Source organism: Labeo rohita, chromosome 22 (genome assembly GCF_022985175.1).
Source record: "Labeo rohita strain BAU-BD-2019 chromosome 22, IGBB_LRoh.1.0, whole genome shotgun sequence".
Classification (NCBI taxonomy): Eukaryota; Metazoa; Chordata; class Actinopteri; order Cypriniformes; family Cyprinidae; genus Labeo; species Labeo rohita.
In genome coordinates this window covers 46,264,336-46,336,424 of record NC_066890.1, presented here as the reverse complement: position 1 = coordinate 46,336,424, position 72,089 = coordinate 46,264,336, and the positions used below count along the sequence as shown (strand labels likewise).

At 35.5% G+C, this 72,089-nt stretch overlaps 3 protein-coding genes across 4 annotated transcripts; all 3 read right to left on the bottom strand.

Annotated features, from left to right (window-relative positions):
- Positions 1-21,646: 21,646 nt before the first annotated feature.
- On the bottom strand, positions 21,647-23,330 carry LOC127153421 (uncharacterized). Its single transcript, XM_051094475.1, has 3 exons — positions 23,000-23,330; positions 22,256-22,546; positions 21,647-21,853 (listed from the first exon to the last, which is right to left on the bottom strand). Exons 1-3 carry the CDS (start codon positions 23,328-23,330, stop codon positions 21,774-21,776), a joined length of 702 nt encoding a protein of 233 aa, XP_050950432.1. The 3' UTR covers positions 21,647-21,773.
- Positions 23,331-23,382: 52 nt separating this feature from the next.
- LOC127153420 (uncharacterized) lies at positions 23,383-25,648 on the bottom strand. Its single transcript, XM_051094474.1, has 5 exons — positions 25,529-25,648; positions 24,861-25,190; positions 24,365-24,685; positions 24,021-24,137; positions 23,383-23,411 (listed from the first exon to the last, which is right to left on the bottom strand). The coding sequence occupies exons 1-5, from the start codon at positions 25,563-25,565 to the stop codon at positions 23,383-23,385; spliced, it is 834 nt and encodes a 277-aa protein (XP_050950431.1). The 5' UTR covers positions 25,566-25,648.
- A 2,904-nt stretch (positions 25,649-28,552) lies between these two features.
- LOC127153642 (uncharacterized) lies at positions 28,553-62,684 on the bottom strand. Of its 2 annotated transcripts, XM_051094849.1 has the most exons (16): positions 62,494-62,684; positions 57,398-57,724; positions 51,651-51,995; positions 51,436-51,567; positions 50,607-50,636; positions 50,301-50,330; positions 47,075-47,095; positions 46,591-46,614; positions 44,156-44,185; positions 41,948-41,977; positions 41,400-41,423; positions 39,207-39,236; positions 37,759-37,779; positions 34,741-34,905; positions 33,665-33,829; positions 28,553-30,341 (listed from the first exon to the last, which is right to left on the bottom strand). In XM_051094849.1, exons 1-16 carry the CDS (start codon positions 62,537-62,539, stop codon positions 30,301-30,303), a joined length of 1,461 nt encoding a protein of 486 aa, XP_050950806.1. In that variant the 5' UTR covers positions 62,540-62,684; the 3' UTR covers positions 28,553-30,300. The 2 variants fall into 2 exon arrangements, with proteins under 2 accessions (XP_050950806.1, XP_050950807.1); XM_051094850.1 differs by lacking the exon at positions 34,741-34,905.
- Positions 62,685-72,089: the final 9,405 nt, after the last annotated feature.

The following is a 72,089-nucleotide window of genomic DNA, read 5'->3' as shown; positions in this document are numbered from 1 at the left end:
TCACGCACAGAAACTCTCAGTAGCAATGTTTAACCTTACATGTTTGACCCAGAATTGGTTTAAAAGTCTGTCATCTGATTTTACTGTGCATAATACTGAGCATTTATGAGTTACATAGACGGGGAGCACACTGCGATAAAAATAACAACATAGGTGGTCTCATGGTGCCTTAGCATCCTATCACAAACGATATAAAGTCCCACTTGTTTATATGAGCTCGACAAAGTTTGTGAAAATCCACGTGGTGTTCAGAAGATAATTTTTTATCCACGTTAATTTCACACTTGTCACACTTAATTTCACGCTTTGTAATAATTACGTTTTTCGTTATTTACCTCAAAAGAAAGGAAGTGAAAAGTGACAACACGCCCCGTATGTGGGGTACATTGCCAGGGGCACCTTAAAACATGACCATATGACAGCTTAATATGTTATCTGATCGAATGAAAAAAATATGCACAACAAACTAAAATATTTTGTGAATAAAATAAAATGATTAACTTTTTCAAATAAAATAATGGCGTTTTTTTAAGAAGTAAAAAAAAAAAAAAAATGTTTGAGGATCACAATGAACACATCGCAACCATGTGTGGGACAGCAAAACACAGCTATACAGTATAGCTCAAAACAATGTGTGCAAATAGATGAACACATTCAGACATTAAAAAAAAACAAAACAAAAAAACAAAACACTCCCCTCTCTCCAAACACAGCTCTCATAGAACACCATATACATAAACGAGCCAAAATGCTTTACATTTCTTGAAATAATAATTTATGAATATTAAAAATCTATTGTCAGTCTTTATTTACCTGTTTTTTGTGGTTTCTTTTTAAAATCCATAAAAGTATATTACATGGCTAATGTCATAGAATAACATAGTTTAATAATAGTGGGGCAGATTGTAACGCAGTGTTACAACTTTCCAAATCAGCGTGAATGGAATATAAAACTGGTTTGTGTCTTCTGCTGACTTGCGAAGCATTAATAAATTGATGAATAACAGATTGGCAATTAAAATAATAGCAGATTTGTCTCATTTTAAATGAATACTAAAAACTGATAAGAAAAATTTACTTCAACCAAAAAATTTACTTTTACTATGGTAAAAAAAATATATTTAGCGATATCATCAAAAGGCTTTTGAATTTTGGTGCACTTTTTTCTCTGTATAGTGTTGCTATGGCAACTAGAAAATACCGTAAATTTGGTTATGCTAGCATGTGTGGAAATATTTAAACCACGTGTGTTATAATTAACCCCGTGTTATAATTAGCCCTGCGCACCCCTTTGCATTTCTCAGTCCTTTTTCACAGAATTTCACTTTCATACATTTTTAGTCAAATATTTTAAACAATAAATAAACTCCAAATTATATAAACTTATAACAGAAAAGTCTTATAAAAGATGGCAAACATTAATCTCAACAAAGCAATCAGAATGTTTTTACATCAACACAATGTGTGCTTGTGCAAATAAGAGAGAAAAACTAAGACACTTTAACCACAAACATGCTGTGGTTTAATGCTCATAAGTGAGACAGGAAACTGAGGCTGTCAGAAGCTATTTTTATGTGAATGTGTGTGATGTTTGTTTTTAATGATAAAAAATAATCAACTATTTTAGAATTTGAGGTTCAATCTTATCAATATATAACATTTTGGAAGATTATAGAACATATTTCACATATGTGATGTGTTTTGTGATCATGAATGTCACTGTGTGATTGATTTAGACTAAATGTCAAAAAAAAAAAAAAAAAATCTCAGAGTTGTTCATCATGGGATATGAAATGGATTTTATCAGGGTTTTATGATTCATCTACACGTCAGTATCTTTGGTAAACTTCACATTCAGTCAGAATGGTGTACAGATAGCACTTCTTATTGAGAAGATGCTGCTAGAGCACCAACAAGTGACCGAACATGAAAAAACAAAGCCTTAAAAACTGATATGTACAAACCTTGTATATTACATATAAATATTTGTCATTTGTCAAAATATTTAACATTTTACCAGCATAGGCTATTATATTGTATTGTATTATAATTATCTGTGTTTAATGTGTCCTGAATGTTACTGTGTGATTAACTGATGTGTTTCAACCATTTACATGTGAGCATCTTTTTTAAACTTCAGATTTAGTAATTTTAACTTAACTTTTTTAACTTTAATTTTTAATTTTTAAAAGAGCATGTCTCTTCAAAAAATGAGTGAAAAGGGTACTAGTGAAAAAAGTAGTAAAACCTTAAAAAGTTGTAAAACCTTTAAAAATTATTTTGTTCTATGCACATTCTGAAACAAGTAGCAACATTTAGAAATCTTTAAACCAAGTCCAGCAGTGGATCATGGTGTGTTTTGATTCCTCTCTTCTCTTCTGGTTAGCATGACTTGTTAGCCCCTATTGGTAGATTTTGCAACTACACACTTTATCTTCCACTGAAGGACATTCGAAGATGATGTAGAGCAGCATGACACTGCTTTAGCTCCTCCTTGTGACTATGGAAACACATTGTTTTTCTCTCACAAGCCTGGAAAAAAATGATATAGGAAAATTGCAATAATTACGCTTCTTTGAATATTTGTGTATTAACCAACATTTTAATTCTTTATTTCTTTCTTCCCCAGAGAGGTCGTATACCCTCTGTAGCCAAAGTTGATGCCTATGGAGCAGCACCTTCAGTTCAGTCTTCTGATTTGAGCAGATTGTGACTTAACCTTATTTGTCTAGAGCTTCCATATTCTAGTGTCTAGTGTTTCCATATTCCCTAAAGATCCACAGCACTGCACATTTCTATGACTAATATCAGTTCTGTTCGTGAGTCTTCAACTGAACTGAATCACTGGTCTAAAAGTTCATATTTGTTTTAATAATATCATGTGAAAGTGAGTTCACATTCTCTTTTCTTTCTGTAGATCAAACAGTGTTATTTTGACTACACATATACGGTCTATGAAGGGAGGAGCTACTGGAGTTTATTCACACACACTGCAGAGCTCCACTTAACCACTTCACGACAGACTGACAGCTTCATTCTCTTTGTTACAAAACGTTATAAAGAGTGTCAAAACAGAAGTGAAACTGCTGGAGAAAATGTTTGACATGATTATTTTCCTCTACTTGTGGAGTCTGATGGGTAAGTATTATGGCTTCAGTTCTATTATATGTTCTATATAATCAATTATCCATGTGCACAATTATTTTCATCGTTTATTTTGTGTCTATTTTTTTTTTTTAAGTTTTATCAAAGTAATACACTTTAATTCATTTGTATTCATGCTGCTGCTCTGAACTCTTCCAGAAAGGTTTAGTTTATTGTAAATTATACTTTGCAATTAGTGCATTGTGAAAAAATGCTTTACCGTGACAAATAATTAATAACTAGTTTAAACAGTTTATATTATTAAAACTCTTCAGCTGAGTAATGATTCCTGTCTGTTTTTCAGGTGTGTTTGGTGCTGAGTCTTTGTCTGTGATGGAGGGAGATTCAGTTACTCTATATATTAATGTTAATAATGTAAAGAAAGGGGATACAATAATGCTGAGATTTGGACCTACAGACATTCCTGTAGCTGAGATGAATAGAGAGGAGAATCAGGTCACGTTAATTCATGACAGTGTTAATGAAAGATTCAGAGACAGACTGAAGATAAACGAGATGACTGGATCTCTGACCATCACAAACATCTGCACCACAGACTCTGGAGAATATAAAGTAACCAGCACACACATAGGGACCCCATTCAACATATTCAGTATTACTGTCTATAGTGAGTTAAAAACAAACAAAAAAAATCTCACAGTCTCACTGACCCCTGTTTACTTACTGTGAATATAATTTGTTTTCTAATATCTCTTGTCAGCTCGTCTGCCTGTTCCTGTGTTTAGCATTTACTGTCCAGAAAATCCTCCATCATCATCATCACAGCAGGAGTTGTTCATTGTTGTGTTCAGTGTTAAATGTGAGTCATGTGACTCTCTCCTGGTACAAAGGAACAGTGTTGGGCAAGCTACTTGGAAAATGTAGAGAGCTAAGCTAACAGTTACTCTTCATTAAATGAAGCTTAACTACACTAAAGCTACAGCCTTGGGTAATGTAGCAAGCTAAGCTACAGCAACATGGCAAAAGTAGTTTACTACATCTAAGCTATTTTTTACATTTTCATTTTTCTATTGAACCAACATCATACCAAGTCAATGCTCTCTCAGTGATCAATTAAATTGTCAGTCATACAGGCATAAAAGTCCAGTTTAATTGTTTATTCAACCACTCTTCCAAACCAATCTGGCAACAAAAATCAGTATAATGTACAGGGCTGGGTTTATCTCATATTTTGGGGGGTTAGGGGGGGTTGAATTCTTTCTTGAAAAACTTTTTTTTTTTAAACAATGGCACCTGTTTCAGAATGTTGAATGAATAAAACAGGGAAAACACGAAATCTTTAAATAAAATAATTTATACATATAATTGAATAATATAGTCTATATATGAATGGGTGTTTGTCAACTGATTGCATGCCATCAGAGTTTACAGTGTTGACAGCTTCGTAAAAAAATTGCCTAATGGAAGTGCTGTAGTTTTGCTGTATATAGCTACTGAAATATGACAGACCGCACAAAAACAGCACTTTAATTCACTGCCATTTTTAAAGATAGTAATTGATTTCATGAATACAAGACTGTGAATAAAAAACAAGTGCCAAATGTAAGCCAGATTTGGCACAGACCCTGTTACTATCTGGGAAGCAAAGCTAAATTCTATTGTAAATTTGTTAACTGACAGTAAGAATATTTAACCGAATCAAGCGGCTATTTTCGTTAGCCGAAGTTTTTTTTTTTTTTTTTTTTTTTTTTTTTTTTTTAAAAAACATGCTAACATAAATTGTACGTCTTTGAGAGGAAAAATGAAACCCGACCGGTCACGGCGGCTAGGCCTATAAGTCACATTTTATTATATTCTGAGATGAACAGGCCTACAGCGTAATGTTATAATGTTCCGACATTATTTCCCTCACTCCACAACAAATCCTTTAACTTTAACTGTATTCAGAACCGAACGAGGATGGAAAAATAAATAAATGAATAAATAAATTTGCCTAAACAATCCAAAACAAATTTAAAGCGAAACTGAAAGTAAAGTTGGGCTAATGTAGACCTCTCTCGCCACAAATACAAATGTTTCCATATCTGCAATGTATTTGAAGCGAAAATATTATGCATTGGGTAAGCTTTGTACTTCATGCACGTCGACGGAAAATATCATGATGAGCAAAAATGTGCCACGGGACCGGTGTTCACGCTGAACTGCACGTAACACACACTATTTAACTTGACTAGTGTAACTTTTGGGTGACTGTGCTTTATTTTTCAAATGAACAGGCTGCAGTGATAGTGCGCGATCAAACAGCTGAATAGCATATTCCGGCATTTTGGTCATAGTAAAGACATAATTCGATACTGCAAAGTCCAAAGCAGTTTGAAGTGTCAAGAATATTAGCAAAGATTATTATAATTCGATAATATTATAATTAGACTAGAACACTGTTTAATTCTTATTTCGTTATGGAACCTGATCGTTTTTTTGTTTGTTTGTTTGTTTGTTTTTGCTAAGAACGAACCGAAACATTTTGCCTTTCGCCATGAATTTGACAACCCAGGTAGCCAGCGGAATCGGGCCGGTTGCGGCTGAGTGTCGGCTCACTCGGCTTTGTGCTGGCAGCGGCTCGCCAGAAGTGAACCAGCTCTGGCCCAGTAACGGTTGCCAGATTTGGCTAGGCTTTGGATCGGTGGATTTGGCCCGATTCTGGTTGAGAAACGGCACATTTAGCCGCATTCAGCCCGAACGTGGGCCACAAGTGTTAATCCCAAAATGTCAAAATTTAGGTTTTCACGCCTTGCGTTAATATTTGATCCCCACAATGAAGATTAAACCTGTACAAGCACACACAATGAATTAATTAGGATCAATTACAAACTTTTACAAAATTTTATTCGTTTTATTTTTTTTTTTTTTAAAGTTTTTATTACTATTTTAGGTTATAATTCTATTCAAATGGACTTCGCTTATTATTTGAAAATGTTCCCTTCATCTAAATTTTATGACACTATGTGTGATTGTTCTACACCCCTAAAACAGAATGGTATCTGGCTGTAACAGAGCTAAAAAATGCTTTCACCAAGTCTCCCTTTTATAATACAATTTTCAGGCTTGATAATCATAATGTGGCATAATTTAAAAACTGATACCTCAACTTTTGACAAAATATGATTTCATATATTGATAATAGTCATTTTATTTCCAAATAAAATCCAAAAACAAAATTTAGTGAGTAGGATGAGCCAATAAGTGATCCTCTGCTGCCATCTTCAGGTTATGAAATCCGTGAGTGAAAACAACATTATTATTAATAAGTGTTAAGTTATAATAATAATAATAATAATAATAATAATAAATATAATTCAAGGTATAATGACTTAAATGTACATCTCAAGTGCTAATAAATAAATAAATAAATAAATTAGATATAAATACGACTTGACTATTTTACACCTCACGTGACGTGCAAAGCCCGCGAAAGAAGCAGAGGTTATATAAGCTGCGGTTCGCTCACATCACGCGCACAGCCGGACTCCCTTTGACTGAGTGGACATCGCTGGACGGAAGAGCTTTCCTCAGGTAAAGTATTTTTGTGTATGTATGTGTAAAATTGACGGACTGTCATTTAAATGTACCATATCTAAGCCTACTGTTCACATAGACGAGTCTTTCCGTCTTTATTTTCTATGGGCCGCTCTTCAGCACCGCTGACTGTTACCGTTAATACCGTTATCTGTGTGACGTCATTAGCGCAGATCTGCTAGGATTGAGAAAACCTCACATTCATGTCGGTCAAGGTAACGTTAGTTAAAAATATATTCATTTTACACTTATCAACAATAATATTTTCACACTTAAGTGTGTCAGAAAGTCTCACAGATTTTTGGGAGCGCGCGACACTGACGCACACTGAACGCGCGCGCGCTCTCTCTCTCTCTACGTCTGTGAGCGAGCGAAAGACAAAGACTCACAAGCCAATGTAGCCTATCCTTATCATAATAATAATAATAGTTTTTTGTTTTTATTAATAACAAAGAATTACAATAAAAGTAAAAGATTTAGGCCTGTGTATACAGCAGGGAAGAAAAAAAAAGTCATATTCAAGTAAAATAATTATATTCAATAATGAAAATATTCATTCTTTTTTCTTTCTTTTTTTTTTTAGGATGTCATCCGATTGTTGTAAGTGATCAATCTAGTCATTCTGCATCTTGGACTTGCCATGTTCAACACAGTGGTAAGTCAATAATCATTTATTAAAAATCAGTACATTTCAATTTGTATAGATATATGATTCCTTTTTTTCTCCCCTTTGTTTTTGTCAGTAGCTGCTGCACCCCAAAGGCTCCACAGCATTAAGTGTCTTTGGATTTGTAAGTATATTGTTTTCAGCTGACTGTCAAACACATTCACAATATTTGTATGCAGCAGTTTTAATTCATGTGTTCATTAGTGGTTTGTGAAATGTAATTATTTAATTACAAAACACACTATGTGAATAGTGTAATGTGCCTTCCTGCTATACCACTTTTAATCTTTTTGTGATTTATGTTTTATATTTTTGTCAGATTTGTCAAGATCATCTGGAAAGAGTGCATCTGTGCCATGTAAGTAATTGCATGTTATTTTGCTATAGAGTAGACGTGTAAATGTATGTTTTCTTTTAGGAAATTAAAATAGGCCATAATATCTCCAGATTAATTTTGTTGTTCTGATTGAGTCAGGGTGTTATGAGTGGTCGAGTATAGGGCCAAAATTAATATTATTAATTTTACTGACATTTTACATGTAACATTTTGAATACTCTTATTACTCATATCGCTGTAAACTGCACCATTTCACAGGCTGTGATATTCGCCAAAGAGTGCATTGCCAAGTAGTGCAGGGTGAACAAACTTTTATAAGACTTTTTCTCTTTTTGTTATTTTTAAACTGTAAAGTTGTATTAGTTTAAAATCAAATCTACAACATAATAAAGTCTGCAAAAAGTGGTCTAAATACTTTTTAAAATGACTAACCACATAAACTGTTTTTTTTTCCCCCTCTCTATCTACTTCCTAGCTGGTCTTTATGCTAAGCTTCATGTTTAAACAGGCAAACTTGTGCCACATACACAAGACTGACCTTTTTTTTTTCTTAATATATTTTCTGCAAATACTGCAGTTTGCTGGATGGAGAACCTGAGCAGTTTATAAACAGATGGCATGGTGGAAGAAGTGAGCAGGCCCTACAACAACAACAACAAATATTTCTGAGGTATGCTACAAATGTTGTTAACATTTACCATTGAGATCACATGAGATCTGACTAACTATGTGTCAATGTGTCCCCTCTTTATGTCTCTCCTTCATTTATTCTGTCCCTCTTTTAGGATGAACTTGAGGTCCTGAGGGGAGTTTCTTGACGGAACCCACACCCACCCACTCCCCATCTCGTTCTTCTGAGTTTGAGATCTTCCCAGAGCACTAGCCTGCTTCAAAGACTAAAATCAAGGCGCCCACCACTAGTTCAAGTACTAAGTTTTTTTCTCAATACCGCTACAATAGAGGCAGTACGTGCATTGCATTCACGTGTTTGCATTGCAGATTATACAGTTTTCTGTTGCTACGTGGGCGCTCAGTTTTTTTCTGACATTTAGCTAAAATATAAAGATTCAGCGCTTCACATAAGCAATTTGGTTGTCTCGACAACAAATGCTAGACTAAGACACACTTTTCTCATCTCCTCGAATGCAAGAAAACCATTAGCTTTTATAAATTATTTTACAACTAAGTCACTTTTTATCCAGAAAATACTACGGATGCCACCAGGTCATCTAAAATAAAAATTATAGATGTAAAGATATATAAAAGGTGGCATAACATCTTTGGCTTTCAGGTAAGTTTTTACTTGAGTTAAATTGGGGAAAAATATCTTATTTTGTCAGTTATGTGACACTTAGTAACTAGTAAGCTCTCGGTGCACTGTTGTACAGGGAAAAAGACTTTGCAGCGAGCCCTACTTGAGACTTTAGCTCATTTCCAACTGACTTTGTTTAGCTAACAGTAATGGCGTCTCTACGGTGAGCTATTGTTGCGGTTCCTTTTTGAACTAAATGAGTTCATGAGTTGTAAACGGAGCTGTCAAGTCGGACACTTTCTGCTCATGGTTAGTGACACTCTCGCGGTGTTTGCATGCACTATCACAGATGACGTGAATTAAATGCAATATTTATCAAATACACAGACTTTTCAAAAGCATTTTCATGAGCAACAGAAACATGTTTCATTAACAACAACAGCACAATGAATTTAAGCAAAATTGCTTATTAACTTGTTTACTTTTTTAAGTCTTTTCCAGGCTCACTTTCTCCAAAATAGTCCTGCAACAAGAGAAAATGGAAACACTTATAATATAAAGAAAGGTTTGCAATCTTAACATTAAAAAACATGACACAGCAGGACATGCATACAAAATACTGAAGTGCTGAAGTTTGGTTAAAATATTTGACATATCTTTCATGACAGCACTACAAAAACATAACAAAGGGAAATACTGTTGCCTTATATAGTGGTTGTCTTATTGTTTGTGGGCTTTCCATTTCCTCTGATGCCTAATTGTACGAAACCTGACACCTGACGTCATTTTTCCTGAGACCTGAAGCCTTTTAGTCTGAGGCACGAAGTCGTTTTGTCCAGTGACTGAAGCCTTTTAGTCTGAGGCATGACGCCTTTTCATTTTATGACTGATGTCTGAGGATGTCCTAATATGTACACTGTACAACAGGCACTTCTTCGTTTACTGAAAAAAAGTAAAATTCTGTTAAAAATGCAGATAGAAAACAGCGTGATCTGGTGGTTAATAAAAAAATAAAGCAGCCAAAAACCTGTAAAAGAAGCATCGTCGTACAAAACAATTACCACACATTTCACAGATTGACTCATGTTACATGCACAAATTTAAGTCTAACAGTTTGTGTTTGTTTGTTGAATTTCTGTCTCTGATAAATTTATTTACCCATTAAACTGTGGCATTAAGTGCTAGTATGAATATATGTGTAATGTAATAGAAGAATAATGTACACATGAAGTGCATATGGCAAATATTTAATTTTCCTGAAATAATTAGTATTTTTCATATTACTTGTATGACTGGGTATTTGAAAATATAAATTAATAACTAAGATCTGGGGGTTTGAACCAACACACAAAGTGTGCACGGGACTGGAGAGAAAGTGAGGCTTCCTTTGTTTTGGTTTTGTGATTTCTCCATTAACAACACAAGCCTCATTTCGAGGCTTCATCTGGCACACCCCTTAACACGAGCTCAGATGCCTCAGTTTAAATGTCACATCACTAGTTAACAGTCATTCACAATTTAGCAAACCAAACTTGCTAACGATGTGGGAGCACAGCTTCCAATGGCACATGTTGTCCCTGAGCACCGTATCTCTCATAAAGGTTTGCAACTTTACAAAGTAAACAATGATCCAAAAAACTCTTAGCCTCTCACTAATTAGCACACAAAATACCATTTGTATACTATTACTGCTGCCTCACCGGAAGTTGTACCCACGTTCTTTTTTACAGTAGCGCCCCTCGGAAACAGGTGGTATATATTTGGCTCATATTTTCGGCCATTTGTATCTTTCAGCTGGCAACCGAAAATTGACGAGAGGCGCTGCGTGTAAAAGTTTATTCTTTTAACACACCGTTCACGTACGAGACACTGCAAAAGCGAATACACCTCTGTATAGCACCGACTACACATGCCATAGTATGTTTTCAAGGGGAAAGTATTAATAGGATTAAAAAAAATTAAATAACCAACATGAGAAAATTACATTGGTTAGAGGCAGTGGTGTAGTGGTGCCTGGAGAAGTGGGTATACGCTTTAAGACACATCCCCCACGTGCAAGCCTTTAACTTAATGTCATCTGGACATCGGTATTAGAGCCGTTTTGAACTTACTATTTGAATGCATTCGTTTACTGGATCATTGGACTGAAAAGTTTACAGGGGTTCACTGGTTTAAAGGGTTACTCCACCCCAAAATGAAAATTTTGTCATTAATCACTTACCATGTAGTTCCAAACCCATAAAAACTTTGTTCGTCTTCGGAACACAATTTAAGATATTTTGGATGAAAGTTTGTAACTGTCCCATTGACTGCCAGGTAAATACCACTGTTTAGACCCAGAAAAGTATGAAAGACATCGTCAAAATAGTCCATCTGCCATAAGTGGTTCAATCTAATTTTATGAAGCGACGAGAATACATTTTGTACGCAAAGAAAAAACATTTTTTATTCAACAATTTGTCTCCTCCACGTCAGCGTAGTACCATTTTGAAGAGTATCCTGGGTACGCGTTCTGTGTCAGTCGCTCCACACGGATACATTTTCTATGCATATTTCCGCTTTGATTTGAACGAAAACAGCATATCTGCCGTTTGGAATGACATGGGGGTAAGTGATTAATGACAAAAATTTCAGTTTGGGGTGGAGTAACCCTGATCGTAAAAAAACTTTTATTTGTAAGGTATTGTTTTCGTTATTATGTACTGATTTAAATCAGTAGTCAATAATAATTATTATTTTATTCTAATCAGTAATCAATAATAATTATTATTTTACCACTCTGCACGCCTCCCCTGACATGCTGTCTGTATGAACAGGCAGCATCTGGGGTGGGGGGACGGAGCGGCCGTGGGCGCATTAAGCGCAATCATCATACATATTTCAAAGGAAGCTGGCGGACTGGATGTGGTGGACTGTCATGATTTTGGCTAATGCAGGTAGGGTGACCTTTTGACCATCTGTATGTGAAGTCAGGTCTCCTTTATTTATATAGCACTTTTAACCATACAGATTGTGACAAAGCAGCTTTACAATATTAAATAGGTAATAGCATGTCAATAATGCAAAAAGGACAACAGTAAACACTCAATTTTCAGTTAAAGGTAGTTCATCATTGAATTCAGTGATGTCAACATCCAGCTCAGACCATATAACAGACCATTACCGTCCTCCTATAGGACAAGTGGGGTAACAGCCATTTCCAGTGAAACGACCGAGCGCACACTTTCTCCACTAGGCCCTCCCAATAGTTTTTTCCCTATATTCTTCTGTCCTTAAAAATACCCCTAGATATTTAAAACCTGCTCTCACCCACTGCAAACCACTAGGTAGTAACAGATTAATTAATATTCTGCAGGATAGTGGTTCTCCAGGAATTCCTCAGCCCATAACATCTTTGTTTTGGGTCCATTCTTCTGTCTGGTCGTGTGGGAAAAAGGAGCAGGGACGAGGAAATCATACAAAACGTGCTTTAATGAGATAATCCAAACGGGAACAGGAACAAACTGGAACAGCAGGAAAAACACAATCCAACACGACAAAACTAACATAAATGACATTAAGAACTGACGATGAACAAGGAACTGAATCAAACTTATATAGGACAGCTGATAAGACAAGGACAGGTGTGAGCAAATAACCAATGACTTAACAAGCAATGGAACAGGAAAGACCAAATAAGGACACAGGTGGGAAAAAAGAACAAAACAGTCCACATAGGGGTGTGACAATTATACACAGGGATGTGTTACGGATTGGAACCAAAACCCAGGGACCCTTGACTACGGGGGTATAGAAACTGATTTAATATGTTTGCCCCATATAGCCCATACCAGGACCTACTTCTCTTTTCTGTGTATAATTTATTAAATATTTTACTGACAGATTTGTTCAATTATATTGAACAGGCTTATGATGTAATTTTATACTCTACATCACAAGATACAATCTGTTTGTTAATCTATTGTGTTCACTGCAAATTATGCAACATTCATGTTGCAAAATATCAGCATAACACAGATTGTAAAAAATAACAACAACGAAAACAAAAAACTAAAACAAAAACTGGCTTAGATTAATAACTAAAATAATCATTTTGAAGAGTCCTAGTCTGTGACAAAACATGTTTCTGTTTGTCCTTTAGATTTGACAAAGGCACTGAAGTCAGTGTCAGTGATGAAGGGAGATTCTATCACTCTACACTCTAATGTTACATTCAATGTTAAAGTCTATGGTGAGTAGAGAATTACAGCAAAATTTGCACTGGCCTTTTTTGGTTTAAATTATATCTTTGTCAATCTAATATTGAATGCAGTGACCAATCAGATGTGTTTAAATTAGTCCAGCACTAATCCACTGAATGAAGTAAAAGCAGTTTAATCCACAGATAAGTGTTTTATGTTTCACTTCTGTTTGCACATGAAAGTAAATGTTGAAAAAGACTCACACTGAACTCCTGAAATGTCATCTCAAGTTTAAGTTTTGTTTTCCTGCACATTATGCATAATACATATTGAAAAAAAAAAAAAGTTATTTAGTTTGGTCATTATGAGCATATATAATGTTTTGGGGAGTCCTAGTCTGTGAGAAAACATCCGTTTTTTTTTTTTTTTCTTTCTTTTTTTTTTGTGAAGTGAAGTGAAGACAATATCAGTGATGGAGGGAGATTCTGTCTCTCTAAACACTGATGTTACTGAAGAAGAGAAATATTTGCTAATACAGTGAATGTTTGGAGGCAATCGAATAGCTGAAGTTAGTAAGCTCACGCAAACCAACATGACATATGATGGTCCTGATGGGAGATTCAGAGACAGATTAAAGCTGGATGAAACTGGATCTCTGACCATCACAAACATCAGAACCACAGACTCTGGACTTTATAAACTAGCAGTTCTCAGTGGAGAGACCAGCTACACGAGTTTCAATTTTAAGTCTAAGGTGAGAAAGGAAATACATTGTGATTATGTAAAATGTTTCTTTTCTATTCTTTCAACGTTCCTTAAATCCACATTTTATGATACTGACAGCTTTAATTCCATTTAAAATATAATTATATGTCAATGATCTGTCAATATCAGTGATTCCACAAAATTCTTTATCATCAGAAAGATCATCAAGCCCCAGTTGTGTGTCACCTACCTGTGAGGTGAACAGTTCAACCATAAACCGGACTGAGGATGCCAACATTACTGAACTCTATAAGCCGAGTTCAGGTACAACACTGAGTTTACACAGGGAACATTTGCTTAAAGGGGTCATCAGATGCCCATTTTCCAAAGTTGATATGATTCTTTAGGGTCTTAATGAAAAGTCTGTAATATACTTTGCTTAAAAATTCTCAATGGTTTTGTAAAACAACAACCTAATCCACTGCATCTTCAGCTGCTCAGATGTCGGGAGTAAATGATCACTATGTTCATTACTACATCCAGCAACACAACACCTCAATTGCTCAATCGGAGATATTCTTGTCTAACTTAAATCCCTGCACCGGCATTGAAACAAAGAGGGCAGATGATCTGAGGTAAAACGCTCATGTAAATCACCTATCGTGGGAGCGGCCTCTGTGGGTGTGACGGCACAACGACAGGCATCTGAGAATGGCTCAGTTTGAAAAAGGGAATATTATTTTTACAGATTAATTAAAAACCACTGCATGGATTTTTATTATTATAGGGTAGATTTGTACATACACTGCCAACACACATTCATGTTCAAACAACATGTAAAAGTGAACTTAGCATCCGATGACCCATTTAAATCTTCTTTCGTTATTTAGCAGGAACAGAAAACAGACACCAGACAAGCAACAGAGAAGTGAATCACTCGTCTCGTGCTGTGCTAGTCTAGAGATTATTAGTGGTCAAGACAGAAAGCATCATTGAGAAAGAATCACATAATCACATTTAGGGAGCCTTAAAAAAGATCTAGAACTGCTTATGTTAGCTAATAGCCATGCAATCCTAGCTAATGCTATTTGGCTATGCATCCGGCTCTGGGAATCCGGGACCCCCAGTAAGAAGTAAAAAACAGACTTGGGGGTCCCCCTGGATATTTTTTATTTTGGCAAAGATAGCAAAGTCAAATCTGATTAATTGCATTCAGTTAGGCTACAATAAATGTTGTTAATAATGTGGCTGAAGTCTGTTTTCAGTTAGTTGTCATGTCCCATTAAAATGTAAATGTCCTATATATCTAAAGACCGCTAAGTGCATGACATCTTTGCTTGCTTGGTGCTGCATGCTCCAGTGAAGCTAACTTTAGCAAAAAAAATAGGGAACTAATAAACCTCTACTCTCTGTCAGGAAGAGATGACTCTTGTTTTAAGGGGTAATTCTCTTTCATTGTTTAATCCACATAATTTCAGGGCTTTTGTGAAACATGGACTAAAATCATTATGCATTTATATATCTATCATTTCTATCTATTGTTCTGGATCTTGATTCTCTTAAGTAAGCATGTATGATTAAATATATAATTTATTAAAATATATAATTTCATATTATAAGTATTTTTTAAACAACAGTTACCAACCCCCAATTTAAATACATATTATGCATCTGTTTTTTTTTTTTTTTATTTTTTTTAGATGTGACAAATTAAGTGAAGACAGTGTCAGTGATGGAGGGAGATTCTGTCTTTCTAAACACTGATGTTACTAAGGAAGGGAAATATTTGCTAATACAGTGGATGTTTGAAAGCACTCGAATAGCTGAAGTCAGTAGGCTCACGCAAACCAACATGACATATGATGGTCCTGATGGGAGATTCAGAGACAGATTAAAGCTGGATGAAACTGGATCTCTGACCATCACAAACAGCAGAACCACAGACTCTGGACTTTATAAACTAGCAGTTCTCAGTGGAGAGACCAGCTACATGAGTTTCAATCTTACAGTCTGTGGTAAGTAAGGAAATACATTGTGATGATGTTTGAATTATATCTTTGTCATTGCAATATTTTAAAATGTTACTTTTCTACTCTTTCAATATTTCTTGAATCCACATTTTATGATATTGACAGCTTTAATTCCAATTAAAATATGAATGTAAAATAACATTCAGGACTGTCAGTATCAGCACTGATATGTGTTTGATAAGACTAAAGTCACAGTAAAATCTGTCATTATCAGTGATTCCACAAAATTATTTATCATCAGAAAGATCATCAAGCCCCAACTGTGTGTCATTAAGCTGTGCAGTGAACAATTCAACCATAAACCGGACTGAGGATGCCAATATTACTGAACTCTATTAGAACAGAAAACAGACACCAGACAAGCACCAGAGAAGTAAATCGCTCATCTCATTCTCTGCTCATCTAGAGATTATTAGCGAGTCAAGGCAGAAAGCATCACTGAGAAAGAATCACATAGTCACATTCCCTAGGGAGCCTTAAAAATGACCTAAAACCACTTATGTTAGCCAATAGCCATGCAACCCCAATGTTATTTGGCTAAGCATCCAATTTCCGGGGATCCGGGACCCCCCTATAAGAAGTCAAGTTTTTTTTGGTAAAGATAACAAAGCCAAATCTGATTGAATTTACTCACCCACCCAACAACAACAACAACAACAAAAACAAAAACAACAAAAATGTGGGGAGCCAACCATAAGACTTAATTCAATTCAAGCACTAGGACACTCAAACAAGCACATAGTAAAGCTTGTGGATTCATTGCCCTCCCATGGAGACACTTTAGCTCCTAATAACCAAAACACCACCTCCCATTCAGTGTTTTTTTTTTTTTCTTTTTCAGACCACGTCCACTGCTGTGGTTTCACTGAAGCTGTGATCCGACTGATCGTCTCTGTTCTCGTGGGTGTGGCTACTGTTGCTTTTCTTTTTTTATGACATCAAGTCTACAAGAAGTCAGCTAAACAGGATGGAAGTCACTATCAGACCCATGGAGGAAAAATAGACATACAGTATGAATTGAGCAGAAGGTTGAGTTCCAGATATGTCCAGATATAAAGCAAAACACACATTAATGCTCTGCACCTTTACAGTTCCTTGCACAGCTATTTATGAACAGATTGTTTTTGCATTCATCAACCATTTTTTGATTGTATCTGCACAGACTATGACTTAGCAACACAAATGATGGCACAGAATGATCTCATAAGCACAGAATGATCTCATATTTAAAATAATTATGGAACATAAGTAAATAAAGTGGTTCTTTCTCTATGCTAATATAGATCATTCATATTGACCAGATTGTGAGTTTCATCTTATTTTTTACATATATAATTAAACTTCCTACTCTATTATGTCCCTTTTTACAAAATGTAATGTTGGTATTGGATGTCCCCAGAAAGTGTCTGTTAAGTTTCAGTTCAAAATACCCCAAAGCTAATTTATTATAACTGTAAAATTTTGTTTTTTTGCGGTGTGTTTTGGTGTGTACCACTTTAAATGCAAATGAGCTGCATATCCCCAACCCATCTTCAGAAGAGGACACAGCATATATACACTATATTGCCAAAAGTATTCGCTCACCTGCCTTGACTCGCATATGAACTTAAGTGACATCCCATTCCTAATCCATAGGGTTTAAAATGACGTCGGTCCACCCTTTGCAGCTATAACAGCTTCAACTCTTTTGGGAAGGCTGTCCACAAGGTTTAGGAGTGTGTTTATGGGAATTTTTGACCATTCTTCCAGAAGCGCATTTGTGAGGTCACACACTGATGTTGGACGAGAAGGCCTGGCTCTCAGTCTCCGCTCTAATTTATCCCAAAGGTGTTCTATTGGGTTGAGGTCAGGACTCTGTGCAGGCCAGTCAAGTTCATCCACACCAGACTCTGTCATTCATGTCTTTATGGACCTTGCTTTGTGCACTGGTGCACAGTCATGTTGGAGGAGGAAGGGGCCAAACTGTTCCCACAAAGTTGGGAGCATGGAACTGTCCAAAATGTCTTGGTATGCTGAAGCATTCAGAGTTCCTTTCACTGGAACTAAGGGGCCAAGCCCAGCTCCTGAAAAACAACCCCACACCATAATCCCCCTCCACCAAACTTTACACTTGGCACAATGCAGTCAGACAAGTACCGTTCTCCTGGCAACTGCCAAACCCAGACTCGTCCATCAGATTGCCAGATGGAGAAGCGCAATTCGTCACTCCAGAGAACGCGTCTCCACTGCTCTAGAGTCCAGTGGTGCCGTGCTTTACACCACTGCATCCGACGCTTTGTTGGCGACCTCTTTGCACTATGCGCCTCAGCATCCGCTGACCCTGCTCCGTCAGTTTACGTGGCTTACCACTTCGTGGCTGAGTTGCTGTCATTCCCAAACACTTCCACGTTCTTATAATACAGCTGACAGCTGACTGTGGAATATTTAGGAGCAAGGAAATTTCACGACTGGACTTGTTGCACAGGTGGCATCCTATCACAGTTCCACGCTGGAATTCACTCAGCTCCTGAGAGCGACCCATTCTTTCACAAATGTTTGTAAAAACAGTCTGCATGCCTACACTGTAAAAAATGAACGTGAATTTAACGGTAAAATACTGTAAAAATGCTACAGTAAAAACCTGTTAAATGGTTAACAGTAAAAGGCCGTAAAATTTACAGTGAACAGTGAAATTTACCGTAAACTGACATACCCAGAATTCCCGGTTACATTTTTTTTTTTTTAATTTGATGTTTTTTGTTGAAATAACCCTTTCTTCTTAGTTTTTTCTTATCAGTTTTGTACATTAGGGTTCTATGTTACATGTAATGTTGTTAAATGTATGTTTATGCATTATTTCAGTTTCATGTGTGTTACCATGATGGTGTTTAGTGTTTGTGTGAATGACCCTGTGCACCTTCTATATATTAATATATAAAAGCTGTTTGTGATGAGCTTTGGTTCATCATGTGATTTTTCTCATCACCACCTGCTTTTGGTGGTGATCAGTGTATTACAAAGGTACAAAACAGATTTCAGTACTTCAATAGGTTGGTACATTAACATTATATCAGTTAATGAAATTACGGTATTTACCTGTAAATTTAAGTGAAAACCGCAAAACATAAAATGTTGCTACCGTATTTTTTACGGTAAAATTCTGGCAACCACAGCTGCCAGTTTTTTACCGTAAATTTTACGGAATATTTTTTACAGTGTAGGTGCTTGATTTTATACACCTGTGGCCATGGAAGTGATTGGAACACCTGATTCCGATTATTTGGATGGTTGAGCGAATTTTTTTGGCAATATAGTGTATGTCTGCTTGTCATACCTACAGCAATAAACAGTCGGTAGAAGCAACGTGTCTAGGAGCGTGAGAACTGGTGTTCAACTGTACATGTGTGAACGGGAGTTAGATGAAGAAGAAACATCTATGAGAATGAACCAGGACGTCTCGGAAATGGTTATTTAATGTCTTTATGGACCTTGCTTTGTGCACTGGTGCACAGTCATGTTGGAGGAGGAAGGGGGCAGCTCCAAACTGTTCCCACAAAGTTGGGAGCATGGAATTGTCCAAAATGTCTTGGTATGCTGAAGCATTCAGAGTTCCTTTCACTGGAACTAAGGGGCCAAGCCCAGCTCCTGAAAAACAACCCCACACCATAATCCCCTTTTCACCATAGTGATTGGAACACCTGATTCCGATTATTTGGATGGGTGAGCAAATTTTTTTGGCAATATAGTGTATCTCTGCTTTTCATACCTACAGCAATAAACAGTCGGTAGAAGCAACGTGTCTAGGAGCGTGAGAACTGGTGTTCAACTGTACATGTATGAACGGGAGTTAGATGAAGAAGAAACATCTATGAGAATGAACCAGGACGTCTCAGAAATGGTTATTTAATACATTTATGTACTTGTAGAGTTTTCACAGCCCATTTGCAACAAAGGATGAGCAACACACATATACACACAAATACTTCAAAAACATTCACTAAATCTTTAACGGAGCGATATGCACATATGGTTAAAACATTAGCTAAGGATATGCCTAGGTCACCTGAGCCATCTGCTCCGACTTGGCCTTTCCGATCCTCCCTGTCGCCCTGGTTCGTCGGCTCGATCTGATCATCATCATCTTCTGTTCAAAACCTCTGTCAGAATATTATTAGGTGATCTGTGTAGACAGTCTTCATTTAGCTCAATTTTTCCACATGATCTCTATTAATTTCTAATGAAGTGTAAATAAATTTATTTAATGATTAACATAGCAATATAATAAGGTTTGAAATTCGCTTTATTTTCAGAGATGGATTCATTTAATAAAATTGCAAATACTTTATTATTATTATTATTAATATTAATATTTTACTAGCAACTAATACTTTCTAGGACAATGTTTCACAGCAACTCATGTTGCTCCCCCTTGTGACTAAATATGCAAACACAAGCTGTTTTTATCAGCTCTTGTGATATTTTAGCTGATATGCTGGAAACATGGGAACATTAATAATCACTCATCTTCTTTGAATATTAAATTAATCAGACAGAGGCAGGAAAGAACAGGAAGCAGGAAACAAAGTAATGGTAAAATGAGTAGAGTTTATTGAATAATGTTAAGTTTCTCAATGCTCATTCTAACTTCATATGAGCACAAAGCAACAAGTGTTATTACATCAAAACACACAAACAGGTTGCTAATTCAAAGATGACCTCTACATATTACCGCCAAATATTATACTGTGTATGGAAATATTTAATTACACACATTTTATATTACACAAACATTTTGATATGCATTCCAAACCAGTGTTTGGAAGCAAATGATTTGCAAAGGTTTTGAAGCTTCAAGAAGCAGTGTTTCAAAAGCAGCCATCACTAGCATATACTGTCTGATAGTAAGTCATTTGAAATTCATATTTCTAGTACTTTCTAAATGTTTATTAACATGCCTACTAAAATCACTGCACCATCATGGCTGTTCAGATGTTGCGAACAGTATCACTAGGTCTGATACAGATTTTCAAATAATAAAGTACATAATACTAGCACTGTGTATAATTTGAAAGTGTCGTAACATTCTGCTACTCTACAGACAAAAATGCGATGCATGCAGTGGTGTTATGTATTTGAATAAATATAATCATTTAGTGTATCTGAGTATATTTTTGGCAATTTTTTTATAACTCTTCTAAATTTGACTACAGCAGTGCAAGTGCAGGCAGACAGGCTACATGTAAACATATAAGCGAGGCTTAGCGAATGATCAATTCCACTAACCCATCAAAAATGCTACTGGGTTTCACAACCCTGAAGTACACTAAAAAATACTTCATTTCAAAACAGACATTACTGAAAGGAATGATAACGAAGTCATTGATTCAGTAACGATTCATTGAGTTTATTCAGTGAAGGTTTCGTCAGACTGATTCAAACCTGCAACATGAGTGAAAATGAATCATTAAAAGAAGCTGCTCAATTGAGTCATTTGTTTGTGAATCGAACTACACTGCTATTTGTTTTTGTGTGCAGCTCGAGAACAAAATAGTAGGAGGACAGGTCAAATAAACATGATTTTTGATGCATAACCGTGATACCGGTTTATTGTTTTTAAATCATATTGCCACCCCAATGACCGTTATGCTTATTGTTTTTGAAGAATTCTGCTTTATTTCTCTGTTTCACTGGGCAGATTTCAGAATTCTAGAGTATTGGTTCACAAGGACTCTACAAAAGCTCTAAAACAATTAAAAATCAAGACTTCACCCCCACCCCCCCTTATCAACAGTTTTTTTTTAAACTGTCTTTGAAAAAAAAAGTTTTAATTTAAGAAGAAAAAAAAAAGGGTTCTCACAGTCTTAAAAAATCCAGATATATAAAATAAAAGCAGAAATATGTTTTTGCACTTAAATGTTGTTGATATATCAGTTTTATCTCATCAAACTCTACTCATTTCCTCCAGCTTTCCCAACAAAGGCTCAGATGGAGAGGATTCATTCTCTATGTTTCCAGTGGAATCTGCCAGAAAATACAAAGACAATAACAGAAATGTTAAAAAAAAGAGTGGAAGAAACAGTGATGCTACAAACACATCTACATTTTGATGATGTTACACAATCTTAAAGAAGACACAAGAGTTCAACAAACATGCTGAAAAAATATCTTGGCCTGTTCCTCACAAAAAGCATCATAAGATTTCTGGACTGCTGAATAATCGTGTTTTGTCCATTCTAGAAATTCTTACTGACCATGAACTGTTCCTGTAGGGGTTTATTTTGTTATAATGTCCAGCTGACTTCTGATAAGAAATGCTAATGTGCTCTTAATGAGCACTCTTAAAATGCTGCTCAACCAATCAGATTTGAGGACTGGAAGTGTTGCATTAATAAATACAGTTATTAAAATAAATGTTTTACTCACTGGTGACAATCACATTGAATCTCTTGATTGTTGTCTGTTTGCTGTTGATAATTTGTAGTTTATACTGTCCAACGTCTCCCTCTGTGATGTTTCTAATGGTCAGAGATCCAGTCTCCTCATCCATGTGCAGTCTGTTACTGAATTTCTCATCAGTTCTATTTGTCCTCGAATCAATTTTAGCAATGAGACTCTTTTCAGCTCCAAACGTCCACAGCATTAAATCATCTTCCTGTATTTTAGCATAATTCCGGAGAGTGACAGAACTTCCCAGATTCGTTGACTCTGTCTTCACTTGATGTCACATGTGTCACATAGAAACAGAGGAATTCAAAGGAATGAATTTAGTTTGCAATTTCAATATCAGACATTTCTTAAACTAGTTTGACATATAGCACCAACTTAATTCAAATTTTGTGTCATTTAGTTTGCCCACTGTATGTGACTTTAAAGAAAGAATATTTTGAGATAACAATCATAAGGAAAAATAAATAATAATAAAAATAAATAAACATCAGAGTAAAGTAAAACAGAGGATATTACCTGAATCTCTAATTTTATGACTTCATTCTCATAACATTGTAACATTTCATTAAATCTGAGATTTTTTTTAGCAGGGTACAAATTAAAGTCATTCAAATTTGTAAGTAATTCAATTTGGTTTAATTTTGAGCAACTGGATTTCTGATCATCTAAACTGTTCACAATGCATGATCATTTACACACTGAAAGACTTGATATACTCACCATTCACTGGAACAAAAATTGTCTTGTATTTGGTTCTTTTGCTGCTGATGATCTTCAGTTTATAGAGTCCAGTGTGAATAGTCCTGATATCTGTGATTTTGAGATTTCCAGTTTCACCATCCACCACCAGTTTGCTTCTGAATCTTCCATCAGCACCAACATATACATGTTTCTCATTCTTCACTTTATCAACTTTAGCAATGAGATTCTTTTCGTCTTTATCTTCATCTTCATACCACCACTGTATCACATATTTATGTAGTTTACTAACATTAGTGTGTAGAGTGACAGAACCTCCCTCGGTCACTGGATCTATCTTCTCTTCACCCATCAAAGCATCACATAGAAACAGAGAACAGAAATCAGAAAATGTGTTCATGAGATCAAGTGACTGTAAGACACTGTGAGAAATCTGTAAAGATTTGTAGGGCAAATTAATCAGTTCACTCAGAATTAGCATAGCTCTAAAGATTTGATATATGCGAACTGGCCAATTTTAGAGGCACTGGGTGCACAAATGAGAGATTTATTTATTTTTTTATTCTGTTCAGTAGGAATGTGGCCTATGAAAACTGCCGTTGAAAGAGAATTTTTAAATTCTGTATGGTTACTGAAAGAGGTTTGAGTTGGTTCTTGGAAGGAGTAAACCATTTTTTCTTATTTTTTTTTCCCAAATTCCAACAACTGTTCAAGTAATTTGGTGAAAAGTCCTGTATTGTTTCATACCTCAGTATATATTGCAGAAGAACTAAATACTGGATTTTTTATATCACAAAATATCACACATGTACTATAGCCACCTTTGGATGATACTAGTGAAGTTCTCTAATTTTTTTTTTTTTTTTTTTTTTTTTTTTTGTGCAGTACTTCTATTTATATTGCTTGTAAAATTTGTGTTATGTCACAAAGCTATGCCATTTCTTTGTGAATGATCAGTGGCAGAATTTGCTTCAGGTGTTGCTAGATAAAATCTTGCCTCTGGCACCAAATTGGTCAAGGCCGGCCCTGCTGTAATACATACCAATTTGCAGTTTAGCAATCTTTCGGCGATAGTAAATCACCATGGCAATTAAAACTACAGCCACCAGCAGAACAGCAGCAACTATCGCTGCTATTTCACCAAAAGACAGAGTCAATTCTGAAACAGCTATAGAGAGACAGTTAGACAGTTAGTGTGAATGAATGTGTCCATCTGAATTTTTATCTGAAGCTGGTTTGATTATATTATTAATAGAGAAGACTTCATTTTCTACAATGAATTATTTTCTGACATATTGTTCATCATGTTCATGTAATCTAATATTTATCGAACCATTGATTTAATTATACTGTATGTCATTACACTGCAAGATTACAGTTACTCACCACTGACAGAAAGAAGGAATCGCTGTGAGCTCTCATGGCCTTTGATCTGTACCTCATAAAGTCCAGTGTGTTCAGTTCTGCTGTTCTTGATGGTCAGAGATCCAGTTGGATCCAGCTGCAGTTGATCTTTGAATCTCTCATCAGCATCATTTAATGAGATCTCTTTAGTCTCTACATCACTTTTAGCCAGAAGGATCCCCTTATCTCCAAACCTCCACAGGATCAGATCATCTGTGTGTATTTCAGTATCAATGTGTAAAGTGACAGAATTTCCTTCCATTACTGACACTGCCTTCACTCCATCCGTCTCACCAACTGCCCCTGGAAAAGAAGTCACTATATGTGATGTTTTATGTATAACACATGTAAGTTAACTAATTTAACAGCAAATAAAAATTAATGCAGCTTGTGGTGTCTGAGATGGTGTATTATAAACAACAGATCACAGTGCTAATCCAAGCAAGATTATTATTACATTTAAAGACTTGATACTCACCAAAGACAGTAACACTAAATATCTTGGTTGTCATCTGTTCTCTAGAGATGGCTAGTTTATATTGTCCAGAGTGTCTGATTCTGGTGTTTCTGATGGTAAGAGATCCAGTTTTTTGGTCCAACTGCAGTCTGCCTCTGAATTCAGCCTCATCAGTGACAAAAAATGAGGTAAAATCGTTCTTTCTCGTTATTTGGGATATGGCAAAGTCTTTAGGTCCAAACATCCACAATATGGTATCATCGTTCTGTATTTCAGTAAGATTGGTGTGTAGAGTGACGGAATCTCCCTCCATCACTGGCATCGTCTCGTCTGTTTCTGCACCAGACACACCTAAAACACATTGAATCCGTTTTACAGATTAGACTCTACTAAAGATGTCAACAATGTTGTTCAAATTATACAAATCAAATAAAAAAGCCAATTTCTGAAATAACAGAAATTTCAGCAAATGCGATTTTAATGTAGTATTACTTTCCAGCAGTTGTCGACGGGGAATGCTTCAAATGTGATATGACACATGTAAAATTTGCTACATTATTCATACATGTTATCATTATGTGACGCGTCTGTGTTTTGTCGCCGTCATTTCCCATGTATTCAACGCAGAACTGGGTATTTATACTGCAGTGTCTAAAATGAAAGCGAAAGAACAGAGATCCATCACTTACCGCCCATGAACAATAACAGCAGAAAGAGCAATGACATATTCTGCGCGTTTCTGTGAAGGTGTGCAAAAATCTTAATAAGGATGATCTCTGGAGATTTAGATGATTCTGTTCCGCATCCGTTTTGTTTCTAAACAGCGGTATCCACTGCTTCCAGTCAAACACCTACCAGTCTCCGCAGCGCCGCATCAGGTCGAACACACTATTCATTTTTTGACGCTTTGATGAGAATAATTTCCACCACACTGTAAACAGTCAACGAAAGGTTTGCTCTACGAACGCACAAGCATAATTTAGTACAATGAGGTGGCATTATGTCACGAGTATGCCTCTAGCATTGTGCATCCTCATATTACCACTCAAGTTTTCCAGAATGGATTTTTCGGACCCCTGGACACATTTAGTGGTTTTAACAAGCCACCAACAAAAGGCGACAAATTACCAGAATAGATCCGCAGGAACCATTACGGATTTCAACACAACCGATACAATTTTCATTATAACCAATACAGCCATTACAAATGCTGATGGTTAAAATAAAACGGTTTCATTTATGCTTAACCCGTTTTATTTTTTTTCCCCTCTAGTTCACGTTAGTCACCCCTAGAAATTCTTATAAGTAAAATATATCTGAAATATATACCCATTCATATTTACATTTTTTAGCACACCATTGGTGGAGCTAGGAGCGTGAAACTGTCAGCCAATCAGGTAACATGTTTGGAAGCACACCTCTGTTTTTGACCTTGCACACTGATCTGGTAACTCCCTTTACTTTCCTTCAGAGACCCATGCTTGTAAAATGTCAACCAACAGTGGGAACGCCTACAAGTGACACAAATCTGTGAACTGGCGACATGCTGCCACAAGTTGCTTGAGGTGTTAACGGGACGTTTAGTTATTAGAATGATGGGCAAACAGCCAGAGAATATGGTCCATCCATTTGTTTTGTGCGGATCGTGCGTGTGGCGTCTAGTTGGTAAGTTAAATGTGTTATTATGACTTTAATATTTTTAAAGTCACTTTAATTTTTTTTGTTTGTTTTTACAAACGCAAAGCTAATTATTCTTTGAAAGTCATTTTGAAGGAGTTCTACAAGATGTCATACCGAATTTTATTTTTATTTTCTTTCTTTTTTTTTTTTTTTTGCCATATGGGGTAGCCTACCAAAATAAAAAGTGTTGTCTTCTTCATTAACACAAAATGTCATTGGTGTTACAATATTTAACATATTTCAGTCATGCATTTAGTTAATTTACAGCATTTATCTAACTGCAATAGATGCTTTGTGTGTAGCTAGCACTGTACTCTGGTAGGTTCTGGAAGCTGTCCTCTGTAAAATGTGCAGCACACATTTAAAAATTGGGTTATAATATTCAGAAACAGTGCCTTTAATGAGTCTTTCAAACTCATTAAAATGCATATATTCACATTTTTTTTTTTTTAAATGATTGCAAATATGGCTGCAGAGTGAAGAGAGGGACTTCATTTGAAAATGATTTATTTTAAAGGGGTTATCGAATGCTAACTTTTTCATGTTGTTTTAAAATTAATGTGTGTTGGCAGTGTATGTACAAATCTACCCTATAATGATAAAAATCCATGCAGTGTTTTTTTAATTAATCTGTAAAAATAATATCCCCTTTTTCAAATCGATCCGTTCTCAGATGCCTGTCGGCATCTGAGGCATTATCTTGTACTTTAGCTATATCTGATCAAATGCACATTATCATTGCTTTGCTTGGTTGGAACAGGAGCTACACTATTTTTTTTTCTACATTTGTTTCTTTTTCTGCCACGGGATTGACATCACGTGGTAACTAGGAATTAAACAAGCTTCGATCTGGATCCAACTCTTACAAAGAGCTAAGATGACCAAACACCTGAGAAGAGATAATGCCAACCACTCAAAGGACCTCAGAGGATGCGAATGCTGAAACAACATACAAAACTACCAAATTTTGACCAAAGTTTGACTGCAACATATAATGATTGCTGTAATAGTGTTTATCGTCTGTTCGATTACATGTCATTAATTAACTGATTTTTACTTTACATTTCTGCCATTTTTACATCAACTTGACAGTCACCACTGTTAAGCTACTACTAAGAGTGTTTCAGTGTAAATTTTCTGTAAAGCTGCTTTGCAACGATTGGTATTGTAAGAAGTGCTATACAAATAACTTTGAATTTAGTTAATTTAAATAGATTATATCACCCTTTTAATAAACAATGTAGAATGCAATTGAAAAACGTAATTTTTGTCAGAAAGAATAAAGATTAATGATGGAATGAATATCCTCCAGCAGTTTTAATTTTGAACACCAACTTCTTAAAGACATAATACATACGATACCTTTTTATTCATAAATTGAAAAACCCCATAGGAAAATTTCAAGAGAATCCATGGCAAAATAATCTACTGTATTCTAATGTCATACCTGCACCACTCTAATCCCACATTATAAACACGGCACTTGCGGCAGTGATTAACATTATATGCAATACCCACAACCTCACACCAAATTATAAGCATAAATCAGAAATTTACCTTATTGTTTTTTTTTTTTTTTTTTTTTTTTTTTTTGCAGTTGGTGCCATCTACTGTTGCAGTTTAAGTTTTCTCTGTGTTTAATATATGATTTAATTAGACAATAGGCACAAGACCGATTACTCTCTCTCTCTCTATATAAAAAACTTAAAAGAAAGTAATGACCACAAACAGAGGGAAACAGCAGAGTAAAGGTCATTGCACACTAAGTCTAAAATCTTCATCCAAAATTTTCACGTAAAAAAATTTATACGATGTCATGTTGTGTCAATAACGTTTACACATTGCCTCCAAAACTTTTGTCCGCCATTTAAAAAAAAAAAAAAATCAAATCAGGTTAGATTTTCTGTGTTTTTTTGCATATGCAGCAAGCATTTTGTGCAAGTGTGTTTTTTTTTTTTTTTTTTTTTTTTTTTTTTTTCACAATTCAGAGCCGCCATACAAGCAAACGCCACAATTCAAAATGGCTATTGAATGTGCAAGGACCTTAAAAGTACAGTTACATCACTTAAAATGTGCTCAAGTACATAATTTGTAAAGTATTTAAAATTCAGTTTCTGAAGAAAGTACTTTGTTACAGTAACACATTTGTAATTAGGTACTTTACAGCTCTAATACTTTGGGTATCTTGTCTTTCTACACATGAGGAGGTCATGCGATCTTTAGAGATATTTGATTAAAGCTAAACATCAACCTACTAGTAGTGATTATATATACAGTATCTCACAAAAGTGAGTACAGTCCTCATATTTCAACATTTTTAGTGTATCTTCTTAAGGAACAATACTATAGAAATTAAACTTGGATATATTTTAGAGTAGTTAATGTGCAGCTTGTATAGCAGTGTATATTTACTGTCCCCTCAAAATAACATACGGCCATTATTGTCAAAATAGCTAAAAACAAAAGTGAGTACACCCTAAGTGATAACCGCACTGTCATTTAACCATACAAAGCCACATGTCCTGTTCATCATGTTCATGTTTTTATCTGCTTGACAGGACCATACAAAGTTGTGTATGTTGTATTAGAGCAGTTAAAATTTGGTGCTTTGAGTACAGTTCTCTCATACTGACCACTGGATGTTCAACAAGGCACCTCATGGCAAAGAACTCTCTAAAGATTTGAGAATTAGAATTGTTGCTCTCCACAAAGATGGCCTAAGCTATAAGAAGTTCAGTAACAATGTGAAACTGAGTTACAGTATTGTGAGGGTCATACAGAGGTTTTCCAAGACGGGTTCCATTCGGAATAGGCCTCGCAAGGGTCGATCAACGAAGTTGAGTGCTCATTCTGTGCATCAGGTGCAGAACCTGGCTTCAAAAAACAGATGCATGAGTGCTGCCAGCATTGCTTCAAAGGTTGCAGAAGTAGAAGATCAGTTTGTCAGTGCTCAGACCATATGCTGCACACTGCAACAAGTCGGTTTGAGCTGGCATCATCCGAGAAGGAAGCCTCTTCTGAAGCTGGCTTACAAGAAAGCCCACAAACAGTTTACTGAAGACAACCTGTCCAAGAGCATGAATTACTGGAACCATGTCCTATGGTCTGATTAGACTAAGATAAACATGTTTGGCTCAGATGGTGTCCAGCATGTGTGGTGATGCCCTGGTGAGAAGTACCAAGAAAATTGTGTCTCTCCTACAGTCAAGCATGGTGGTGGTAGCATCATGGTTTGGGGCTGCATGAGTGTTGCTGGTACTGGGGAGCTGCGGTTCATTGAGGGAAACATGGTGCCTCCCCTTCAGAAACTGGGCTGAACAGCAGTTTTCCAACATGATAATGACCCCAAACACACCACCAAGATGACAACTGCCTTGTTGAGGAAGGTGCAGGTGAAGGTGATCTGACCTGAACCCTATTGAGCACCTATGGGGCATCCTTAAGCGGAAAGTGGAAAAGCACCATGTGTTTTATTGTTTTTATCATGTCATTCCAGACAGACTGGATTATAAAATCAGATCTCTGTGTGGAGCACTGGCTGTTGTCAGATTCTTGTGCAAACAAAAATCTCACTAGATTATTACATTTAATCTCACAAAACAATTCCCTGTTCATCTGAAACAAAACAAACTTTTCATACAAGAGACACAGGGTTGATTGACTTTGAATGGATGGAATCTAGAGGTTTAGAAAAGACAGAGTTCAAATGTTGATGTCACAGTGATTGACACTGCTGGGTGTGTCTTATATCACTAAGATAAACTCTTCTATAGCTACTTATTCACTCATCCTCTTGCATAAAACGTGTCTCTTCTATTGAATCTGAAAGAAAAGAGAGACAATCACAGAATTTAAAATGACAGAAGATCTGGAGATCTCTCTAAGTCTGTGGTCATTTGTGAGAAATCTTAGCATCAAATTACTGTTAGAAATAAAATGCACAAAATCATTTAAATAACACATATTGTCAACAGTACATCTGACTCATTTTATATAGTCATGCACCTTCCAGAACAAGCAAACTCAAATGTAAAGTTTGCATTGACGCATTAAAAGCTTCACAACTTAAAGCTACATTACACACATGGGGCTATATACACTTTTAGACTTAATTGTGTCAATATTCTAAGAATGATGCCATTTTGCTTGTATTTCTACACTTAAGAATAAGTGTGATTTATTTAAAAAAAAAAAAAACCTAGTGCTGGGGTCTCTTAACCTAGTTAAGAGTAGCATAATGACTGTAATATGTTAAAACAACACACATGGTGTTTTAGAGTATTAGACTTGCATAGATGAATTTGGATAAATATAATTCAAAGTTCAACAAACATGAAATCCATTGATATATTTATTTAATGAATTTAAATGTTCTAAGTGATTACAATAATTCTTCTATTAATTATATACATTTTTGATGCTTAAAATTCTACTATGCTTGAAATAGGTCTGTTTTAGACAATGTATTCAAATGTATGTAATTGTTGGATAGCGTATTATGACACAGAGTACACTTACATTTAGACATTGTGTAGTTTTCAATCTGTACATTATTTTACAGATGACAACATTTGGCAAGAATATTAATAAACACAGGTAATTACAATTTGCCTTCTCATTTCCAATGAAATAATAATTATTAAACATAGAACATGTTACTTAAAATAAAATTATAAAATTTTAAATATACAATTTTATATAAATTAAATTGAGGAAGATGGTACTTCCTTCAACATCTGTCACAATTTTACATATTGACATAATTCCCTCCCAAAGGCACACACAAAATGAAGTCACTGTGTTTTTCGATATGGAAATTTGCTATTATGGAAAGTGTTGTTACATTTCTGACACATGCATGGGTGTTTGGCCAATCATAATGAGCTGGCTTTGTAGAAGCCAGGGCCCATATTCATAAAGCTTCTAAGGATCCTCTCATCTTAGTGAGGAGGTGGGGCTGACCCCGTCGCCGGGTATGACACAGCCTTTTGAAGACTGTGATTGTTCAGTTGTCCAAGAAGGAAATAAGAGAACACTTTTAAGTGTTTGGTCTATTATAAGCCTTCACTTTGAAATTATAGTTATAATTTTTCCTATTTTACCATGCACACTCACACATTTTAAATATAAATTTATATATTATTATTTTTTTTAATCATGCTGTTAATGTCATACTTAACATATTTGATAGGAAACAAACAGTGACAAAATAAGGTTCTGAAAGTGCTGTAAATATCCAAATGCTGCATAGTTGCATTTTTACAGTTGCCAAATATGTTAAAGTAGTTAATGTGGTGATTACTTCTATTTCTGACACTATAGCATTTCTGTGCTATGTTGGAGACGTTAGCATGTCTCTAATAAGAACACAGTCACAAACATGATCCCTGCACAATCTAATGTGTAGCGTCTTATTAACTTGCTGTCATGCATTGTGTGCAACACATTTCTTCTCCCTCTTTATGTTTTGTCAATTTTCTCCACTGCTAAAGAAATGCTTAAGCCTCTTTAAAGTCCTCGTCTGTATAACCTGTAACAATTTTGGACCTTAAGATCTCTATTAAGGGTTAAGATGCTTTCTGAATAACTTTTTCTTAACTACCCTGCAAACAATTCCTTGAGGGGCCCATGCTGGCGTTTTGCGGGCACAGTGGGCTAGCGCCAGCCCACTCCAAACCTAAACAGACCCAGTGCAGGCTTGCCCATGCAAGGCCCACAGAGGGCTCACTCCAGGCTCTCTGTGAGCAACCCTAACTGTGGGACTGCCCACATTAATCCAAAGAAGGCCCAGACATGAGCCTGTTAATAAAACATTTTTGGGCAGTTTTCTTCGTTACCATTAGGGGTGCTAGAGTGTTTTAGGTTTCCTTAACCTGTTGAGCGGTACGGTCCCCATTTTGTGAGATTCTAATTTCCGTGTTTCCTGGGAGTACAGTCCCAAATATGGGATTTAGAATATTCCGTGACATCACCCAACTGCCAAATTCAAACTGCATTTCCACGTGTTGGCTGGTGCTGAGCCAGTGAGAGATGCACTCTGTGCTTGTCATATAGTCACAATTATGCAGTTCTTTCAACCACATAATGTTTATATTAGGTTTCAGACATTTAAATACACATAAGTACTTGTAAAACAATACATTTAGAGTTTGTAAAATAAACACGGATGTCTATGGAAGCAGCAATAAAGTAAGCAAGTGTGTGAATATTTTAAATAAAAAAGGAAAAACGGAATAAAAGCGATAAATCTGTCATACAGCGCTATTGTGGTTGGAGTGTCTGGACTAGTCTGGACTATTTTTGACTGTTCCTGGTTAGGAAGAGTCTGGTGTTCGAGAGCTGCGCCGTGTTTTTATTACAAAAGATTGGATTATTCATTTGCTATGAGCCATATTCAGCTATGGACAATGTTTGGACATTGAGCGTTTTGCCAGTGAGCAAAATCTCAGAGGACCTGTGCTGGCAGGCCGCCTGGGTCCTTAGGCTACACACAAGGGCAAGTGCAGGCTTGTTTGTAGGGTAAGATTTTTTTTTTTTTCTAAGAGAAAACACCCACATTTCTAAGAATTTTGTCACTAGGAGCAAGTCTTTGCAATAAGAATTTTCATGAATATTGGCCCAGAACTCAACCAGTGTATTATATATATATATATATATATATATATATATATATATAATATGGGCTCTATGTCAACATTTACAGGAAATAATTCAGGCCAGTGTCTAAAGCAATTGTTACAATTATAAACATTTTGCAGATACTTCAAGGTGTATGTGTGTGTGTGTGTGTACTTGTTTTTGCTACATTGTGGGGACCAAGTGTCCCCACAAGGATAGAGAAACCTGAAATTTTTGACATTGTGGCCTGCGGTCTCCACAATGTTAAAAAAAATATATTAAAAACAGTAAATGATGTTTATCTTAAAATGTAATGATGCAAACATGTTTTCTGTAAGGGGTAGGTTTAGGGTTAGGGGATAGACAATATTGTTTGGTCAGTATAAAAACTATAAAAGTCTATGGAAAGTCCCCACAATTCACAAAAAAACAAACATGGGTGTGTGTTTGTGTAAACTTATGATCACAACTGATATTACTATTGTAAATTATGATTAAAAATATTAAAGTAAAAGACAACTACTTACTACGTGTAAACTCTATAGAATGTATGAGGCTTTTCCTGTACTGTTCGTCTCTGGATCTCTCATCAGTACCACGTGTCTTCCTTGAGAGTGTGTCTACACCGTACCCTACAAATTTATCTCTCTCTGTCTCTAATCTTTTTGTCTCACAATCTGTGGTGTTAGTCCCTAGAAATACAAAGACAATGTAGATATTAGATCAAGATTGTTGCATATGACAAAGATGACTGAAGTGATTTTAATCAGTTTAAAATGCACAATTGATTGATTATTATTATTAACAACAACAACAAAAAAAAAACTGACCTTATTTCGGTCAGTTTTTTTTTTTTTTTTTTAGGAAATCACTCATGAATGCAGGTCAGCAAAATAACAGTTTTACCTCATAAGATATTTTATATAATAATAATAATAATAATAATCATCATCATCATCATGTCACAGTACCACATTATCAGATGAACATGTCAGAAACATTGAGGAGATACTGTGTGATTCTTCATGTGCTTCTAACAATCACTTTATCATATATATTTATACAATATCTCACAAAAGTGAGTATACCCCTCACATTTCATTTCAGCAATCATTTTAGTATATCTTCTCAAGGGACAATACTATAGAAATTGAAGAGCCTGGGGCCTTAGGCTACAAACAAGGGCAGGTGCAGGCTTGTTTGTAGGTAAGATTTTTTTTCTAAGAGGAAACACCCACATTTCTAAGAATTTTGTCACTAGGAGCAAGTCTTTGCAATAAGAATTTTCATTAATATTGGCCCAGAACTCAACAAGTGTATTTCAAGAAAAACTGAGAATAGAGACTGTACAGTTTATAATGTTACATATATATATATATATATATATATATGATATCGGCTCTATGTCAGCATTGTTTACGTGAAATACATTCAGGCCAGTGTCTAAAGCAATTTTTACAATTATAAACATTTTGCAGATACTTCAAGGTGTGTGTGTGTGTGTGTGTGTACTTGTTTTTGCTACATTGTGGGGACCAAGTGTCCCCACAAGGATAGTAAAACCTGAAATGTTTGACATTGTGGGGACCGGCCAACTACTTACCATGTGTAAAATCTTTAGAAAGTACGAGGCTCTTCCTGTCCTCTCTGTCTCTGGATCTCTCATCAGTACCATGTGTCTTACTTGAGAGTGTGTCTACACCGTACCTTACAAATTTATCTCTCTCTGTCTCTAATCTTTTTGTCTCACAATCTGTGGTGTTAGTCCCTAGAAATACAAAGACAACGTAGATATTAGATCAAGTTTGTTCGCATATGACAAAGATGACTGAAGTGATTTTAGTCAGTTTAAAATGCACAATTGATTATTTGCATCAAAAAAAAAAAAAAAAAAAAAAAAAGACCTAAATAAAAGCCTAGGAAATCACTTATGAATGCATGTCAGCAAAATAACAAAATAACAACCTCAAAAGATATGTTATATAATAATACTAATAGTAACAACAACAACAATAATAATAATAATAATAATAATAATAATAATAATTATTATTATTATTATTATTATTATTATTATTAATTAATTAATTAATTTATTTATTTTTTGTAGTTTGCACACAAAATACTAGTTGCCACACATGTAAGAAAAGTAGAGAAATTTAACAGAGTAAAATAATCAAATCCATATTACATGTCATTTACGTACTGAATTACTGAAGGAGACGTTCAGCAAAAAGTCTCATAAAGAGAAAGAAGCTGGTGACATAATGCAGGCACTGAAGTTCCCTCAATAAGGAACTCATTTTGCAATTGCTGTATCGTTTGTAAGACTTAAGTAATTGTTTAGGTTTCTTCACTTTATGTCACAGTACCACATTATAAAATTATTAGTGAGTGATCAGATGAACATGTCGGAAACATTGAGGAGATACTGTGGGATTCTTCATGTGCTTCTAACAATCACTTTATCATCTGCATGACTTATATATTTATACAATATCTCACAAAAGTGAGTACACCCCTCACATTTTATTTCAGCAATCATTTTAGTATATCTTCTCAAGGGACAATACTATAGAAATTAAACCTGGCTATATTTTAGTTGTCAATGTGCAGCTTGTATAGCAGTGTATATGAAGAGTTCAGATGCAAAACCAGCTAAATCCATCTGACATCTTTCTTTAAAAAATGCATTTTTATCAGGCTCAGATGTATAGGTTTCTATGTAAGTACCGGTATTTCTGATTGGGTTGAGGCTGCTATTTTAGCAAGTTTGAAGAAAAAGTATTTGATGGACGTATAATATGTGTCAAGAGCATTCACTCAGTATCATTATCTCATTTTTGACTGAGATGGCTTTTAGCTGGTTTTGTCTCAAATGTGAGATCACCCTAAAGCCGCGCTTACACTACAGGATTTTTAGCCCGATTTTGCCCTGATTTTCCCCTCCCGAGAATGTTTGATATTCAGGATTTTAAATCGGGATGATCAGGGCTATGATTACGTCAGTACTTTCACAACAGCCAATGCGCGACCACAAAAAAGCTGCTGTATGGTCACAGGATATTGGAGAGGAGGAAACTGTTTCTTGAGTTTTTGCAGTAACACTGTCTGTATAATATGTTGAAAACATACCACAACCGCATGGAGCAAGGAAAGCTCTGGAGTGAAATCAAAGTTTTCAAAATACCGTATGAGTGCATAAAGCTGCTAGCACGCTAACTAACATATGTAAACATTAGTTGCTGAAATGACGCTCTGTTGCATAAGATCATGTGAGGTGCTCCCTCCGCCATGATAATCTTAATAATATCTTGTAGTGTGTGATGCACCACAATTTTCAGATCTTGTAGTGTGTACATGTTTACGATTTCAGAGAAGATAATCTGCAATGATTCTCCTTATGTGTGCGCTGCAACCAGATTTCATAATCGGTTAGGATTTTGATTTTAAAAATCCTGTAGTATGAGCCGGCTTAAGTAAACTTGTCAAAACAGTGTCTAAAGTGTCAATATTTTGTGTCAAACCATTGTTATCTAGGACTGCCTTAATCATTCTGGCCATGGAATTCACCAGAGCTGCACAGGTTGTTGCTGAGATCCTCTTCAAATCCTCTATAATGACATCATGGAGCTGCTAGATGTAAGACACATGGTGCTTCTCCACCTTCCGCTTGAGGATGTGCCATAGGTGCTCAGTAGGGTTCTGGTCTGGAGACATACTTGGCCACTCCATCTTTACCTGCACCTTCCTCAGCAAGGCAGTTGTCATCTTCGTGGTGTGTTTGGGGTCATTATCATTTTGGAAAACTGCCATTTGGCCCAGGTTCTGAAGGGAAGGCATCATGTTCTTCAGAAATGTACAGTATATAATGGAATCCATGTTTCCCTCAATGTACTGCAGCTCCCCAGTACCAGCAGGACTCATGCAGCCCCAGTCCATGATGCTACCACCATCATGTCTTACAATATTCTTATTACTCCTCACCAGGGCATCACCACACATGCTGGACACCATCTGAGCCAAAATATCTCATCAGACCATAGGACATGGTTCCAGTAATTCATGCTCTTGGACAGCTTGTCTATTCCAAATGGAATCCATCTGGGAAAACCTCTGTATGACCCTGGCCACAGTTCGTGTTGTTACTGAACCTCTTATAGCCTAGGCCATCTTTGTGGAGAGCAACAATTCTAATTCTCAAATTTTCAGAGAGTTCTTTGCCATGAGGTGCCTTGTTGAACATCCAGTGGTCAGTATGAGAGAATTGTCCTCAAAGCACCAAATTCACTGCTCTAATACAAGATACACAACTTTGTATGGTCCTTTCAAGCAGACAAAAACATGAACATGATGAATAGGACATGTGGCTTTGCATGGTTAAATGACATAGTGCTGTTATTACTTAGGGTGTATTCACTTCGGTTGCCAGCTGTTTTGACAATAATGGCTGTATGTTGAGTTATTTTTAGGGGACAGTAAATATACACTGCTATACAAGCTGCACATTGACTACTCTATAATATATCCAAGTTTCATTCAGTTTTTAGTATATTGTGACATTTTTATCTTAAAATCTAATTTCTAATTTCTCTCACATTCTATCAGCTGCAATACTTACACAGTTTTTCAGAGACCTTGCCTTCGTATCACAGCAGTGCATAGAAACAGAAATGAAGAGATTATAAGTGAATAATCCAATGAACATGTCAGAAACACTAAGAATATACAGTGTGATTCTTTATGTGCTTCTAATAATCCAGTGTTTCTCATCCCTGGTCCTGGGTGCCTCCTACACTGCACATTTTGTATGTCTCGCTTATCTGACACACCCATTTCAGGTCCTGGAGATTTTTTGACCTGATGAGTCGAATCAGGTGTGTTTGATTAGGGAGAGGCACAAATGGTGCATTCCAAACAGGATATATTGTTCTCCTAAGGGCACTTCGGAGTGAAAACAATCATGGCCGCCATATATTGAAGTGTCGTTCCAAACCGAAGTGCTTAAAACGGGCCACTTCAAAGGGCCCTTCCGAATGAAGGATTTCAAATGGTACAACTGATGGACACTTTGAGCCCCCATGATCTTTTTCGCTGATTCTTTCAATGATGACACCACCTTTGTGTGGTCATGGGATGATGACACAGAAGGGCACTTCAAGAAACAGTTGTTTGGTCCCCTACACCCTTTAACCCTTCAAAGCTCTCACTCTGGAGGATAAACCCTTTGAAAGGGTTAGGGCATAGGAATGAGCCCTTCTGAATGAATGGAAAGTGTTGGGGGGGTACCCAGGACCAGGGTTAAGGAACACTGTAATAATCACTTAATCCTCGGAACGACTTGTATATGATTCAGTCATCAGAATATTAATGTCATGCAGCTCAACACTGGATAATTACACACTTATTAATTATTGCACTAAATCAGGGGTGTCAAACTCGGTCCTGGAGGTCCACTGTCCAGCAGAGTTTAACTCCAACTCCTGAACACACCTGCATGAAAGTTTCTACGGTGCCTAGTATAAGACCTTAATTAGCTGATTCAGATAGCTTTAATTGGGTTTCAGCTAAACTCTGCAGGACAGTGGCCCTAAACTAAAATTTCCGTGAGCTAAGTAAAAAAAAAAAAACAAACAAAAAAAAACAAACAAACAAAAAAAAACATAACAATAATAATAAAATAATAAAATAAAAGAAATAAATAAAGACTATGAGTTTTGGCTGACTGGTTTTAAATTTCTCAAACTTCTGTGTAGTTCTGTGAGCCTCAGTAGCAGAACTACATAAATATTAATAACACAAATAGGCATAATCAAACACAGATCTTCATGAAGTTGTAAATTCATCATTTTAGCAATCAGTAACAATTACCAAAATGTTACATATCACATGCTGTATGTGATTCAGTCAGGGTGAGTATTTTACACACTTCATTAATTATTGCAATAAACACAAGCAGAGCTTGTGGTGATAATTATAAATATTGACATATTATATCACATATATTTAAAATTCATTGTAGCACAAGGAAGTAATTTTTCCTCCGGTTCTGTCAGCTGTAATACTTACACAGTTGCTGAAATTGTTCAGAGATCTTCGCTTCATGTCACAGCAGCACATGGAAACGGAAATGATGAATACAAGTAATCAGATAAACATTTTAGCAACACTCAGAAGATATTTTGCGATTCTTTATGTGCTTCTAATAAATCGCTTCATCATCAATGTGAACAGTGTTGGGGAAAGTTACTCTTAAAAGTGATGCATTACAATTTTGCGTTACTCCCTGAAAAAGTAACTCATTACATTAATTAGTTACTTTTTATGGAAAGTAATGTGTTACGTTACTTTTGCGTTACTTTTTAAATCTGGACAGGGCTTGCTTCTTTGTTTTTAATATAAAACAATTGTAATGTAAAGGGCTTTTTACGCCAAACGTGAAATGAATTCACCTCAGGCTGAAAGAAAAGTACATTTATGCAGGAGATCACTCTTCAGCTATTAAAAAAAAGGAAGAAAAAAAAAGAAGAAGCACAAATGTTTATCTAAAGTAATTTTTGCTTATTAGTATGGTTGAATTACTTAAATGAAGGTCAGCAGCAAAGACACTGGTTAATAAAATGGGATTACATACATAAAGGATATTTGTTTTATTCAACATATTTAATTATTGCAGGGTTGCGTCATTTTCTGAGTTTGCATTTCACTGTTTTTATTCATTTTGAGAAACACTGAATCTGTTTTTTGTGAGTGAGGTGAATTAATGCATGTTCACATTTAGTCTAGAATACAGTAACATCATGTTTACTCCCAATTTCCGGACAGGAGACTTGTCAATCAGTAAATGAGGAAAAAAGTAACTGGCTTTACTTATTTGAAAAAGTAACTCAGATATTTAGAAATTCAAAAGTAATGCGTTACTTTACTAGTTACTTGAAAAAAGTAATATTATTATGCAACGCGCGTTACTTGTAATGCGTTACCCCCAACACTGAACGTGAATATTTATTATTGATCACTAGTGTTGGGCATTTTAATTAAAAAAAAGTAATTAGTTATAGTGACTGCTGTGCTTACTTCTCACAAATAGTAGTAACTATTTTAGTTAGTAACTGAGTTACATCATCACAAAAGTAACTAATTACCAGGGAAAGTAACTACGGTGAAAAAATGTTCAAATATGTCAAAGAACTTGGATTTTATGTATAGAAAGCTTGAAATGGCTACTTTTAAATGAAGTAAGTCACGTTGAAAACAAATATTCTCTGGTAAAGTAATCCGTATAATACCAACGCAAGTTCCAGTTTTTCCTGTCTAAACTCAGCGCGGACATGTAGGTAACTTCGGTAAACAAACATGAACATTCATCAAGTTCATCTTGGCTACTTTTCGTTTCTGGAATAAGACATGCTGGAAGTCAGAATTTGCCTCAGAAGAAGAACACAACACAGCTTTGCAGATCCTATGGCTGAGAGTCTACTCAATTATGGACAATTATAGTAAGGCCACATTTTATTGTCAGTTGTAACCGGGGAAAAAAGTAATTTGTTTGATTACTTGTTACTGAAAAAAGTAATGCCGTTAGTAACACCATTTATTTATAATGCCATTATTTCCATCACTCTTGATCAGTAATAATTAAAGCAGTGTTGTTTGTGAAACATTAAAGCATCATTAATATATTGAAGCCAATTTCCGGCACTGAATATACTTTTTTCCCCCTCACAAATCTGACTTTTTTCTCAGAATGAGAAAACTCATATCTAGAATAAACTCATATCTGTGTGCTTTCATTGTCAGAATTTTCAAAATTCATGATCTCATGCAATTCTGACTTTATAACTCACAACCGTAATAGTAAATCTTCCCCCTCCTTTCTTATGAGGGTTAAGATATTTTGAAGACCAAAAAGCTAACATCACTGTAACATCACAATAAATCCTTCTCCCAACAAGAACTCTGGTCAAGGTTACTTATTTTATGTACTAGAAAAATTGATTGTCAAGCCACCTAAACCACTGCTCAGACAAATACAGAAAAATCTAACTGATAAAAAAAATATTTTTATTCAGTGGCGTAAATGGGGTTCCATATTAATGTAAATAAACAATACTTTCCACAACATTTATTGCTTAATGTTAATTTATGTTTTAAAATTAGTTCAGTGATGATGTGTCCATAAATAATTAATTATTCACTATGGAAAAATCTGCTGTAGCACAATACACATTTTTCTATTGTTGTATCAGCTGTGATACTTACATAATTCTTTTTCACAGTCACCCACTTCATGTCACAGCAGCACATACATAGAAACATAAATCAGGAGATTATAAGTGAATGAACAGATGGGAATGACAGAAACACTGAGAATATATTAGTTTTATCAATAGTACAGTCTCAAATATGCAGATACATTTCAAAATAACATCAAAATTAGGACTATAATTTAGGTCAACTGGTGCGTGGTCAACCTTTGTGTAGTTCTTTGAGCTTTTAAAGCAGAACAACACAACAACATGAACAAACACTAGTTGACTGATGCTTGACCCCTAATAACAGACATAATCAAACACAGATCTTAATGAAGTTGTAAATTCTGCATTTTAACAGCAATTCAGTCAATAGTGATAATATTAATGTCAGGCACCTCCATACTGGGAAATCACACACAGTATTTACAGCACTACATCAAACAGAAGCAGAAATAATTATTTAAAAATATAAATATTGCCTATAAAAATTATTTTTTACTATACTGTAACACAATAAAATACACTTTCTATTGTTGTATCAGCTGTAATACTTACACATTTTATTCAGTTTTTCAGACATCTCTTCTTCATGTCACAGCAGAAACACAAATGAGGATATTATAAATTAATGAACAGATGAGCATAGCATAAACAATGAGAATATACTGTGTGATCATTCATGTGCTTCTTAGAATTTAACTTTATCATCTGCATGTCATTTTATTAACGACCTGTAACAATTGCTGTAATGTTGAATGTGTGAGCATTAGTTAATTCCTTCATTAATGTAAATAAGCAATAATTTCCAAATAATTTTTGGTTAATGTTGATTTATATTAGCTTCATTATTAGTTCAGTGATGTCACTGAATGACACACACCTTGATACAAACTCAAATACAGCTGTGATTCACAACAAGCTGAGCATTTTAGTGATCAGTAACAATTACTGTAATGATGTACACTACCAGTCAAAAGTTTGGACACACCCTCTCATTCAGTGTTTTTTCTTTATTTTCATGATTATTTATATTGTAGATTCTCACTGAAGACATCAAAACTAGGAATGAACACATATTGAATTATGTAGTAAACAAAAAAGTGTGAAATAACTGAAAACATGTTTTATATTTTAGATTCTTCAAAATAGCCACCCTTTGCTTTGATTACTGCTTTGCACACTCTTGGCATTCTCTCAATGAGCTTCATGAGGTAGTCAGCTGAAATGGTTTTCCAACAATCTTGAAGGAGTTTCCAGAGATGCTGAGCACTTGTTGGCACTTTTGCCTTCACTCTGCAGTCCATCTCATGCCAAACCATCTCAATTGGGTTTAGGTCAGGTGACTGTGGAGGCCAGGTCAGCACTCCATCACTCTCCTTCTTGGTCAAATAGCCCTTACACAGCCTGGAGGTGTGTTTGGGGTCATTGTCCTGTTGAAAAATAAATGATGGTCCAAGTAAATACAAGCCGGATGGGATGACATGTGTGCCTTCAATTTTAAATAAATCCCCAACAGTGTCACCAGCAAAGCACCCCCACATCATCACACCTCCTCCTCCATGCTTCACGGTGGAAACCATGCATGTAGAGTCCATCCGTTCACCTTTTCTGCATCGCACAAAGACACGGCGGGTGGAACCAAAGATCTCAAATTTGGACTCATCAGACCAAAGCACAGATTTCCACTGGTCTAACGTCCATTCCTTGTGTTTCTTGGCTCAAACAAATCTCTTCTGCTTGTTGCTTTTCCTTAGTAGTGTTTTTTTAGCAGCTATTTGACTATAAATGCCTGATTCACGCAGTCTCCTCTGAACAGTTGATGTAGAGATGTGTCTGCTACTAGAACTCTGTGTGGCATTAATCTGGGCTCTAATCTGAGGTGCCATTAACTTGCGATTTCTGAGGCTGGTGACTCGAATGAACTTATCCTCAGCAGCAGAGGTGACTCTTGGTCTTCCTTTCCTGGGACAGTCCTCATGTAAGCCAGTTTCGTCGTGGTGCTTGATGGTTTTTGCAACTGCCTTTGGGGACACATTCAAAGTTTTTGCAGTTTTCTGGACTGACTGACCTTCAGTTCTTAAAGTAATAATGGACGTTTCCCTTTACTTAGCTGATTGGTTCTTGTCATAATATGTTGTGCCAACCTGACTTCTGCACAACACAACTGATGGTCCCAACCCCATTAAGAAGGCAAGAAATTCCACAAATGAACCCTGACAAGGCACACCTGTGAAGTGAAAATCATTTTAGGTGACTACATCATGAAGCTCATTGAGAGAAGGCCAAGGGTTTGCAGATCTGTCAACAAAACAAAGGGTGGCTACTTTGAGGAATCTAAAATATGAAACATATTATATACAAGTTATTTCACACTTTTTTGTTTACTACATAATTCCATATGTGTTCATTCATAGTTTTGATGTCTTCAGTGAGAATTTCCAATGTAAATAGTCAAATAGAATAATAATAGAAAATAAAGAAAATACATTAAATGAAAGGGTGTGTCCAAACTTTTGACAGGTAGTGTATATCATTGTATGTAATTTAGTCATTATTATATTAATGTCTCGCAGCTCAATACTAGACAGTCACATACTTAAATAATTGCAATAAATCAAGTTGCAATAAATCAAGCACAGCAGAACTTTTGGTAAAATTATAAATTATGCCTAAGAAATTTCATATTACATATTTAAAATCTAGTGTAGTGTGTTTAAGCTTTTTTTTTTTTTTTACATTGATTGTATCAGTTTTAATACTTACTTCGGTCTTTTTCATTTTCACAGACCTCAGCTTCATGTCACAGCAGCACATAAAAAGAGAAAAAAAAAACATTATAAGTGAATGAACAGATAAACATGACAGAAACACAGAGGGCACTGTGTGATTCTTCATGAGCTTAATCACTTCATCTTCTGCATCACTTTATATTAATTATCTGTAACAATTATAGTAAATGTTGTATGTGTAAAAGTCACCAAAAAAAAAAAAAAAAATCTAAATTGACTGGCTTTGGCTTTGTTGGCTTGTTAGCTATGTTGTTTCAAACACATACACACAGATCAGTTGCACACAGAAATTGGAGATCATGTTGTGCACACACACAGAAACATTCAGGAGCACAGAAAATTGTCAATACTTAATTGACCTATTGGTAAGGCCCTCCCCTCAAATGCAGATGAGCCAATGGCAGTTAAGTATCAGTTGCACAAGGACCGGAACTTGCACATCTTTAGGTTTCACCGTCATAGAGAAACACTGGAAGATCTGAAGCTTTTATCGATTGGTATTTATGCAACAAAAATGGTAAAAACTATGTACCTGGGGTACTTGTAACACTAATTCCAGGTATGCTGACAGGATAGGCAATGACTGGGGTAAATGAGGAACTGCAGAGGGCTTATGAGCTTTACATTTTTTTATGAAATGTAAAACTCAGGGGGACTTTAAATTAAAAAAAGTTGTACATTTTTTTGTCAATTATACATTGGCAGTGCTTTATAACTTAATAATCTTAAACATGGTATAATTCATCGAGAGGTGCTTTTATATCCAATTATAGGATTATATATTTATATTCAATTAAGTGAAATATAATTTCATTTTTTATCATATCCATTTATTTTTTTCTGTGAAGAAATCCTGAACGTGGTTTGAGATGAAAGCAACCAAGTGGCTATGCATTCCTCCAAGACTCTTGCATGAACAATTTGGAATATCCATATAATATTTGTGTTTTTTTTTTATTATTATTATTAAAAAAAAAGGTACTTGCATTAAACATGCAGATAAATGGGAAATAATACATCCCCTATAATGAACTGCATCACTTAAATGATATTTCTGTTATAATGAACTTCAAAATTCTGTTGTCGAGCCACTGGAGTCACATACTTTATTGATGCCTTTATATCTTTCTGGATCTTGAAAATGGTAGTTGCAGAGACTATCAATAGAGGGACAGAAAGTACCCAGATTTAATTAAAAATACTCTTAATTTCGGTTCTAAAAATGAATGAAAGTCTTATGGGTTTGGAATTGTATGAAGGTGAGTAATTGACAGAATTCACATTTTTGTGTGAACTATCCCTCTAAACAATATTGTTTTCTCTTGTAAGAAACAAGTTTTGAATCTTGAATGTTTTACAGTTTGAGGTTTAAATTTTGTGACCACTTTTTAGTGCAACACCTGTATTGTACAGATGCTCATGTTTTCTTTTTCTTTTTCTCTTTTTTTTTTTAAATATTGTCAGTTACTGTTTAAAGCTAAACTGTCTTTTACAATACAGGCATTTTTCAGTGTTTGACACATTGTTAAATGAATTGAGTATTTGATATTGTTTAGTCCTAACCCACTTAAGGCAAACAAAAGCCAGTGAATGCACTTTTAAGAATGTTTACATGAAGTAAAAATAAACCATGTTCAATTTGTATATTGTGCTGGATTTATTTGCTTTATAGATATAGATATAAATACACCATTAAAACCAAAGAAGTCCTGTTTTTTTTTTTTTTTTTTTTTTTTTTTACTGGTGGCAGACTGTAAATTAATGGACTGTAAATTTACGGTACAAAGTCCAGGTAATGAGCTGCCAGTACTGTTTTTTTTTACAGATTTTTTTTTTTTTACAGTGTTGTTTTACTTGTTTGTTTTTGATAAATCCGAAAGAACTACAAACTCTCCAGTGATGTCTGCAAGAAAGTGATATTAACGCGACAAGCTCGCACACTCAATCCTCTCTGCGTGCTTTGCTTATTAGCTCGCGTACATCAGCTATAAAGGTGTTAACAGGCTACTGAATGTTTAACATTATACTTCGTAGACATCCTTAATCTCTAATAACTTCATTCTGTTCTCTGTTGTCAATGTTTCTTTGCCTGAATACGCACCTGTCACATAATGTGTACTATCAGCGTTTGGTATCGGCACATTTTAACGAGTATGAGTACAGGAGCTCACTATCGGGCCCGGTATTGGTGCATCCCTACTATTAATAGTAAAAAGTACTGACAATTATTTTTATTATTCTTTTTTTTTTTTTTTTTTTTTTAAAAACTCCAAACTACTGTTCAAAAAATTTCAAATACTAGACACACAGACAGGTTAAAAAGATTAGAGCTTGGTTTCACAGTTTCATACATTTATGAAATACATTTTTAAAGTAAAACTCTCTAAGTGAATCAGTTTTAATACTTACACAATGCTTTTTCAGGGTAATCCGCTTCATATCACAGCAGCACATGAGGAGATTATAAGTGATCAGTTGAACATGTCAGAAATGCTGAGAAGATATTGTATGGTTCTTTGTGTGCTTCTAATAATCACTTTATCATCTGCATGGCTTTATCTTAATAATCAGTAACAGTTACAATAATGTTGTATGTGTAAACATTACTTAAATCCATAATTGATTAAACAAAGCAGTAACACATTACCATATCAATCCTTTTGTTAGTTAACTACATAATTTAACATGAACTAAAAATTAAAAAGGGCATACATAACTAATGGCACTGATATTGTGAAGTGTCACCAACATATCATAGAATTATTGGTTAATGGTTATTTATATATATTTTTTAATTAGTTCAGTGATTTTATATTTATATATTAAGCATTCAAACAATACTTTTAAACAATAAAGGTAAGTTTTCTCTTACTATAACAGTTTTAATACTTACTAAATTTTCCATAATCATTCACTTCATGTCACAGCAGCAAACAGTAGACAGAAATGAGAAGACAAGTGAGTGATCAGAAGAACATGTCAGAAACACTAAGATACTGTGTGATTCTTCATGTGCCTCTAATAATCATTTCAGCATCTGCATGACTTTTATGAATAATGAAAAATATTCATCAGTATTACAATAATGTTGTATATCACATGCTGTATGCAGTGGTGGATGAAGTACATAAAGTACTTGAGTTGAAGAACAGATACCTTGATATTATTCTGGTAAAAGTAAGTACTCCTTTTCAATTTTACTTAGTAATATTACAACAGTACTTGATTTTTAATGTAATTATGCATTAAAAGTAAAAAGTACAAATCAATGAATGTTTATTTATTTTGCAGTTTTAAATGCTCCATTAGCCTATATAAATTGTCAAGTAGCCAGAACTTGTCAATAAGGTAGATTTTACTCATTAATCTGCAAATACAAAAACATTTCATTTCCAAAACTTGTCATACACATAACTATTACTGATAATTAGTGATCATTCAAATGTGCAAACAAACAAATGAAAATAACCTGTAGGTTACGTATGCAATCCTGGTTCCCTGAGAAGACACCATGTCACAGTTTAGGCCCTATGGGAACACCTCCAGTGTGATCGATGTCTGAATAGCAGTTAGGTGACATCAAAGAGCACCTAGAGAGCACATCATCAGCTGCCAAGCAAGACTGGCATGTATTCACATGTGCTTCAGAAACCGGTCACACTGGGGGAGTTCCCATTGCACCAACATGGTTTCATTTTGAAAAAGAACAAAATGTATATAAAAATTATGAAAACAAAATGTCTGTAAATGTGTTGACATAAACATACAATACAAAAACAGATGTCAAATTTTGGGGAAAAAAAAAACAAAACAACAACAACATTCTAAGAAGAATGCTATGCAAACATGCTAGCTTTATTTAGGACAGTATATTCTCTACGACAGCAGGGAAGATGAATGGGCATTCATTTGTGTAATTTTAACATTATAGTAAGTTTTTACCCTAAAACCTACTCAACTGAGATGGTGAAGCACAAATGTAGAAATGTCCACATTTCAAGCATTTCATACCCCGTCGGAAAAAAAAGTATGCTTCCATAATGTACTTTAAAAAAGTGCTTTATTTTCACACACTAATTTTGTACTTAATATACTACAAATTATTCTTTAGTACTTAAGATAATGCACGATGCACTTCATTGGACTTGTTTTGAACTAATGGAGAGAAATGCCAGTTTATGTCATTCTAAAGCTTGGGAGTGCCAGGATAATTTTAATGTAACTCAGATTGCATTTGCCTGAAAGAAGGAACAGCACTGTGCAAAGGTTTTAGGCCACTAGTATTTTCACCAGCTAAAAAATGGTTTTAAGTAAGTTATTTGGTAACACTTTATTTTGATAGTCCACTTTAGACATTCAACTAACAGTAAGTAACTTTGCAACTACATGTCAACTAGTCATTAGAGTATTAGTAGACTGTCTGCTTTATATCTTCTAACACTCTTCTAAACTTTGCAAGTATATGTCAACTTATTCTACTAACCCTAAACCTAACCTAACAGAGTTAGTAGACATGTAGTTGCAAATTAATGAGAATTAGATGACATGTAGTTGCAAAGTTACTTATAGTTAGTGGAATGTCTAAAGTGGACTATCAAAATAAAGTGTAACCAGTTATTTCTATCTTCTGCTGTATTGTGTCAGTAAAAAATATCGGTTTACATTTCCAAACATTCTGTTTGCCATTAATTGTAATAATCTAGTGAGCAACAGCCAGTGCTCCACACTGATCTAATCTCATCATCATCCAGTCTTCATGGAATGACATGAAGACACAGAACAAACTGAAACAGAGTAAATCCAGAAGAACTGTGGCAACGTCTCCAAGATGCTTCTAGAAACCTACCTGCAAAGCTACCTGAAAAATTTTGCGCAAGTGCGCCTAGGGCAAAAGCTGCTGTAAATGCAAAGAATGGTCGCACCAAATGTTGATTTCATTTAGTTCATAGAAGGTAATTGATAAAGAAAATCTATTTATGACAGCATCCTCATTTTACAGCATTTTTACACAAGTGCCTAAAACTTTTAACAGTGCTGCAGCTTTGCAGGTAGGTTTCTTGAAGCATCCTGGAGACTTTGTCACAGTTCTTCTGGATTTAGTCTGTCTGAGTTTATTCTGTTTCTTCATGTCATTCCAGACAGACTAGATGATGATGAGATCAGATCTCTGTGCAGAGCACTCGCTGTTGTCAGACTCCTTGTGCAAACAAAAATCTCACTGGATTATTACGATTAATGGCAAAATGAATGTTTGGAAATGTAATCTGATATTCCTACTGACACACTACAGCAAAAGCCCGACTTTAACTGACTTTAAACCATTTTTTAGCTGATGAAAATACTAGTGGCCTAAGACTTTTGCACAGTACTGTATAAACCTAGGATGCATGGAGGGAGAGTAAATAATATGCTACAGTAGTATTGGGTCCTATCATCAGCCTGTGAGATCGGCAATACATGACATTATCATCATTGTACAAATTTATTCAATTATTTACATGCCGAGGTTACCCCAACTCCAAAATTTACTTTAATTATATCCTTGTTTGCATTAACAAGTTGGGCAAGAAGTAACAGCTGTTCTTGTGTCCAGTTTGGTTTTCTTTCATGCATGCATATCATACTATCAGCCACGATTTTTCTATTCTGTTAATAAAAAGGCTGTTTATATGCATATCAAGGTCAACTCCGCTCTTACTCTTAGCTTAAGACTTCTCTCTATTCCTTAGTAAAATTTTGTCTCAGCAGCTTTGTTAATAGGTTTTAAGAGAAAGCTCTTAGCTAAAAACGTTTACTGCTATTTAGGATAATTATTTCTGTCATGAATTAATTATTTTTGTTTGTTTTTTTTTGTTTTGTTTGTTTGTTTGTTTGTTTTTTGCACCATCAGCCACATGCACCCTCTGAGGTTTATGGCTCATTTTGAGTAAGTAAAATAAAAATACTTTGAAATGAACAGATACTTGAAAAATAAATATTTTGTTAATGTCCACCACTGGCTTTATGTGATTCAGTTAGGATCAGCATATTAATGTCATGCAGCTCAATACTGGACAATTATACATTTAAGCTATGCAGTCAGCTGCAATATTTACTTATGCATCAGCTGTGATACTTACACAAGTTATCAAGCTGTCCAGAGATCCTTTCTTTATTTCACAGCAGCACATAGAAAGAGAAATGAGAATATTATAAGTAAGTTTGTTGTAAATTCAGAATTTCAAACAGAAAGATTCAGTCACTAGCATATTGTCACTCAGCTTAATACTGAACAATCACATTTAATTACTACATCAAACACAAGCAGAACTTGGGGTGAAAATTATAAATATTGGCCATGAAAAATATCTATATTATAAATGTAAAATCCACTGCAGCACAATGATATTAATTTTATCTCCTGTTCTATCAGCTGTAACACTTACGCAGTTGCTTCAGTTGTTCAGAGATCTTTGCTTCATGTCACAGCAGCACATAGAAACAGAAATTAATGAATTTCAGAAACACTGAGAAGATACTGTGATTCTTCATGTGCTTCTAATATTCACTTCATCATCAAAAGCTTAATCCTTTTAATGACCTGTAACAATTACAGTAATGTTGTGTTTGTGACCAATATTAATGTAAATAAACAATAAAAAATATTTTTACATAATTTATTGTTTAATGTAAATTTAGATATTTTGACATTGGTTCACTGATGTCACACCTGTTATATTTTAACAAGAAAATATCCAGTTAAATGTATGCAACTCAGGATCATAAGAGGTGAACTAATTACCAAATCTTTGTCTGAGCAAACATGACATGCATCATAGCACTAAATAAATCTGTCACTGTTTCTCATATTCTTTCTGTCGTATCTCTTTAACATGCAATGACAGTTTATCCTGACCATCACAAAGAAAATAAATGATATTTCAAACACCAGAAAAGCACCCATACAAGTCCTTCATATGACTTTTGGACTATGTAAGAAAGTGCTTAAAATGCTCCTCTGTGCCTTAGCTCTTAAATATCATTCTGCATACTCAAACTTGTATCATGTTTTCTCTATTAAAATATGCAACGACTAATGCTTCTTATTATCTATGGCAGACAATCTGATGGAGTGTGTTAACATGCTGTGGCATTGTACTAAATCAAGCAGAAAAAAAAAGCTTAAATAATGACTATAAAAATCATTTTATACATTTACTCTCCACTATAACACAATAAAGCTATTGCTGTTGCTGTATCAGCTGTAATACTTACATATAAATTTTTTTAGTATAGAGTCATGGCGTAGACGAAAAAACACAACACCTACAGCTACAGCTACAGCTGCAGAAACCAGGAACAGAGCAACACATATTCCTGCTACAGCACCTGGAGACAGACCTGAAACTGCAATAAAGAGGAACCATCATTAACATTTAAATTATTAGTAGAAAGTAGAGTTATATATAAGAATATAGACCACAGCTTACCAGAAACAATAACAGTGAATCGTTTGAATAAGATTCTTCTGTCACTGAAGATCTTTAGTCTAAATTCCCCAGCATGTGCCGGTTCAATGTCTGTGATGATCAAAGATCCCGTCTTACTGTCTATCTGCAGTCTGCCTCTGAATCTCCCATCATCACCATCATAGTATGATGTATGATTGTCTTCTATATCACCTTTAGCAATGAGAGATCCTTCAGCTCCAAATCTCCACAGTATTAGATCATGTTTCTGTAGTTCAATTTCAGTGTGTAGAGTTTCAGAATTTCCTTTTGTGGCTAACAATGCCTTTATTTCATCTTTATCCTCAACAGACTTTAGTGGAGATTCTGCAAAAACAGTTTCACAGACAGTGATGACACAGACAGTGATGATACTCTCATGGAAGCTGGTTGTTTCAGCTTGCATATTCTCACAAAGAACCACCAACAGCTAGCCTATTCAGACAGACATCATGCAAACAGTACATTTTACTGACGTTGCATACTGGGTTCCAGTTAAAATTAGCATGCCAAATGCGTAATTGTAAAGTATCACAAAACCACATGATCTTATTATCCTAAACTCTTTCCCATGAATGTGTCTCACCACTGAGACACATTAGATTTTCGAATATTCATCGAATTTAAAATAAAAACCCACATTTGGATGCAAAAACAAAAAACTTGCTATTCGAATTTTACGCGTGGTTTAACTTACAGGGTCCTATCATGCACGCGGCGCAATGCAGTGCCAGGCATGACACACGTGTTTATTACTAGTTTCAGCCCGGCGCAGTTAGCATTTTCACATTGTTTAAATAGCAAATGCAATTGCACCCATTTGTGCTGGTCTGAAAAATAGGTGTGTTCAGGCGCATTGTTGGCGTGTTGCTATTTTGAGGCAACTGAAATAGTGAAAAACCTGGTCTAAAGTCAGTGGCACAAACTGCAAAAGGTCTACTTTTATTTGTGTGCACTCACAACGTCAACAAAACTGTTTTAATATTTGTTTAGTTTTTTTTCGACATGCATTAAAATACATACAAACTTGCTACGCCAACGGTTTGTTTAAAATATCTTTAAATGAAATAAAATTAAATGTCTAGATTGACTTGCATAGGTCTAATAACTGAATGTGTTACAATTTGCATAACACGCTCATTTGAGTTTTTGATTGTAAAATAGTAATAAAAAGTTTTACCTCATTAATATTTAGCTAAAGCAGTATCTATCTAGTCTAGTCTTTTTTGTAATGACTGGTAAATTGTCCTGGCATGTACACATTCAGTAGCCTATAGCTTAAGGCTATTTTATCTACCAGCCCTTTTTCCACAGTCCGTTTTTTTTTTTTTTTTTTTTAAATGCAGTGCAGTAAATATTCGTTTGTAAGGGGGGGACAGAAAAACTTTAACATATAGCCTATAGATAATGGCATATTAAGTGCTTAATTTTTTTTTTTTTCCGTTTAGATAGAAGAATTTTAGTTACAACCACACTGTTAAAAATCGCTGTAGATTTTGCAGTACAGTACTGTAAAAAGCTACAGTATACGATACCACATATATACATTACAGTATAATACTGTAATTTATATTGTATTCTGGGTAATTTTGACTTGGTTGGAATATTTTACAGTATATTTTAGTGTTGCCGTAACCTTGCTGTAGCCTGACTGTAAAATGCGGGGCAATAATACAGGACTACTGTAAATAGCGCACCACCTGTCGCCACATCACACAGACAAAAGCTGCTGCTGACCGGAGAGAGAAGCAGAACGGAGGATTTCTGGTAAGTTCATTTTGGAAGTTTGGTAAGTTCATTTGATTACTAAGCTTTTATTGCATAGTATACATTGTTTTAGTGTGGAATGAAACTGCAAGTTTAGCCACGAACGTTATTATCTCCTCCCTCAAAGCTGTAGTCGAAACTCCACGCTAATTCACCGGCAGCTCTCACAACATTTTCACATCTAGTGAATTAGCTTATGGTTTATTTCAACCAAAACTAAGATTGTTGGAACTGTGGAAAACAAAAAGCCAAGACTGTTTTGGTGAGTTTTACTGTGTTTACGTCGAGTTTGAACAAAGCTTACTTTATGCAAGGTAAAATGACTGCGCTTATCAGTGGAGTCTGCTGGGTGTGAGGAGATCGATAAACGGCAGTTTTAGTTTAAACAAAGGGACATATACAGTGTTGGGGAGTAACTAGTTACATGTAGCGGAATTACGTAATTTAATTACAAAATAAATGTAACTGTAATTAGTTACAGTTACTGAGAAAAAAAAAATGTGTAATTAAATTACTTACTTTTAAAAATGTTAATGATTACAAGGGGGGTTACATCTGAATTTTTTTCACACACCCATATACAGATTTAATTGACTTTTTATAAATTGCATTGACTGCTCTAAAATGAGACACACCGATGTTTTAGGAGTTTAGAACACAGAATAGGACACATGTTTATTTGATAACTGTTTTATTTCCAATTTAGGTTTATGCATAAACTTTATTATATAGATATATAGATTAATTGTTTTTTTCCAAGGCAATGTTAGAGTGTTTCCTGTCATAACTATGGAAACATTTGATTTCAAAACCAGTATCATAGCTATTAAACTATTTCTTGTTATGATTTAAAATCTGTATTTAACCTCAGAATAATGTCAAAGTAAATAAGAGCTGTTAAGTCTGAATTTGTGGCATCTGTGCTTTAAATTATATTATTACACAGCTCTGTGGAATGCCTGATTCTGATTTGTCAGTCATGACATTCCAAGGTATGTTATTCCCCAATGACAACTAGTAAAAGCTAATAACGGTTAACGGTTTGGTTAGCTAATAAAATATTACAACTCAATTTAATATTATGTGTACAATTTCTTAATTCTGTCATCCTTGTATCGTGGACTCACTCTATTTTTTCCTACAAATGCAGCTGCTGCCATTTTGTTTTGTACACTGTAAAGGATTATAAGATAACTAACAAACTAGTACTGTAAGTACTAGTACTTAGTTATTTATGTGGTGAAATGTTGTGTAATAAAAGTGGTATGACTGCATTGTATCCGTCTAGTCTGAACTTGCCACTTGCTAGCAACTGATTTCTTCATGGAAGTTTTGCATTCACATACTTCAGCTCAGATCAGTGTTTTGTGTCTAATTATTTACTTTTGTGGCAAGCATCTGTGTAATAAGTGGAATGATGTACCTCATTACAGTTGTTATTGCAAAATAAAGATGTATATTATCCCTTACTTGTTAAACTCTTATTTCAAGTGATAAAGTCTGACAGTAATCAGTGTTGAGTGCTGCTGTAAGGTTAACTCTGCCTGGTTTAAATGTTTCAAAATGATTAACCAGTGAAAATATAAGAAATTTAGAAAGGTAATCAAAAAGTAATCAAATATAATAAGTTACATTATTTTTATAAAGTAATTAAAAAGTTACACTACTTATTACATTTTAAATAGGGTAACTTGTAATCTGTAACCTATTACATATCCAAAGTAACCTTCCCAACACTGGATATATATTACGATAAAACAATTGTCTATCTCTCTGGGATCCCTTTTATAATGTTTTCCAATTTGAGCCTGTCAATAACAAACATGAGCATTTTTTAATACATACATATTGGTGCGCAAAAAAAAAGAAGAAAATAAATAAATAAAATAAATTATATATATATATACACTACCGTTCAAAAGTTTGGGGTCAGTAAGACTTGTAATAGTCTTTAAAGAAGTCTCTTATGCTCATCACGGCTGCATTTATTTGATTAAAAATATAGAAAAAAAACAGTAATATTGCAAAATGTTTTTACAATATAAAATAATGTTTTTTTATTTTAACATACTTTAAAATAGAATTTATTCCTGTGATAAAAAGCTGAATTTTTATCAGCTGTTACTCCAGTCTTAAGTGTCACATGATCCTTCAGAAATCATTCTAATATGCGGATTTATTATTAGAATGATCAATGTTGGATAATATCAACAGTTGTGCTGCCAAATATTTTTTGGAACCTGTAATTTTTTTTTTTTTCAGGATTCTTTCATGAATAACAAGTTTAAAAAGTACAGTGTTTATTCAAAATATAAATATTTTATAACAATGTAAATTATTTATTATTAACTTTTAATAAACTTTTAATTATTAACTTAATACATCCTTGGTGAATAAAAGTATTAATTTCTTAAAAAAAAAAAAAAAAGAAAGAAAGAAAGAAACAATAAATATGTACTGACCCCAAACTTTTGAACGGTAGTGTATATATATATATATACATTTGCAGTCCGCTTCACATGATTAGTATTAACATAAATCAAGTTCTCTCTTGGGACATTGATTCCCAATCCATCCCTCAAGATGCATGTGTTTGTTTATTTATATTCTTGTGCACTTAAAATGCTTTCATGGCTGTAAATTGTTGATGCACTGTACTCTGGGCAGCAAACGCCATACTAAAATGTTTTGAAATGTTTTAATAAAAATACTTTTGTAAATATGTTTGGATTGTCTTTTGATTTATAATGTTATTCTGAATTATAGTAGTATCACAATTTTACTAACTATATGTACTATTCCAACTACACAATGCACAATATTATTTGCACAATAGCAATTAAAAATAGCAATAGCACAATAAACATTACAGTAGAAACAACATAACAAAGTACTGTAAAAATACAGTACAATGCTGTTTTGTAGTCTTACAGTACCATGCTTACAGTACCAAGTGGTATTACAGTACATTGCTGTAAAACAAAATACAGTAACTTGCTGGCAACCTTGCTGCCAGTAACTTACTGTAAAAATACAGGAAAATTTTTAACAGTGCAGGATTTCTGGCACAAGTCGAGTACAAATAAACATGGCATTTGGTGTGGGGAGCACCCTGAATTAGGTTATAAGGAATCTTCATGGAGAATCGATGTTTAATATTCTAAGTCGAGCACAAACAAATTGAAATTATTTTTTTTGTTGTTTGTTAAAGTTAGTGTTCATGCTGCCTTAAAAAAAATATTTTAGTCAACTTGAAAAAAAAAAAATTGGAGATGACTAAAAAGTAAAGTAAAATTTTAAGACAGCACGCCACGAACACTAACTTTTTTATGTAATGGCGTGGAGAGTAAAATTATAAAAAAACTAAACTAAAAAAAGTTATATTTAAGAAGAGGTCACAGTTACATGGTTTCTTTTGACAGCACTAACTGGCACAAATCAAGCACAAACGAAGGGCACCGATTTGGAGAGATTTGGACAGCATGGGGTGGAGAGTGATGTCACTGCCCTGTTTTGTATTTGTTATTTCTGAGGACAGGAAATAGTTACAATGTAAATTTACGGTCGTCACACGGTCAAAAAAAATAAAGTTTAATATCTCAAACACCAAACCAGTACAAAAGTTTGTTTTTGCAGCACAAATCTGCACAAACAAATAGCATAGTTTTGGTGATTATTTCTTTTTATGGGGTGCCAACTTCACAAATCTCTATGACCTTTTGACTTGGAGTTATGACCACTTGTCACAGCAACAACCTCCTCAATAAGTCTTCAATAAATAAGTCTTAATTTGACCTATAATTTTGTATATGGGAAAACTTATGTAAGAAATTGTTGCACTTCATATCTTAAATTATTACAATAAGGTTTACATTTTACAACAAAAAAACTAAAGCAGAATATAGTACATTACCTTAATTAACTACTGAATTAATTAGTAGATTAACATTTAATTTACTCACCATTAACAATAACTTTGAAAGTCCTGGATTTGGTCCCTGCACTGCTAATACTCATTACTTTATATTCACCAGAGTGTTTGATTCTGATGTTCCAGATGGTGAGAAATCCAGTTTGATCCAGATCAAGTCTGTCACTAAACATCACCATCAATTTATCATCACTGTATTCAACTTTACCAGTTCCTTTAATGATTGTTGCTATGTTAGTGTTATTAACTTTCCACTCTATTAGACCATCTTTCTGTTTTTCAGTAAAATCAGTCTGTAGAGTAAGAGAATCTCCCTCTATCGCTGTGTTTACTTCATCTGGATCAACACCAAACACACCTGCAGAACAAACAAGACAAATATTTCATTAGTGCTGCAATAATAAATAAATAAACAAATAAATAAAAATGGCTAGAATATTCATGAAATAAAATATAAAGAAAATGCATTGTTTAAACACACAAACAGGCTGGGATTTAAACATATGCAATTGTTGCACAAAAAAAAAAAAAAAAAAAAAAAAAAATCTTAGCCTATGTCTTTGTCAAACCCGTGGATGTTTTATTGTTTTCATTCCCCATGTGCTCAGTGTGACCCAGTTTAAAGATGTTAGATTACATTTTCTTTGTGCGCGTTTTATTTGCCACGTCATGTGACAGTCTTAGCTCTGTTTGGTGCTGCATCACATTCCCCACTCTCTCTCATCACAGTTTTCTTTTCCAGGTCATTTAAAAAGACCAACAGCTATTTATGCATTAACACAGCAGAGTTTAAGCTGCGTTGTACTGTAGGGAGAATGTTGTCACACAGGGTTAGTTGTAACACCATCAGTTTGACAAGTCAGAAAGGAGCTGTGATAATGTCGTCAATATCATACACTCTATTCACATTTTTAATGTTACAGGATAAGTGACATGTGAATGTGAGCGACTTTGTAGATTTTATGACCAAAAAAAAACTGATATTCTGGAAAGAAACTACTTTTTCATTAAGATAGTTTTTTGCCTAGCAATTATTGTGTTGTAGATACAATTACTTGACTTGCATAACCTAATGTAGCTGTTTCTCTAGTTTAATTTGATACTTTGCATTCATGCTAACTTAAAACCCACATGCTAAAACAGTTGGTAACAGTTCATTAAAAATGTTACAACCAACTCCTTATGATAATTCCAATGAGTCCAGTTATCCAATCACATTTTCTTTTGAGGTAAAGTCATGTGAGGTTTTGTTGCACATGAAGGAATGTATGTAAAATGTGTTTCCATCATAGTTTATGCATGTATCTTCTTATTGGATAAAAACACTATCCACCGCAAATGAGCACATACATTTTTGTGCACGTTTAGAATTTATGTGCATCTTGACGTTTCCATCCAGCATTTTTTACTTCCAAAATTATGGGGTTAGAATCGTTGCATAATTCCAAATAAATACATTATGATCCACAAATAAATGTAAAGCGATTGACAAAAACAAAGCATATTCACAAAATAAATAGAATGAGATCCACAAATAAATCGTAGAGTTCCACAAACATGAATTATATTCACAAAAAAAAAAATAGAATTGCAAATAAAAAACATACTCACAAATATTTTTTTTATTTTACAAACACAACTTTGCCTGGCACTTATATATGTGAATCGCGTACTGTGCATTTGTAGATCGCTGCGCGTATTTGTGGATTGCTTTCTGTGCATTTGTGGATCGAAGCGCATATTTGTGGATTGCTCTCTGTGGATTTGTAAATCGCTGCGCCTATTTGTGGATTTTGAAACATTTCAAGCGTCAAGACGCACACTGATCCACAAATGCATGGATTCCACCCACCTTCTACTTAAGCCAATCAGATACCGGCCACGTGGGGCTGACCAATCGTTGCATGTTCTCACTCCAACCAATCACGTTTTGCCTTACAATCAGTGCAGGACCAGCCGTAATTCAGGACAATTAACCTCTTCAAAATGGACGACTAGGACAGTGGTGCTCATCACAGCATTATTGTAATAATATCTAAAATAAAACAAGTAATGTTATGTGTAATGTAATCAGTGTTTCATGTATCACTGAGTCGATGCGTGTTTTGACCGTGAGTGTGTTTAGCAAACTGGTATTCTACGGTGACCGGGAGGGGAGGTCTTCGGTTCACTTAGTTTTGTCGTGGCCACGACATATAAACTCGTGAGAACGTGATAATATAACACAGCCACGAGATATTAATTTGTGGGAACGTCATATTATGTCGTGGCCACGAGATCGTTTTGTCGAGGTAACGATGTCGTGGCCTCGAGATGCTATGTTGAGGGAACGACATCCATTTCTCGTGGCCACGTCTTATTATGATGAGGGAAACGGCATATTTTTCTCGTGCATAAACAAACCTTCGTAACCATAGCAACCTGGGATTATCAGAGTTGTTTAAAACCTTTTTAATAACATGAAACATTTAATTTAATATTTGTATATTCTTCTTCTTCTTCTTCTTATTATTATTATTATTATCATTATTATTAATAAGAACGTTATGTAAGATCGAAATGAAGGGAAAATATAAAAATATAATAATAGGCTAATACTAATGATGTTGATGAAGATGATGGTGATAATAATGGCCTAATAATAATATACAAATATTTTGAAGACGATTGAGGGTTGGTTAAAAATGTTTTCTTGTATGCCTATGTTATTTAGACTACTTTAGGTAACGTTTATTCATTATAAACTTAATATGAATGCTGTTTACATTGCGTGCAATATAATAATTTATATTATAAAACAATAAAAGAAATTATGAAATAATCTATAATAATTAATATAATAATTTATCAATTCAAAATAAAATAATAATGAATCCATCTCTGATAATCCCGGGTTGCTATGGTCACGCAGGTTTGTTTATGCAATAAACTCGTGTCCACAAGAAAAATATGTGGTTCCCTCAACATAAGTCGTGGCATAAGTATGTCGTTACCTCGACAAAACGATCTCGTGGCCATCACGTTCCCACAAATTAATATCTCGTGGCTGTGTTATATTATCACGTTCTCACGAGTTTATATGTCGTGGCCACGACAAAACTAAGTGAACCGAAGACCTCCCCTCCCGGTCACCGTAGAATACCAGTTTGCTAAACACACTCACGGTCAAAACACGCATCGACTCAGTGATACATGAAACACTGATTACATTACACATAACATTACTTGTTTTATTTTAGATATTATTACAATAATGCTGTGATGAGCACCACTGTCCTAGTCGTCCATTTTGAAGAGGTTAATTGTCCTGAATTACTGCTGGTCCTGCACTGATTGTAAGGCAAAACGTGATTGGTTGGAGTGAGAACATGCAACGATTGGTCAGCCCCACGTGGCCGGTATCTGATTGGCTTAAGTAGAAGGTGGGTGGAGTCCATGCATTTGTGGATCAGTGTGCGTCTTGACGCTTGAAATGTTTCAAAATCCACAAATAGGCGCAGCGATTTACAAATGCACAGAGAGCAATCCACAAATACGCGCAGCGATCTACAAATGCACAGTACGCGATTCACATATAAATGCCGGGCAAAGTTGTGTTTGTAAAATAAAAAATATATTTGTGAGTATGTTTTTTATTTGCAATTCTAATTTTTTTATTTGTGAATATAATTCATGTTTGTGGAACTCTAAGATTTATTTGTGGATCTCATTCTATTTATTTTGTGAATATGCTTTGTTTTTGTCAATCGCTTTACATTTATTTGTGGATCATAATGTATTTATTTGGAATTATGCAACGATTCTAACCCCATACAAAATAGACATAAAAATAGGTAGATGGCAACACAGCTACTGACTGAATTCAGTACACACACACTCACACAAACACAGACAGCAATAGTTTTTGTGCTAAATTTAAAGTCCTACAAGGAATACAATATAATTTAATTTGTCACTTTAAATGGTTCACTTTATTCAAACTGATTATTCTTTGTTCTTTAATCAAGTTTTTGCATAAATTGGAAGTGTGGGTCTTATTTCAGCAAATTACTTGACACTGTTAAATCTATCCCCAGCCTGTGTTACAATTCACCCCAGCAGTGGGGTAGGTTGTAACAAAAGAACTCTTTGTATTTGACATTAACTCACATTATGCAGTACACGTCCAAGTGAGTTTTATTTGTAGTAGACAAATGTGGCTATCGTATATCAAAGTTTGAGAGATCTAGCGCAAACAACCACTGAATTACTGATGCTCAAACTAAAAGTGTTACTTTCATACCCGGTCTCCCATACTGGACGGCACAAGTATGCTGCCAAGCATGCCAACAAACCTGATACAGAAAACAGTTATTTTTGCATCAACGTATTAGGCTGGTTGGCTGGTTTTAAGCTGGTCATCCAGCCTGTTCTTACCTGGTCATAACTGGTCAACAGGCTGGTTTTATAGGGTTATTGACTGGGAGACCAGCTAAAACCAGCTACTTCCAGCTTAAACCAGCTAAGAACAAAATGTTATCATTTCGAACGATGTAAGTAAGAGATTTATTTGTCATACAGTGTACGGACAGCTTCATTGATTATAAGAGGAGTTATGAGTGCTTAAACACTAGCTAGACTGACTGTGCTCTTTTAGAGTGCGTTCTTTCACTGCGTGATCAAGTCTAATAAAATGCATTTTCCCAAAATTCAGGATATAGGGGCAGAAAATGTATATATATATATATACTTTCAGCTTAAACCAGCTAAGAACAAAATGTTATCATTTCATATTACGTAAATGAGTAAGCTTCACTTAATAATACAGTTGAAAACATATCGCCATATGACAACTGAATAATAAATTAATGCCGCAATTTCAATATATTTATAAGGATTCAGTTGTAAGTCTGTAATGTAAACAGGTGTCCTCAATAGGTCAGTATTGTATGTTAAAATACTGTAAATACATCAGTATTGTACTTTTTAGAGCCTCTCAAAACGTAAGTAAATGTACGATTTGTAGAACCACATTTTATGTAAAATACATTCTCATGAGATCACGTTTCATTTGCCAAAAATGCTTTGCAATCCAAATACGCCTTGTAAACCGAAAGCAAGAAAGAAAGCCAGAATTCAAACACTTACCATCCATGATGAACAAGAATAAAAAAATGGAAAACACGATCTTCATATTGTTTTTAAACTGAGAGTTGAGTGCAATAATGAAGTGGCTATGGATCTCCGCCGCCGAGTGATTGTTTGTTCGTTTCTTAACCACACCTACATAGGTTGAAAGCGAAACCACAGAACTTATATTGGCAAGAAGTGAAAACCAATAGAACGTGTAATTGCAACAGCGGCACCCAACAGCAACCCTACGCTTCGCCATTTGGGATAAAAGCGACTCCTCTTCTTTATGGCGGGGTGCGAACCAACTTCAAAGGTGCATACCGCCACCTACTGTGATGGACTGTGAAGAGAATGCGCTAAATACTCCTACGTCCTGTTACAGAGCTCTCAAGTTTTAGAAAAAGTTTGGAGTGAGATTATATCTGTTAGGAGAGGAGCCCCTCAGCCCCACGCAATTTTCTACATTTTTTGCTAGAAGTTAAATTGTATCTATTGTTCATAACTGACCAGCACAAAATAGAAACTATAACAACTGGTAAGTTTGATTAAAGTCAAATTCATAAAAAAAAAAAATAATAATAAATAAATAAAATGTCTTGTAAATTTCAAAAATACAAATGTATCAAAAATTAGAAGAAATGTGGCCCCAAATGAGCCAATAAACAGCATTGCTCAAACTACATACTGTAGACCTACACATACAGTCCCAGCAAACACAGAACGTTCCTCTATGGTTCCCGTTTTCACACAGATTTGATTTCTTTCCTAAATTGCATTGACTTCTCTAAAATATGAGACAAAATGTTTATGAAATAAACATGAGATGACACAAGAAGTTTATGACACAAAATAGGACACATGCTTATTCAATAACTGATTTAGTTCCATATTTGGGTTTATGTATATGCTTTATTTTTTTTAAGATGAACTGTTTGTCTGTTTTAGTCCTTCCCTTAGTTTCCAGTAGCCAAAATTTAGTTAAAGCTATTGGAGAGATAATAATTTTGCATGAATTTGGCTATATTCCCCAACATCAGCTCTCACTATCTTTGATCACAGGCAAGTGTCTTAGTGACTTAGAAAACCATTCTTTCAGAGCTGATTCATTCAGTTGCTGAATTCTGTGACCAACCAAATTATATGACTGTAGTGCCGAGGGTAGTTTGTAAACATTTTATATATATATAGCAATTTTATGGTAACCACAAATTAAAAATAGTTTTGCTACAAAAACATAGTTTTAACTATGGTTATACAAATGGTAATCAATACGGCAAAAAAAAAAAAAAAAAAAAAAAAACCTGGACCTCCCATAAGCATTAAGATTAAGGTTACTGTAGTATGAAGCAGGATGGGTCCGAAAGTCATGGAAGTGAAACGAGGATGCTGGAGTGATTGCTATTGAAGGAACGAGCGCGATACATGGCTCAAAAGCAGCTGATCTTTTATTATGCCACAGTCAAATGCTTCTGCTTCTTCCAGTATGCAAGCGGTGCTGTTTTATCATACCAGATAGATTTGAGTGTGCTGAAATTTCTGTTATAATGCTACTCTGTGTGTTCATCAACTGTCTAAGAAAATGCATAATATGTAACTGGAAAAATCATGGACATGCACGTCGACATGCAGTTTATGTAATCCTGTTGTAATTAAATAATACTAAACTGAATGCTTGTTATCAATAAACCTTTCCCATATACAGTAACTGCAGTTAAATTTAATCTTTTTCCCTATATATCTAAAATGTATAGGAAAAAAACAACAACAAACATACCACTCTGAAACATTATGTTCAATTACTGCATTACATATAATGTTACCTTCCAGTAGCCTATGAAAATGTATTAGTATTTACTTTTTAAACATACTCAGCCTTTTTTTTTTTTTTTTTACAAACTTGTGATATATTCTGAGGGAGACTACAAAAGAAGGGTTGTCACAACACGTGTTGAATGACTCGTACGAAGATGATGATGAATTCACAAAGAGGTTAAACACAACAGGAGGGTAGAAAACAGCTGCAGACAAAAAGGAGCAGAAGGAGCCAGGTGAGACCAAGACCATGATGGCGACCCATGGCGGAGCCAGTGGAGGGAGGAGCCATGGTGGAGGAAGGGCTGATGACTCCAGGGGGCCAACCGACAGTGGCGGAGCAGGTGTTGGTAAAGCCCAAGGCGGAGACGGAGAGCTGATGAGTCCGGGAGACACTAAGGATCCAGAGGGCCAAGGTGGAACCCAAGACTCTGGCAACCGAGGTGGAGGTGGAGATCTGGAGGTCCGCAGTGGAGCCGGAGCGACAGAGGACTGAGGTGGAGCTGGAGGGAAGGAGGAGCCCAACGGAGCTGGTGGGATGGAGCGACAAGGCACAGGTGGAGGAGTGGAGTCCTGAGGCAATGGTGGGTCGACGACCGACCAAGACGGAGCCGGGGACAAGGGAGCCCAGTGGAGCTGGTGGGCCAATGGTGGAGATGAGAGAGCCGGGAGCCAGGGTCAAAGGGCCGAGGCAGAGTCCAGGACTGGAGGCGGAGACGAGGGGTCCTCCAGCCACGACGCTGATGGAAACTGGCAGACCCGCGGCAAGCCCACGCACAGATGGTAGGCTGAGGGTGGCGTGGCTGAGGCAGGGATGAATGGATGAGGCAAAAGAGGGAGGGAGGGTGGGATATCCAGGCAGGCAGACAGGTCAGGGCAGACAGAGGGTTCGAGATAGACTGAGATAGTTCTGATGATGGTGGGAGAAGAGGGGTCATGTCTGCATATATATTCTTATCAAACTTTATCAGGTCCATTGGTCCCAGTTCCAATTTTAGCTCACCCTCAGCAGAGGTGCAGTGTGTGGGGCCTTCCTCATCATCGTCATGCTCCACTGAGAATTCCTCCCACGCGTGCATAGCTGGCTCTCGCACCTGGTCGGGTGTGACAGGATCTGGCTCCGAGGTGATCCTCAGCTCTGTCGCTTCACTTGGCGATGGCTCGTCGGTTGCACTGGGCTTTGGCTCACCGTCTGCAATGGGCTCGGGCTCATGCTCTGCGATGCGATGCGATGCAGGGTGATGGTGGGCTGGGCCCTGGGTCCCAAATGGGGCTGGTGTTGTCGTCCGTGATATACACAGCCAGATGTGACTTGCAGGACACCAGCACCCACTTAATGACAGGAGGGTAGAAAACAAGTTCACATCAATGAAACCGGACAGCAAATTCTGAACTAAATGAGGGCAGGACACAATGAGGGCAGGAAAAACCAAATACGGCCACATGAGGGAGAAACCAACACAAACAGTCCAAAGGGGTGTGACAAGGGGAACCATGAATTATAAAATTCAGCCTCATTGCCATTGCTAACTGCCCCCAGATGTTCTAAAGGAAGAATTTAAAAAATCTTGTTGTACAGTACCAATTGTCTACTGTTGAAGGTTTATCTTTAATTAACAAAACAATTACATTTACGAGCTACAAATAATAATTTGTTTGTCAGCTTGATCTGAAGTCCACTGCCCTTATTCTGAAATGTTCAGTAACATATGTGCTTGTGAAGGTTCTGCACAATCCTCTAGTTCAAAGTTATTGTCAGGGTCTGAACTGGTATGGCAAAATTGACACCATAGTTAATACAGTAGCAAAAATGCTAAAGTCAACAAAGCTCTCACAAAAGCTATAGAGAAAAATAAATCATTTTATTATATTAGACAGTCTGATGAAGATTTTCAGGTAACTAAAGGTTCCTAGAGATACAGCTGGCAGCCTTATTCCTAAGCTTAAAATGTGCTGTACCAGAAACCTTTAAAGGTGTTGAAGACCATATCACCATATCACAAAATTTTTAAGACTTGCAAGATGACCTGATGACAGGAGGAAAAACATCAGTGCAGAGTATAAGAAAAACACTAGACAAGCATGAACTTTATGTTGAGGCATCTTGCCAAATGCCTCTCTTGACCAACTTTTTAATATTGAATATGCTAAAATACATTTAGGTAGACCTGTGGAGTTCTGGAAGAATGTTTTATGGAGTGATGTGACCAAACTCGAACTTTTTGGACCCATGGATCAGTGGTATGTCTGGTGCAAAAAAAGGCAAAGTTGAACACACCTAATATGTGCACATATCTGCAATAATTTGACCATTCTCTATAGATCCCACCTGCCACTGACACCAGGACAATGGAAAGACAGTATACAAATACATAAGTTAACAATTAAGAGACAAACCAGGAACTAAACAGAGGAAGGGAACATAAACAATGGGAAACAGAAAACACTACAAAATAAGTCCTTAAACACTCATGACAGAACGACAGAGCAGATGACCACCACAAAGGAGCAGACTGGACCGAAGATCCCCACAGAGGAGCAGAACACCACCACAGCAGATCTGGAGTTGCTGAAGTCCCCCATGGTGGAGTTGACAGAGCTTTAGGCCACCAAGGTGGAGCTGATGGAACAGGAGACCACCAAGGCAGCACCTTCTTAGCTATAGCTGCACCAACTTTCAATGCAGCTGATGAGAGGAGGACTGTCGGGCTTGAGAGCACTGAGACCTCTGCATTCTTCGTAGGCTCTGACATGGCAGCCATGGATAATGACTTTAGAGTGACAGCCATGTTGTGAAATAGCTCATGGCGTGCTGGCCATGACTACTGACAAAGTTGACATATATCAGGTTTTGACAGCCTAAAACTGGGGTTCTCGACTTAAACCTTGATCAAACTCACCTGATAGTAGCTTTCTAGCAATTCTGAAGACCTTAATGAGCTTGTTTCGGTGTGTTAACTGTGTGTGAACTAAACTTTGCAGGACAGTGGACCTACAGAGCAGAGTTCGGAACCATTTGTCTAAAATTTCACAGTGAAAGGGTTGTCAAAACAGAATGTGGTTCCATATTCATTCACAAGGGGGAGCTAAAGGAGCATCATCTGCATTACATTAGGAGAGTCATGTTGCTGTACAAACCAACTTACAAACATCCAAAACTAATTAGTGACTGCTAAAACGTAATATTTTGAAATATGTGTAGTTTTATATGTTGTTATAAAATGTTTATGTTATTAACAATGTAGTTTAATGAATCTGTCTCTCAAGTTATATCATTACCAACACAGTTAACTGATTCTGTCTCTCCACTTGTGGTTAGAAGCAGAGTTTTTTTTTTTTTTTTTTTTTTTTTTTTTTCTTTTAAAAGCAAATATTATTGAAAATATTCCATATTCTGTTCTATTTTGTAAATACAGGTGTCTTTTGTGAAATGCACCCCAGAAAAGAAGAAAACAATACACACAATGAGCCGCTGAAACTGCTCAAAAATATAATGAATGTCCATGTATTTTAAAAGCAGAATGTTATTGGAAGGAACCATTTCATGAATCCATCTCTGGAAACAAAGAGAATTCCAATCACCCTTAGTAGACATCAAAGACATTTAATCAGTTCAAATCAGAGAAAACTGAGCTGCTATATAATAAGTGTGTTAATATTTCCTGACCAGATACACAGATTACTAAATAATATACTTTTCATAGAGATTTTCACAGGAGCTTCTAGTGATAACGACCTTAACAAATTTGAATTAAAATCCAAAACAGGATTAGGCAGTGATCACATTACTCATAAAATAATTTAGGAAGACACATTTTTTAACAGATTATGGACATGTTGAATAGTTAAATATAGTCCCAAAAAAATGGTCTCCACATATTAGTTTTCAGGCCTTGTGGCAATAAAATCACAAATAAACACAACTATGTTTTCTAATCTTTAAAAACGTTATATATATATATATATATATATATATATATATATATATATATATATGTGTGTGTGTGTGTCATAATATGATCATCTTCTATAAAGCAGGTCTGAATGTCATTGTGAAAAAAAACAAACAAACAAAAAAAAAAAAAAATTCAAAGCTTGTGGTCAGTTTCTGCTCTGGTTTTTACACTTTATCTCTCTCATACTTTCACATGCCATAAGCAGAAATGTCTGCACCTTTAGCTACATGTGGCTACTGAGACCTTCAGCTTCATCTGACAATGTAGACCAACATTTGTTTCCACAGAAGTGCATTAAACCACAGCATGTTTATGGTTAAAGTTTCTCTTCATCTGCAGTCCCTGTTGAAAAAAAAAAAAATGCTGGCAGACAGCTGGTTTGAGCTGGTTTGAGCTGGTTTAAGCTGATCCTTAGCTAAGATGGCCATTTGCTGGTTGCCGGTATATTTGCACATAAATGCACATTTTATTGATGTAAATTATTTTGATGTATTATTGATCTTGTCTGTGGTTGTCTTGATGTAAAGTTGTTACGAGTCAGTTGACTTGTGCAGCTGAAGCAGATGGTTTAGTTTAGTGTGTTAAGTATATAAACTGAAAGAACAAAACTTCACACATTTATTTCTGTGGTTGCATGACTGTGGTCAGTTTCTCTCTCTCTTTCTCTGTCTCTCTCAGCTTTTCATTTCACACTGAATGTTTTTTTTTTTTTTTTTTTCCATTCCAGTGGTCAAAATCTTACTTAACTGTATGCAGAAAACTTGACAAGAAATGTCAAGAAGAAATGACAAATGCAAGAAATGTATTTGCAAAAACATATAACATATATTTATTTATTTTCAGAAATCATGTTTTGTGCATTCAATTAAACTGCAGTTGGGATTAAATAATAATAACTTATAAACAAATACAGGTAACTTAAAAAAATAATGTTAACTGAAATTATGTTTTGTTGTGATCATAGATTGTAAGGTTGTGATCAGGGGTGGACCTAACCAATAAGCCAGGAATCAGGGGGCCCCATTTGATATTGGCAAAACCATGGATGAGAAAATATTTGCAGCGTTGAACAATGTAGTCAGTCACAGACATATCTGTTAATTTCTGTGTAGATAGGCTACAATGTAAATAAGAGATTCATACAGTAACCTTATTAACTGAACGTCGTGAGATTCCAGTGAATGAAAGGAGTGACAGCTTTTAGTAATTATATGAGAAAGCGCATTTCCCGTGCATTCCGTGTATATTACTGTCTGTCTCATAACAGCGATATTCACCTTAGTAAAGAAAGTAATGTGTCATAAAAAGTCACAAAAAAAGACGAGCGTTTGATATTAAAAAGTATTTAAATTGTATTTTTTAAAATTAAAATAACCGATCGTTTCGCTAGATAAGACCCTTCTTCCTCGGTTGGGATCGTTTACATCCATATTTGGGATCGTTTGAAGCCGCATTTAAACACATTTTCTAAGTTAAAAATCGGGGCACCATACCAGTCCATTATATGGAGGAACATCCAGAAATGTTTTCCTTAAGAAAACGTAATTTCTTTATGACTGAAGAAAGAAATACATGAACCTCTTGAATGACAAGGGGCTCAGTAAATTATATGTGAATCTTTATTTTGGAAGTGGACTTCTCCTTTAAATGCAACTTGTAACTGACATGCACTGCTTTAAGTCATAATTTGATTTAGCTGCGCAGTGCCGCGTTAAGTCGAACACACCTACTTTTTAGTCCCAGATGGCAGTAACGATGCAGAAGAATACATGTACATATTTATTTCAATATAGCACACAAACATAAATCAAGTAATAAGAAGATACATCTCGCATATGAACATTTTAAGCACATTTACACTATAAAATTTCACAGCGAAAAAGAGTTTTAAATGAAAGAACATGTTCATCCAGTAGGTGGCGCTCCACCAGGTTCTTCTGTATCAGCAGAGACACACAGGACTGTCTGTACCCCATTACTACAGTAACATGAATTAATCTGTATTAAATATGAAAAGAATGTTAAATGCCAAAAAAAAAAAAAAAAAAAAAAAAAAAAAGCCATATTTGAAACAGCAGTGAAGCTGTTAAACAAGGACACAGTTACTGTGATCAGAACATAATTTATCAGGAAATGGAGTTTGCAGCAACTCCTGCATACACCACCTCAACCTCCTCTTTAACTTTCTGTAATAAAACACACAGATGTCCAGATCATACATGCATCCATTTATTTTAGCACAAAATACCTTAACTGTAACATTTTTATACTGTTAGAAGAGTTATAACTGATTATTACAGATTATCACACTTTTTCTATGTTTTCTCCTCATTTTTTCAAATACTGTCTTTCTTTACAGGGTCACCACACAGCTAAAGATATAGATAAACACAACACACAGTTTTTTTTACCAGTTTATGTGATTTTCTTTTTTGGAACGTCAGATCAGAATAAGTGATCTCTTCCACATGTGTCTGAGCTGTTTGAGCTGTAATGACAGACATGTTAAAACAACATAGCGCTCAATGAAATGTTGTTTGACTGTTTATTGGTTCTGTAACATCATTTTATATTATTTGAATGTTAACATTATTTTTATGGATTTTTGTCTACATAACACTTGCCTATTGGACTGAAACAACAGAAAAACAAAGTAAACTTGAATGTTATTTGGCCCTAAATAGAGATTACACAACTGCAGAATATCTGAGTACAGTGAAAGACTTTAAATTAAGAAGACAAATGACGAGGTACAGACTAAGCAATCATAGTTTGACTATAGAGATGGGCAGAGCCTGCCCTGGACTTTTTCGCCCGTCATGGATTTAACACTTTGCCTTGTCGTTCGGACTCTGTTCGCTCCTCGTATGAAATCTAGCCTGTCTATTTGGAATACCAGTTTGCTAGGGCTGTAACGATAATCGCACGATGTCGTGAGGCGCCAAAATCGAATCACGATTTTGGCGTAGCTTGTCAGTGCTTTACGGCTCTGTGTATTACTTGCCGCTCCAGCTGAACGCACGTGATGGAGCTTTACTACTAATCAAAGTACCGGCTTCATTGACTAAACGCGCCTCACGACATCGTGCGATTATCGTTACAGCCCTACCGTTTGCCTCGTTTCCCTCGTTTAACAGACTACTCTTGTGTCTCCTCCTCACACCTGTTTGCCAATGTTCAACCCTGCCTATGTTTGACCATGTCTTTGTTTCCATTTAAAAAGGTTTGTGTATGGATCCGCCTGCTTCCCCTTTTCCATGCTCCATAACAGAATACTCGGCTGCAGTAGGATCCAGCACCTTTTCACTAGGACTTTGGCCAGGTATGGACATTGCAAGACTGTTATTGGCCCTCGAGCAGGGCACACGATCGCTCAAGGACTATGTACAAGAGTATTTGGCTATTGCTTACTATTCTGATTTACCGGACTGTGTTTTGATAGACTTTTTCTGCTAGGGCATTAATTAGCCTTTGAAATCACGGCTCATTCGCAAGGGTCTGCATTCATCTCTCTGTCAGTTTAGGGACTGACAGGGACTGTGTGTGGGCTCGCTATTCACTGTAAGTGTCGTGGAGAAGGAACGCGACAATGTGGTAATGGCGGCTGCAACGTTTAGTCAACCGCAAGCTCTGGGACATTCAAGTATATTGATCGCTACTCCAGTGATTAAGTCAAGTTACAGCTGTTGTTCCTGTGTCAAGTCAAGTCAGAGCTGCTCTTTCTGAGTTAAGTCAAGTTACAGCTATTGTTCCTGAGTCAAGTCAGGTTACAGCTGATCTTCATTAGTCAAGTCAAGTTACAGCCGTTCCTCCTGAGTCAAGTCAAGTTACAGCTGTTGTTCT

What these genes read in the sequence shown, in the direction of transcription:
- LOC127153421 (XM_051094475.1), bottom strand. Translation starts at nt 23,330, where the DNA reads ATGGGTGAAGAGAAGATAGATCCAGTGACCGAGGGAGGTTCTGTCACT. An exon ending in AATTTTTGTTCCAGTGAATG is followed by an intron (nt 22,547 to 22,999) that starts GTGAGTATATCA and finishes TGTGACATCAAG; the next exon opens with TGAAGACAGAGTCAACGAAT. An exon ending in ATTCAATGTGATTGTCACCA is followed by an intron (nt 21,854 to 22,255) that starts GTGAGTAAAACA and finishes ATTTTCTGGCAG; the next exon opens with ATTCCACTGGAAACATAGAG.
- LOC127153420 (XM_051094474.1), bottom strand. Translation starts at nt 25,565, where the DNA reads ATGTCATTGCTCTTTCTGCTGTTATTGTTCATGGGCG. An exon ending in GCTGTTATTGTTCATGGGCG is followed by an intron (nt 25,191 to 25,528) that starts GTAAGTGATGGA and finishes AATGTGTTTTAG; the next exon opens with GTGTGTCTGGTGCAGAAACA. An exon ending in ATTCCTTCTTTCTGTCAGTG is followed by an intron (nt 24,138 to 24,364) that starts GTGAGTAACTGT and finishes TAGCTGTTTCAG; the next exon opens with AATTGACTCTGTCTTTTGGT.
- LOC127153642 (XM_051094849.1), bottom strand. Translation starts at nt 62,539, where the DNA reads ATGAAGATCGTGTTTTCCATTTTTTTATTCTTGTTCATCATGGATG. An exon ending in TGGACAGCTTGATAACTTGT is followed by an intron (nt 47,096 to 50,300) that starts GTAAGTATCACA and finishes TGTGACATGAAG; the next exon opens with TGAATGATTATGGAAAATTT. An exon ending in GAATGATTATGGAAAATTTA is followed by an intron (nt 46,615 to 47,074) that starts GTAAGTATTAAA and finishes TGTGATATGAAG; the next exon opens with CGGATTACCCTGAAAAAGCA.